The 71,037-nt window shown below is 42.7% G+C and overlaps 1 protein-coding gene across 4 annotated transcripts; it reads right to left on the bottom strand.

The window, feature by feature from the left end:
• Positions 1-34,335: 34,335 nt before the first annotated feature.
• On the bottom strand, positions 34,336-58,243 carry LOC142920529 (uncharacterized). Of its 4 annotated transcripts, none has more exons than XM_076062810.1 (15): positions 57,341-58,243; positions 55,785-55,864; positions 48,760-48,924; positions 45,569-45,636; positions 44,261-44,334; positions 43,851-43,909; positions 43,649-43,718; positions 43,422-43,495; positions 42,512-42,620; positions 42,277-42,371; positions 41,196-41,371; positions 37,954-38,021; positions 37,723-37,775; positions 35,194-35,298; positions 34,336-35,001 (listed from the first exon to the last, which is right to left on the bottom strand). In XM_076062810.1, exons 1-15 carry the CDS (start codon positions 58,182-58,184, stop codon positions 34,894-34,896), a joined length of 2,148 nt encoding a protein of 715 aa, XP_075918925.1. In that variant the 5' UTR covers positions 58,185-58,243; the 3' UTR covers positions 34,336-34,893. The 4 variants fall into 4 exon arrangements, with proteins under 4 accessions (XP_075918925.1, XP_075918927.1, XP_075918924.1 ...); XM_076062812.1 differs by lacking the exon at positions 43,422-43,495 and adding an exon at positions 43,278-43,351 and having other exon boundaries at positions 34,337-35,001; positions 58,108-58,243; XM_076062809.1 differs by lacking the exon at positions 43,422-43,495 and adding an exon at positions 43,278-43,351 and having other exon boundaries at positions 34,338-35,001.
• Positions 58,244-71,037: the final 12,794 nt, after the last annotated feature.

The following is a 71,037-nucleotide window of genomic DNA, read 5'->3' as shown; positions in this document are numbered from 1 at the left end:
TTTGTAAGTGTCTATGTAAGTGTCTCAGTGTCTGTATTTAAGTGTCTGTATGTAAGTGTCTGTATGTAAGTGTCTCAGTGTCTGTATGTAAGTGTATGTAAGTTTCTGTATGTAAGTGTCTATGTAAGTGTTTCAGTGTCTGTATGTAAGTGTCTGTATGTAAGTGTCTGTATGTAAGTGTCTGTATATAAGTGTCTGTATGTAAGTGTCTGTATGTAAGTGCATGTAAGTTTCTGTATGTAAGTGTCTATGTAAGTGTCTCAGTGTCTGTATGTAAGTGTCTGTATGTAACTGTCTGAATGTAAGTGTCTGTATATAAGTGTCTGTATGTAAGTGTCTGTATGTAAGTGTATGTAAGTGTCTGTATGTAAGTGTCTGTATGTGTCTCAGTGTCTGTATGTAAGTGTATGTAAGTTTCTGTATGTAAGTGTCTATGTAAGTGTTTCAGTGTCTGTATGTAAGTGTCTGTATGTAAGTGTCTGTATGTAACTGTCTGTATGTAAGTGTCTGTATATAAGTGTCTGTATGTAAGTGTCTATGTGTCTCAGTGTCTGTATGTAAGTGTCTGTATGTAAGCATCTGTATGTGTCTATGTAAGTGTCTCAGTGTCTGTATTTAAGTGTCTGTATGTAAGTGTCTGTATGTAAGTGTCTCAGTGTCTGTATGTAAGTGTATGTAAGTGTCTGTATGTAAGTGTCTGTATGTAAGTGTATGTAAGTTTCTGTATGTGTCTATGTAAGTGTTTCAGTGTCTGTATGTAAGTGTCTGTATGTAAGTGTCTGTATGTAAGTGTCTGTATGTAAGTGTCTGTATATAAGTGTCTGTATGTAAGTGTCTGTATGTAAGCTTCTGTATGTAAGTGTCTGTAAGTAGTGTCTCTATGTAAGTGTCTCAGTGTCTGTATGTGTCTGTATGTAAGTGTCTCAATGTAAGTGTCTGTATGTAAGTGTCTGTATGTACGTGTCTCAAGGTAAGTGTCTGTATGTAATTGTCTGTATGTAAGTGTCTTTATGTAAGAGTCTGTATGCAAGTGTCTGTATGTACGTGTCTAAGTGTCTGTATGTAAGTGTCTCTATGTAAGAGTCTGTATGTAAGTGTCAGTATGTAAGTGTCTAAGTGTCTGTATGTAAGGGTCTGTATGTAAGTGTCTATATGTAAGTGTCTGTATGTAAGTGTCTGTATGTAAGTGTCTGTATGTAAGTATCTGTATGTAAATGTCTGTGTGTAAGTGTCTGTATGTAAGTGTCTTAGTGTCTGTATGTAAGTGTCTGTATGTAAGTGTCTGTTTGTGTCTGTATGTAAGTGTCTGTATGTAAGTGTCTGTATGTAAGTGGCTGTATGTAAGTGTCTGTAAGTGTCTGTATGTAAGTATCTGTATGTAAGTGTCTGTATGTAAGTTTCGGTATGTAAGTGTCTGTATGTAAGTGTCTGTATGTAAGTGTCTGTATGTAAGTGCCTGTTTGTAAGTGTCTGTATGTAAGTGTCTGTATATAAGTGCCTGTATGTAAGTGTCTGTATGTAAGTGTCTGTATGTAAGTGTCTCAGTGTCTGTATGTAAGTGTCTGTATGTAAGTGTCTCAGTGTCTGTATGTAAGTGTCTGTATGTAAGTGTCTCAGTGTCTGTATGTAAGTGTCTGTATGTAAGCTTCTGTATGTAAGTGTCTGTAAGTAGTGTCTCTATGTAAGTGTCTCAGTGTCTGTATGTAAGTTTCTGTATGTAAGTATCTGTATGTAAATGTCTGTGCGTAAGTGTCTGTATGTAAGTGTCTTAGTGTCTGTATGTAAGTGTCTGTATGTAAGTGTCTGTTTGTGTCTGTATGTAAGTGTCTGTATGTAAGTGTCTGTATGTAAGTGTCTGTATGTAAGTGGCTGTATGTAAGTGTCTGTAAGTGTCTGTATGTAAGTATCTGTATGTAAGTGTCTGTATGTAAGTTTCTGTATGTAAGTGTCTGTATGTAAGTGTCTGTATGTAAGTGCCTGTTTGTAAGTGTCTCAGTGTCTGTATGTAAGTGTATGTAAGTTTCTGTATGTAAGTGTCTATGTAAGTGTTTCAGTGTCTGTATGTAAGTGTCTGTATGTAAGTGTCTGTATGTAACTGTCTGTATGTAAGTGTCTGTATATAAGTGTCTGTATGTAAGTGTCTGTATGTAAGTGTATGTAAGTTTCTGTATGTAAGTTTCTGTATGTGTCTATGTAAGTGTCTCAGTGTCTGTATGTAAGTGTCTGTATGTAAGTGTCTGTATATAAGTGTCTGTATGTAAGTGTCTGTATGTAAGTGTATGTAAGTGTCTGTATGTAAGTGTCTGTATGTAAGTGTCTCAGTGTCTGTATGTAAGTGTATGTAAGTTTCTGTATGTAAGTGTCTATGTAAGTGTTTCAGTGTCTGTATGTAAGTGTCTGTATGTAGGTGTCTGTATGTAACTGTCTGTATGTAAGTGTCTCAGTGTCTGTATGTAAGTGTATGTAAGTGTCTGTATGTAAGTGTATGTAAGTTTCTGTATGTGTCTATGTAAGTGTTTCAGTGTCTGTATGTAAGTGTCTGTATGTAAGTGTCTGTATGTAAGTGTCTGTATGTAAGTGGCTGTATGTAAGTGTCTGTAAGTGTCTGTATGTAAGTATCTGTATGTAAGTGTCTGTATGTAAGTTTCTGTATGTAAGTGTCTGTATGTAAGTGTCTGTATGTAAGTGTCTGTATGTAAGTGCCTGTTTGTAAGTGTCTCAGTGTCTGTATGTAAGTGTATGTAAGTTTCTGTATGTAAGTGTCTATGTAAGTGTTTCAGTGTCTGTATGTAAGTGTCTGTATGTAAGTGTCTGTATGTAACTGTCTGTATGTAAGTGTCTGTATATAAGTGTCTGTATGTAAGTGTCTGTATGTAAGTGTATGTAAGTTTCTGTATGTAAGTTTCTGTATGTGTCTATGTAAGTGTCTCAGTGTCTGTATGTAAGTGTCTGTATGTAAGTGTCTGTATATAAGTGTCTGTATGTAAGTGTCTGTATGTAAGTGTATGTAAGTGTCTGTATGTAAGTGCCTGTTTGTAAGTGTCTCAGTGTCTGTATGTAAGTGTATGTAAGTTTCTGTATGTAAGTGTCTATGTAAGTGTTTCAGTGTCTGTATGTAAGTGTCTGTATGTAAGTGTCTGTATGTAACTGTCTGTATGTAAGTGTCTGTATATAAGTGTCTGTATGTAAGTGTCTGTATGTAAGTGTATGTAAGTTTCTGTATGTAAGTTTCTGTATGTGTCTATGTAAGTGTCTCAGTGTCTGTATGTAAGTGTCTGTATGTAAGTGTCTGTATATAAGTGTCTGTATGTAAGTGTCTGTATGTAAGTGTATGTAAGTGTCTGTATGTAAGTGTCTGTATGTAAGTGTCTCAGTGTCTGTATGTAAGTGTATGTAAGTTTCTGTATGTAAGTGTCTATGTAAGTGTTTCAGTGTCTGTATGTAAGTGTCTGTATGTAGGTGTCTGTATGTAACTGTCTGTATGTAAGTGTCTCAGTGTCTGTATGTAAGTGTATGTAAGTGTCTGTATGTAAGTGTATGTAAGTTTCTGTATGTGTCTATGTAAGTGTTTCAGTGTCTGTATGTAAGTGTCTGTATGTAAGTGTCTGTATGTAAGTGTATGTATGTAAGTGGCTGTATGTAAGTGTCTGTAAGTGTCTGTATGTAAGTATCTGTATGTAAGTGTCTGTATGTAAGTTTCTGTATGTAAGTGTCTGTATGTAAGTGTCTGTATGTAAGTGTCTGTATGTAAGTGCCTGTTTGTAAGTGTCTCAGTGTCTGTATGTAAGTGTATGTAAGTTTCTGTATGTAAGTGTCTATGTAAGTGTTTCAGTGTCTGTATGTAAGTGTCTGTATGTAAGTGTCTGTATGTAACTGTCTGTATGTAAGTGTCTGTATATAAGTGTCTGTATGTAAGTGTCTGTATGTAAGTGTATGTAAGTTTCTGTATGTAAGTTTCTGTATGTGTCTATGTAAGTGTCTCAGTGTCTGTATGTAAGTGTCTGTATATAAGTGTCTGTATGTAAGTGTCTGTATGTAAGTGTATGTAAGTGTCTGTATGTAAGTGCCTGTTTGTAAGTGTCTCAGTGTCTGTATGTAAGTGTATGTAAGTTTCTGTATGTAAGTGTCTATGTAAGTGTTTCAGTGTCTGTATGTAAGTGTCTGTATGTAAGTGTCTGTATGTAACTGTCTGTAAGTGTCTGTATATAAGTGTCTGTATGTAAGTGTCTGTATGTAAGTGTATGTAAGTTTCTGTATGTAAGTTTCTGTATGTGTCTATGTAAGTGTCTCAGTGTCTGTATGTAAGTGTCTGTATGTAAGTGTCTGTATATAAGTGTCTGTATGTAAGTGTCTGTATGTAAGTGTATGTAAGTGTCTGTATGTAAGTGTCTGTATGTAAGTGTCTCAGTGTCTGTATGTAAGTGTATGTAAGTTTCTGTATGTAAGTGTCTATGTAAGTGTTTCAGTGTCTGTATGTAAGTGTCTGTATGTAAGTGTCTGTATGTAACTGTCTGTATGTAAGTGTCTGTATATAAGTGTCTGTATGTAAGTGTCTCAGTGTCTGTATGTAAGTGTATGTAAGTGTCTGTATGTAAGTGTATGTATGTAAGTGTATGTAAGTGTCTGTATGTAAGTGTCTGTATGTAAGTGCCTGTATGTAAGTGTCTGTATGTAAGTGTCTGTATGTAAGTGTCTCAGTGTCTGTATGTAAGTGTCTGTATGTAAGTGTCTCAGTGTCTGTATGTAAGTGTCTGTATGTAAGTGTCTCAGTGTCTGTATGTAAGTGTCTGTATGTAAGCTTCTGTATGTAAGTGTCTGTAAGTAGTGTCTCTATGTAAGTGTCTCAGTGTCTGTATGTAAGTTTCTGTATGTAAGTATCTGTATGTAAATGTCTGTGCGTAAGTGTCTGTATGTAAGTGTCTTAGTGTCTGTATGTAAGTGTCTGTATGTAAGTGTCTGTTTGTGTCTGTATGTAAGTGTCTGTATGTAAGTGTCTGTATGTAAGTGTCTGTATGTAAGTGGCTGTATGTAAGTGTCTGTAAGTGTCTGTATGTAAGTATCTGTATGTAAGTGTCTGTATGTAAGTTTCTGTATGTAAGTGTCTGTATGTAAGTGTCTGTATGTAAGTGTCTGTATGTAAGTGCCTGTTTGTAAGTGTCTCAGTGTCTGTATGTAAGTGTATGTAAGTTTCTGTATGTAAGTGTCTATGTAAGTGTTTCAGTGTCTGTATGTAAGTGTCTGTATGTAAGTGTCTGTATGTAACTGTCTGTATGTAAGTGTCTGTATATAAGTGTCTGTATGTAAGTGTCTGTATATAAGTGTCTGTATGTAAGTGTCTGTATGTAAGTGTATGTAAGTGTCTGTATGTAAGTGCCTGTTTGTAAGTGTCTCAGTGTCTGTATGTAAGTGTATGTAAGTTTCTGTATGTAAGTGTCTATGTAAGTGTTTCAGTGTCTGTATGTAAGTGTCTGTATGTAACTGTCTGTATGTAAGTGTCTGTATATAAGTGTCTGTATGTAAGTGTCTGTATGTAAGTGTATGTAAGTTTCTGTATGTAAGTTTCTGTATGTGCTATGTAAGTGTCTCAGTGTCTGTATGTAAGTGTCTGTAAGTTTCTGTATGTAAGTGTCTATGTAAGTGTTTCAGTGTCTGTATGTAAGTGTCTGTATGTAAGTGTCTGTATGTAACTGTCTGTATGTAAGTGTCTGTATATAAGTGTCTGTATGTAAGTGTCTCAGTGTCTGTATGTAAGTGTATGTAAGTGTCTGTATGTAAGTGTATGTATGTAAGTGTATGTAAGTGTCTGTATGTAAGTGTCTGTATGTAAGTGCCTGTATGTAAGTGTCTGTATGTAAGTGTCTGTATGTAAGTGTCTCAGTGTCTGTATGTAAGTGTCTGTATGTAAGTGTCTCAGTGTCTGTATGTAAGTGTCTGTATGTAAGTGTCTCAGTGTCTGTATGTAAGTGTCTGTATGTAAGCTTCTGTATGTAAGTGTCTGTAAGTAGTGTCTCTATGTAAGTGTCTCAGTGTCTGTATGTAAGTTTCTGTATGTAAGTATCTGTATGTAAATGTCTGTGCGTAAGTGTCTGTATGTAAGTGTCTTAGTGTCTGTATGTAAGTGTCTGTATGTAAGTGTCTGTTTGTGTCTGTATGTAAGTGTCTGTATGTAAGTGTCTGTATGTAAGTGTCTGTATGTAAGTGGCTGTATGTAAGTGTCTGTAAGTGTCTGTATGTAAGTATCTGTATGTAAGTGTCTGTATGTAAGTTTCTGTATGTAAGTGTCTGTATGTAAGTGTCTGTATGTAAGTGTCTGTATGTAAGTGCCTGTTTGTAAGTGTCTCAGTGTCTGTATGTAAGTGTATGTAAGTTTCTGTATGTAAGTGTCTATGTAAGTGTTTCAGTGTCTGTATGTAAGTGTCTGTATGTAAGTGTCTGTATGTAACTGTCTGTATGTAAGTGTCTGTATATAAGTGTCTGTATGTAAGTGTCTGTATATAAGTGTCTGTATGTAAGTGTCTGTATGTAAGTGTATGTAAGTGTCTGTATGTAAGTGCCTGTTTGTAAGTGTCTCAGTGTCTGTATGTAAGTGTATGTAAGTTTCTGTATGTAAGTGTCTATGTAAGTGTTTCAGTGTCTGTATGTAAGTGTCTGTATGTAAGTGTCTGTATGTAACTGTCTGTATGTAAGTGTCTGTATATAAGTGTCTGTATGTAAGTGTCTGTATGTAAGTGTATGTAAGTTTCTGTATGTAAGTTTCTGTATGTGTCTATGTAAGTGTCTCAGTGTCTGTATGTAAGTGTCTGTATGTAAGTGTCTGTATGTAAGTGTCTGTATGTAAGTGTATGTAAGTGTCTGTATGTAAGTGTCTGTATGTAAGTGTCTCAGTGTCTGTATGTAAGTGTATGTAAGTGTCTGTATGTAAGTGTCTATGTAAGTGTTTCAGTGTCTGTATGTAAGTGTCTGTATGTAAGTGTCTGTATGTAACTGTCTGTATGTAAGTGTCTGTATATAAGTGTCTGTATGTAAGTGTCTCAGTGTCTGTATGTAAGTGTATGTAAGTGTCTGTATGTAAGTGTATGTAAGTTTCTGTATGTGTCTATGTAAGTGTTTCAGTGTCTGTATGTAAGTGTCTGTATGTAAGTGTCTGTATGTAAGTGTCTGTATATAAGTGTCTGTATGTAAGTGTCTGTATGTAAGCTTCTGTATGTAAGTGTCTGTAAGTAGTGTCTCTATGTAAGTGTCTCAGTGTCTGTATGTGTCTGTATGTAAGTGTCTCAATGTAAGTGTCTGTATGTAAGTGTCTGTATGTACGTGTCTCAAGGTAAGTGTCTGTATGTAATTGTCTGTATGTAAGTGTCTTTATGTAAGAGTCTGTATGCAAGTGTCTGTATGTACGTGTCTAAGTGTCTGTATGTAAGTGTCTCTATGTAAGAGTCTGTATGTAAGTGTCAGTATGTAAGTGTCTAAGTGTCTGTATGTAAGGGTCTGTATGTAAGTGTCTATATGTAAGTGTCTGTATGTAAGTGTCTGTATGTAAGTGTCTGTATGTAAGTGTCTGTATGTAAGTATCTGTATGTAAATGTCTGTGTGTAAGTGTCTGTATGTAAGTGTCTGTATGTAAGTGTCTGTTTGTGTCTGTATGTAAGTGTCTGTATGTAAGTGTCTGTATGTAAGCGTCTGTATGTAAGTGGCTGTATGTAAGTGTCTGTAAGTGTCTGTATGTAAGTATCTGTATCTAAGTGTCTGTATGTAAGTTTCTGTATGTAAGTGTCTGTATGTAAGTGTCTTAGTGTCTGTATGTAAGTGTCTGTATGTAAGTGTCTGTTTGTGTCTGTATGTAAGTGTCTGTATGTAAGTGGCTGTATGTAAGTGTCTGTAAGTGTCTGTATGTAAGTATCTGTATGTAAGTGTCTGTATGTAAGTTTCGGTATGTAAGTGTCTGTAAGTGTCTGTATGTAAGTGTCTGTATGTAAGTGCCTGTTGGTAAGTGTCTGTATGTAAGTGTCTGTATATAAGTGCCTGTATGTAAGTGTCTGTATGTAAGTGTCTCAGTGTATGTATGTAAGTGTCTGTATGTAAGTGTCTCAGTGTCTGTATGTAAGTGTCTGTATGTAAGTGTCTGTAAGTAGTGTCTCTATGTAAGTGTCTCAGTGTCTGTATGTAAGTTTCTGTATGTAAGTATCTGTATGTAAATGTCTGTGTGTAAGTGTCTGTATGTAAGTGTCTTAGTGTCTGTATGTAAGTGTCTGTATGTAAGTGTCTGTTTGTGTCTGTATGTAAGTGTCTGTATGTAAGTGTCTGTATGTAAGTGTCTGTATGTAAGTGGCTGTATGTAAGTGTCTGTAAGTGTCTGTATGTAAGTATCTGTATGTAAGTGTCTGTATGTAAGTTTCTGTATGTAAGTGTCTGTATGTAAGTGTCTGTATGTAAGTGTCTGTATGTAAGTGCCTGTTTGTAAGTGTCTGTATGTAAGTGTCTGTATATAAGTGCCTGTATGTAAGTGTCTGTATGTAAGTGTCTCAGTGTCTGTATGTAAGTGTATGTAAGTGTCTGTATGTAAGTGTCTATGTAAGTGTTTCAGTGTCTGTATGTAAGTGTCTGTATGTAAGTGTCTGTATGTAACTGTCTGTATGTAAGTGTCTGTATATAAGTGTCTGTATGTAAGTGTCTCAGTGTCTGTATGTAAGTGTATGTAAGTGTCTGTATGTAAGTGTATGTAAGTTTCTGTATGTGTCTATGTAAGTGTTTCAGTGTCTGTATGTAAGTGTCTGTATGTAAGTGTCTGTATGTAAGTGTCTGTATATAAGTGTCTGTATGTAAGTGTCTGTATGTAAGCTTCTGTATGTAAGTGTCTGTAAGTAGTGTCTCTATGTAAGTGTCTCAGTGTCTGTATGTGTCTGTATGTAAGTGTCTCAATGTAAGTGTCTGTATGTAAGTGTCTGTATGTACGTGTCTCAAGGTAAGTGTCTGTATGTAATTGTCTGTATGTAAGTGTCTTTATGTAAGAGTCTGTATGCAAGTGTCTGTATGTACGTGTCTAAGTGTCTGTATGTAAGTGTCTCTATGTAAGAGTCTGTATGTAAGTGTCAGTATGTAAGTGTCTAAGTGTCTGTATGTAAGGGTCTGTATGTAAGTGTCTATATGTAAGTGTCTGTATGTAAGTGTCTGTATGTAAGTGTCTGTATGTAAGTGTCTGTATGTAAGTATCTGTATGTAAATGTCTGTGTGTAAGTGTCTGTATGTAAGTGTCTGTATGTAAGTGTCTGTTTGTGTCTGTATGTAAGTGTCTGTATGTAAGTGTCTGTATGTAAGCGTCTGTATGTAAGTGGCTGTATGTAAGTGTCTGTAAGTGTCTGTATGTAAGTATCTGTATCTAAGTGTCTGTATGTAAGTTTCTGTATGTAAGTGTCTGTATGTAAGTGTCTTAGTGTCTGTATGTAAGTGTCTGTATGTAAGTGTCTGTTTGTGTCTGTATGTAAGTGTCTGTATGTAAGTGGCTGTATGTAAGTGTCTGTAAGTGTCTGTATGTAAGTATCTGTATGTAAGTGTCTGTATGTAAGTTTCGGTATGTAAGTGTCTGTAAGTGTCTGTATGTAAGTGTCTGTATGTAAGTGCCTGTTGGTAAGTGTCTGTATGTAAGTGTCTGTATATAAGTGCCTGTATGTAAGTGTCTGTATGTAAGTGTCTCAGTGTATGTATGTAAGTGTCTGTATGTAAGTGTCTCAGTGTCTGTATGTAAGTGTCTGTATGTAAGTGTCTGTAAGTAGTGTCTCTATGTAAGTGTCTCAGTGTCTGTATGTAAGTTTCTGTATGTAAGTATCTGTATGTAAATGTCTGTGTGTAAGTGTCTGTATGTAAGTGTCTTAGTGTCTGTATGTAAGTGTCTGTATGTAAGTGTCTGTTTGTGTCTGTATGTAAGTGTCTGTATGTAAGTGTCTGTATGTAAGTGTCTGTATGTAAGTGGCTGTATGTAAGTGTCTGTAAGTGTCTGTATGTAAGTATCTGTATGTAAGTGTCTGTATGTAAGTTTCTGTATGTAAGTGTCTGTATGTAAGTGTCTGTATGTAAGTGTCTGTATGTAAGTGCCTGTTTGTAAGTGTCTGTATGTAAGTGTCTGTATATAAGTGCCTGTATGTAAGTGTCTGTATGTAAGTGTCTCAGTGTCTGTATGTAAGTGTCTGTATGTAAGTGTCTCAGTGTCTGTATGTAAGTGTCTGTATGTAAGCTTCTGTATGTAAGTGTCTGTAAGTAGTTTCTCTATGTAAGTGTCTCAGTGTCTGTATGTAAGTTTCTGTATGTAAGTGTCTCAATGTAAGTGTCTGTATATAAGTGTCTGTATGTAAGTGTCTGTATGTAAGTGTATGTAAGTTTCTGTATGTAAGTGTCTATGTAAGTGTCTCAGTGTCTGTATGTAAGTGTCTGTATGTAACTGTCTGAATGTAAGTGTCTGTATATAAGTGTCTGTATGTAAGTGTCTGTATGTAAGTGTATGTAAGTTTCTGTATGTAAGTGTCTATGTAAGTGTCTCAGTGTCTGTATGTAAGTGTCTGTATGTAAGCGTCTGTATGTGTCTATGTAAGTGTCTCAGTGTCTGTATTTAAGTGTCTGTATGTAAGTGTATGTAAGTTTCTGTATGTGTCTATGTAAGTGTTTCAGTGTCTGTATGTAAGTGTCTGTATGTAAGTGTCTGTATGTAAGTGTCTGTATGTAAGTGTCTGTATATAAGTGTCTGTATGTAAGTGTCTGTATGTAAGCTTCTGTATGTAAGTGTCTGTAAGTAGTGTCTCTATGTAAGTGTCTCAGTGTCTGTATGTGTCTGTATGTAAGTGTCTCAATGTAAGTGTCTGTATGTAAGTGTCTGTATGTAAGTGTCTCAGTGTCTGTATGTAAGTGTCTGTATGTAAGTGTCTCAGTGTCTGTATGTAAGTGTCTGTATGTAAGTGTCTCAGTGTCTGTATGTAAGTGTCTGTATGTAAGCTTCTGTATGTAAGTGTCTGTAAGTAGTTTCTCTATGTAAGTGTCTCAGTGTCTGTATGTAAGTTTCTGTATGTAAGTGTCTCAATGTAAGTGTCTGTATATAAGTGTCTGTATGTAAGTGTCTGTATGTAAGTGTATGTAAGTTTCTGTATGTAAGTGTCTATGTAAGTGTCTCAGTGTCTGTATGTAAGTGTCTGTATGTAACTGTCTGAATGTAAGTGTCTGTATATAAGTGTCTGTATGTAAGTGTCTGTATGTAAGTGTATGTAAGTTTCTGTATGTAAGTGTCTATGTAAGTGTCTCAGTGTCTGTATGTAAGTGTCTGTATGTAAGCGTCTGTATGTGTCTATGTAAGTGTCTCAGTGTCTGTATTTAAGTGTCTGTATGTAAGTGTATGTAAGTTTCTGTATGTGTCTATGTAAGTGTTTCAGTGTCTGTATGTAAGTGTCTGTATGTAACTGTCTGTATGTAAGTGTCTGTATATAAGTGTCTGTATGTAAGTGTCTCAGTGTCTGTATGTAAGTGTATGTAAGTGTCTGTATGTAAGTGTATGTAAGTTTCTGTATGTGTCTATGTAAGTGTTTCAGTGTCTGTATGTAAGTGTCTGTATGTAAGTGTCTGTATGTAAGTGTCTGTATATAAGTGTCTGTATGTAAGTGTCTGTATGTAAGCTTCTGTATGTAAGTGTCTGTAAGTAGTGTCTCTATGTAAGTGTCTCAGTGTCTGTATGTGTCTGTATGTAAGTGTCTCAATGTAAGTGTCTGTATGTAAGTGTCTGTATGTACGTGTCTCAAGGTAAGTGTCTGTATGTAATTGTCTGTATGTAAGTGTCTTTATGTAAGAGTCTGTATGCAAGTGTCTGTATGTACGTGTCTAAGTGTCTGTATGTAAGTGTCTCTATGTAAGAGTCTGTATGTAAGTGTCAGTATGTAAGTGTCTAAGTGTCTGTATGTAAGGGTCTGTATGTAAGTGTCTATATGTAAGTGTCTGTATGTAAGTGTCTGTATGTAAGTGTCTGTATGTAAGTGTCTGTATGTAAGTATCTGTATGTAAATGTCTGTGTGTAAGTGTCTGTATGTAAGTGTCTGTATGTAAGTGTCTGTTTGTGTCTGTATGTAAGTGTCTGTATGTAAGTGTCTGTATGTAAGCGTCTGTATGTAAGTGGCTGTATGTAAGTGTCTGTAAGTGTCTGTATGTAAGTATCTGTATCTAAGTGTCTGTATGTAAGTTTCTGTATGTAAGTGTCTGTATGTAAGTGTCTTAGTGTCTGTATGTAAGTGTCTGTATGTAAGTGTCTGTTTGTGTCTGTATGTAAGTGTCTGTATGTAAGTGGCTGTATGTAAGTGTCTGTAAGTGTCTGTATGTAAGTATCTGTATGTAAGTGTCTGTATGTAAGTTTCGGTATGTAAGTGTCTGTAAGTGTCTGTATGTAAGTGTCTGTATGTAAGTGCCTGTTGGTAAGTGTCTGTATGTAAGTGTCTGTATATAAGTGCCTGTATGTAAGTGTCTGTATGTAAGTGTCTCAGTGTATGTATGTAAGTGTCTGTATGTAAGTGTCTCAGTGTCTGTATGTAAGTGTCTGTATGTAAGTGTCTGTAAGTAGTGTCTCTATGTAAGTGTCTCAGTGTCTGTATGTAAGTTTCTGTATGTAAGTATCTGTATGTAAATGTCTGTGTGTAAGTGTCTGTATGTAAGTGTCTTAGTGTCTGTATGTAAGTGTCTGTATGTAAGTGTCTGTTTGTGTCTGTATGTAAGTGTCTGTATGTAAGTGTCTGTATGTAAGTGTCTGTATGTAAGTGGCTGTATGTAAGTGTCTGTAAGTGTCTGTATGTAAGTATCTGTATGTGTCTGTATGTAAGTTTCTGTATGTAAGTGTCTGTATGTAAGTGTCTGTATGTAAGTGTCTGTATGTAAGTGCCTGTTTGTAAGTGTCTGTATGTAAGTGTCTGTATATAAGTGCCTGTATGTAAGTGTCTGTATGTAAGTGTCTCAGTGTCTGTATGTAAGTGTATGTAAGTGTCTGTATGTAAGTGTCTATGTAAGTGTTTCAGTGTCTGTATGTAAGTGTCTGTATGTAACTGTCTGTATGTAAGTGTCTGTATATAAGTGTCTGTATGTAAGTGTCTCAGTGTCTGTATGTAAGTGTATGTAAGTGTCTGTATGTAAGTGTATGTAAGTTTCTGTATGTGTCTATGTAAGTGTTTCAGTGTCTGTATGTAAGTGTCTGTATGTAAGTGTCTGTATGTAAGTGTCTGTATATAAGTGTCTGTATGTAAGTGTCTGTATGTAAGCTTCTGTATGTAAGTGTCTGTAAGTAGTGTCTCTATGTAAGTGTCTCAGTGTCTGTATGTGTCTGTATGTAAGTGTCTCAATGTAAGTGTCTGTATGTAAGTGTCTGTATGTACGTGTCTCAAGGTAAGTGTCTGTATGTAATTGTCTGTATGTAAGTGTCTTTATGTAAGAGTCTGTATGCAAGTGTCTGTATGTACGTGTCTAAGTGTCTGTATGTAAGTGTCTCTATGTAAGAGTCTGTATGTAAGTGTCAGTATGTAAGTGTCTAAGTGTCTGTATGTAAGGGTCTGTATGTAAGTGTCTATATGTAAGTGTCTGTATGTAAGTGTCTGTATGTAAGTGTCTGTATGTAAGTGTCTGTATGTAAGTATCTGTATGTAAATGTCTGTGTGTAAGTGTCTGTATGTAAGTGTCTGTATGTAAGTGTCTGTTTGTGTCTGTATGTAAGTGTCTGTATGTAAGTGTCTGTATGTAAGCGTCTGTATGTAAGTGGCTGTATGTAAGTGTCTGTAAGTGTCTGTATGTAAGTATCTGTATCTAAGTGTCTGTATGTAAGTTTCTGTATGTAAGTGTCTGTATGTAAGTGTCTGTATGTAAGTGTCTGTATATAAGTGTCTGTATGTAAGTGTCTGTATGTAAGCTTCTGTATGTAAGTGTCTGTAAGTAGTGTCTCTATGTAAGTGTCTCAGTGTCTGTATGTGTCTGTATGTAAGTGTCTCAATGTAAGTGTCTGTATGTAAGTGTCTGTATGTAAGTGTATGTAAGTTTCTGTATGTGTCTATGTAAGTGTTTCAGTGTCTGTATGTAAGTGTCTGTATGTAAGTGTCTGTATGTAAGTGTCTGTATATAAGTGTCTGTATGTAAGTGTCTGTATGTAAGCTTCTGTATGTAAGTGTCTGTAAGTAGTGTCTCTATGTAAGTGTCTCAGTGTCTGTATGTGTCTGTATGTAAGTGTCTCAATGTAAGTGTCTGTATGTAAGTGTCTGTATGTAAGTGTCTCAGTGTCTGTATGTAAGTGTCTGTATGTAAGTGTCTCAGTGTCTGTATGTAAGTGTCTGTATGTAAGTGTCTCAGTGTCTGTATGTAAGTGTCTGTATGTAAGCTTCTGTATGTAAGTGTCTGTAAGTAGTTTCTCTATGTAAGTGTCTCAGTGTCTGTATGTAAGTTTCTGTATGTAAGTGTCTCAATGTAAGTGTCTGTATATAAGTGTCTGTATGTAAGTGTCTGTATGTAAGTGTATGTAAGTTTCTGTATGTAAGTGTCTATGTAAGTGTCTCAGTGTCTGTATGTAAGTGTCTGTATGTAACTGTCTGAATGTAAGTGTCTGTATATAAGTGTCTGTATGTAAGTGTCTGTATGTAAGTGTATGTAAGTTTCTGTATGTAAGTGTCTATGTAAGTGTCTCAGTGTCTGTATGTAAGTGTCTGTATGTAAGCGTCTGTATGTGTCTATGTAAGTGTCTCAGTGTCTGTATTTAAGTGTCTGTATGTAAGTGTATGTAAGTTTCTGTATGTGTCTATGTAAGTGTTTCAGTGTCTGTATGTAAGTGTCTGTATGTAACTGTCTGTATGTAAGTGTCTGTATATAAGTGTCTGTATGTAAGTGTCTCAGTGTCTGTATGTAAGTGTATGTAAGTGTCTGTATGTAAGTGTATGTAAGTTTCTGTATGTGTCTATGTAAGTGTTTCAGTGTCTGTATGTAAGTGTCTGTATGTAAGTGTCTGTATGTAAGTGTCTGTATATAAGTGTCTGTATGTAAGTGTCTGTATGTAAGCTTCTGTATGTAAGTGTCTGTAAGTAGTGTCTCTATGTAAGTGTCTCAGTGTCTGTATGTGTCTGTATGTAAGTGTCTCAATGTAAGTGTCTGTATGTAAGTGTCTGTATGTACGTGTCTCAAGGTAAGTGTCTGTATGTAATTGTCTGTATGTAAGTGTCTTTATGTAAGAGTCTGTATGCAAGTGTCTGTATGTACGTGTCTAAGTGTCTGTATGTAAGTGTCTCTATGTAAGAGTCTGTATGTAAGTGTCAGTATGTAAGTGTCTAAGTGTCTGTATGTAAGGGTCTGTATGTAAGTGTCTATATGTAAGTGTCTGTATGTAAGTGTCTGTATGTAAGTGTCTGTATGTAAGTGTCTGTATGTAAGTATCTGTATGTAAATGTCTGTGTGTAAGTGTCTGTATGTAAGTGTCTGTATGTAAGTGTCTGTTTGTGTCTGTATGTAAGTGTCTGTATGTAAGTGTCTGTATGTAAGCGTCTGTATGTAAGTGGCTGTATGTAAGTGTCTGTAAGTGTCTGTATGTAAGTATCTGTATCTAAGTGTCTGTATGTAAGTTTCTGTATGTAAGTGTCTGTATGTAAGTGTCTTAGTGTCTGTATGTAAGTGTCTGTATGTAAGTGTCTGTTTGTGTCTGTATGTAAGTGTCTGTATGTAAGTGGCTGTATGTAAGTGTCTGTAAGTGTCTGTATGTAAGTATCTGTATGTAAGTGTCTGTATGTAAGTTTCGGTATGTAAGTGTCTGTAAGTGTCTGTATGTAAGTGTCTGTATGTAAGTGCCTGTTGGTAAGTGTCTGTATGTAAGTGTCTGTATATAAGTGCCTGTATGTAAGTGTCTGTATGTAAGTGTCTCAGTGTATGTATGTAAGTGTCTGTATGTAAGTGTCTCAGTGTCTGTATGTAAGTGTCTGTATGTAAGTGTCTGTAAGTAGTGTCTCTATGTAAGTGTCTCAGTGTCTGTATGTAAGTTTCTGTATGTAAGTATCTGTATGTAAATGTCTGTGTGTAAGTGTCTGTATGTAAGTGTCTTAGTGTCTGTATGTAAGTGTCTGTATGTAAGTGTCTGTTTGTGTCTGTATGTAAGTGTCTGTATGTAAGTGTCTGTATGTAAGTGTCTGTATGTAAGTGGCTGTATGTAAGTGTCTGTAAGTGTCTGTATGTAAGTATCTGTATGTAAGTGTCTGTATGTAAGTTTCTGTATGTAAGTGTCTGTATGTAAGTGTCTGTATGTAAGTGTCTGTATGTAAGTGCCTGTTTGTAAGTGTCTGTATGTAAGTGTCTGTATATAAGTGCCTGTATGTAAGTGACTGTATGTAAGTGTCTCAGTGTCTGTATGTAAGTGTATGTAAGTGTCTGTATGTAAGTGTCTATGTAAGTGTTTCAGTGTCTGTATGTAAGTGTCTGTATGTAAGTGTCTGTATGTAACTGTCTGTATGTAAGTGTCTGTATATAAGTGTCTGTATGTAAGTGTCTCAGTGTCTGTATGTAAGTGTATGTAAGTGTCTGTATGTAAGTGTATGTAAGTTTCTGTATGTGTCTATGTAAGTGTTTCAGTGTCTGTATGTAAGTGTCTGTATGTAAGTGTCTGTATGTAAGTGTCTGTATATAAGTGTCTGTATGTAAGTGTCTGTATGTAAGCTTCTGTATGTAAGTGTCTGTAAGTAGTGTCTCTATGTAAGTGTCTCAGTGTCTGTATGTGTCTGTATGTAAGTGTCTCAATGTAAGTGTCTGTATGTAAGTGTCTGTATGTACGTGTCTCAAGGTAAGTGTCTGTATGTAATTGTCTGTATGTAAGTGTCTTTATGTAAGAGTCTGTATGCAAGTGTCTGTATGTACGTGTCTAAGTGTCTGTATGTAAGTGTCTCTATGTAAGAGTCTGTATGTAAGTGTCAGTATGTAAGTGTCTAAGTGTCTGTATGTAAGGGTCTGTATGTAAGTGTCTATATGTAAGTGTCTGTATGTAAGTGTCTGTATGTAAGTGTCTGTATGTAAGTGTCTGTATGTAAGTATCTGTATGTAAATGTCTGTGTGTAAGTGTCTGTATGTAAGTGTCTGTATGTAAGTGTCTGTTTGTGTCTGTATGTAAGTGTCTGTATGTAAGTGTCTGTATGTAAGCGTCTGTATGTAAGTGGCTGTATGTAAGTGTCTGTAAGTGTCTGTATGTAAGTATCTGTATCTAAGTGTCTGTATGTAAGTTTCTGTATGTAAGTGTCTGTATGTAAGTGTCTGTATGTAAGTGTCTGTATATAAGTGTCTGTATGTAAGTGTCTGTATGTAAGCTTCTGTATGTAAGTGTCTGTAAGTAGTGTCTCTATGTAAGTGTCTCAGTGTCTGTATGTGTCTGTATGTAAGTGTCTCAATGTAAGTGTCTGTATGTAAGTGTCTGTATGTAAGTGTCTCAGTGTCTGTATGTAAGTGTCTGTATGTAAGTGTCTCAGTGTCTGTATGTAAGTGTCTGTATGTAAGTGTCTCAGTGTCTGTATGTAAGTGTCTGTATGTAAGCTTCTGTATGTAAGTGTCTGTAAGTAGTTTCTCTATGTAAGTGTCTCAGTGTCTGTATGTAAGTTTCTGTATGTAAGTGTCTCAATGTAAGTGTCTGTATATAAGTGTCTGTATGTAAGTGTCTGTATGTAAGTGTATGTAAGTTTCTGTATGTAAGTGTCTATGTAAGTGTCTCAGTGTCTGTATGTAAGTGTCTGTATGTAACTGTCTGAATGTAAGTGTCTGTATATAAGTGTCTGTATGTAAGTGTCTGTATGTAAGTGTATGTAAGTTTCTGTATGTAAGTGTCTATGTAAGTGTCTCAGTGTCTGTATGTAAGTGTCTGTATGTAAGCGTCTGTATGTGTCTATGTAAGTGTCTCAGTGTCTGTATTTAAGTGTCTGTATGTAAGTGTATGTAAGTTTCTGTATGTGTCTATGTAAGTGTTTCAGTGTCTGTATGTAAGTGTCTGTATGTAACTGTCTGTATGTAAGTGTCTGTATATAAGTGTCTGTATGTAAGTGTCTCAGTGTCTGTATGTAAGTGTATGTAAGTGTCTGTATGTAAGTGTATGTAAGTTTCTGTATGTGTCTATGTAAGTGTTTCAGTGTCTGTATGTAAGTGTCTGTATGTAAGTGTCTGTATGTAAGTGTCTGTATATAAGTGTCTGTATGTAAGTGTCTGTATGTAAGCTTCTGTATGTAAGTGTCTGTAAGTAGTGTCTCTATGTAAGTGTCTCAGTGTCTGTATGTGTCTGTATGTAAGTGTCTCAATGTAAGTGTCTGTATGCAAGTGTCTGTATGTACGTGTCTAAGTGTCTGTATGTAAGTGTCTCTATGTAAGAGTCTGTATGTAAGTGTCAGTATGTAAGTGTCTAAGTGTCTGTATGTAAGGGTCTGTATGTAAGTGTCTATATGTAAGTGTCTGTATGTAAGTGTCTGTATGTAAGTGTCTGTATGTAAGTGTCTGTATGTAAGTATCTGTATGTAAATGTCTGTGTGTAAGTGTCTGTATGTAAGTGTCTGTATGTAAGTGTCTGTATGTAAGTATCTGTATGTAAATGTCTGTGTGTAAGTGTCTGTATGTAAGTGTATGTAAGTTTCTGTATGTAAGTGTCTATGTAAGTGTCTCAGTGTCTGTATGTAAGTGTCTGTATGTAAGCGTCTGTATGTGTCTATGTAAGTGTCTCAGTGTCTGTATTTAAGTGTCTGTATGTAAGTGTATGTAAGTTTCTGTATGTGTCTATGTAAGTGTTTCAGTGTCTGTATGTAAGTGTCTGTATGTAACTGTCTGTATGTAAGTGTCTGTATATAAGTGTCTGTATGTAAGTGTCTCAGTGTCTGTATGTAAGTGTATGTAAGTGTCTGTATGTAAGTGTATGTAAGTTTCTGTATGTGTCTATGTAAGTGTTTCAGTGTCTGTATGTAAGTGTCTGTATGTAAGTGTCTGTATGTAAGTGTCTGTATATAAGTGTCTGTATGTAAGTGTCTGTATGTAAGCTTCTGTATGTAAGTGTCTGTAAGTAGTGTCTCTATGTAAGTGTCTCAGTGTCTGTATGTGTCTGTATGTAAGTGTCTCAATGTAAGTGTCTGTATGCAAGTGTCTGTATGTACGTGTCTAAGTGTCTGTATGTAAGTGTCTCTATGTAAGAGTCTGTATGTAAGTGTCAGTATGTAAGTGTCTAAGTGTCTGTATGTAAGGGTCTGTATGTAAGTGTCTATATGTAAGTGTCTGTATGTAAGTGTCTGTATGTAAGTGTCTGTATGTAAGTGTCTGTATGTAAGTATCTGTATGTAAATGTCTGTGTGTAAGTGTCTGTATGTAAGTGTCTGTATGTAAGTGTCTGTTTGTGTCTGTATGTAAGTGTCTGTATGTAAGTGTCTGTATGTAAGCGTCTGTATGTAAGTGGCTGTATGTAAGTGTCTGTAAGTGTCTGTATGTAAGTATCTGTATCTAAGTGTCTGTATGTAAGTTTCTGTATGTAAGTGTCTGTATGTAAGTGTCTGTATGTAAGTGTCTGTATGTAAGTGCCTGTTTGTAAGTGTCTGTATGTAAGTGTCTGTATATAAGTGCCTGTATGTAAGTGTCTGTATGTAAGTGTATGTAAGTTTCTGTATGTAAGTGTCTATGTAAGTGTCTCAGTGTCTGTATGTAAGTGTCTGTATGTAAGCGTCTGTATGTGTCTATGTAAGTGTCTCAGTGTCTGTATTTAAGTGTCTGTATGTAAGTGTATGTAAGTTTCTGTATGTGTCTATGTAAGTGTTTCAGTGTCTGTATGTAAGTGTCTGTATGTAACTGTCTGTATGTAAGTGTCTGTATATAAGTGTCTGTATGTAAGTGTCTCAGTGTCTGTATGTAAGTGTATGTAAGTGTCTGTATGTAAGTGTATGTAAGTTTCTGTATGTGTCTATGTAAGTGTTTCAGTGTCTGTATGTAAGTGTCTGTATGTAAGTGTCTGTATGTAAGTGTCTGTATATAAGTGTCTGTATGTAAGTGTCTGTATGTAAGCTTCTGTATGTAAGTGTCTGTAAGTAGTGTCTCTATGTAAGTGTCTCAGTGTCTGTATGTGTCTGTATGTAAGTGTCTCAATGTAAGTGTCTGTATGCAAGTGTCTGTATGTACGTGTCTAAGTGTCTGTATGTAAGTGTCTCTATGTAAGAGTCTGTATGTAAGTGTCAGTATGTAAGTGTCTAAGTGTCTGTATGTAAGGGTCTGTATGTAAGTGTCTATATGTAAGTGTCTGTATGTAAGTGTCTGTATGTAAGTGTCTGTATGTAAGTGTCTGTATGTAAGTATCTGTATGTAAATGTCTGTGTGTAAGTGTCTGTATGTAAGTGTCTGTATGTAAGTGTCTGTATGTAAGTATCTGTATGTAAATGTCTGTGTGTAAGTGTCTGTATGTAAGTGTATGTAAGTTTCTGTATGTAAGTGTCTATGTAAGTGTCTCAGTGTCTGTATGTAAGTGTCTGTATGTAAGCGTCTGTATGTGTCTATGTAAGTGTCTCAGTGTCTGTATTTAAGTGTCTGTATGTAAGTGTATGTAAGTTTCTGTATGTGTCTATGTAAGTGTTTCAGTGTCTGTATGTAAGTGTCTGTATGTAACTGTCTGTATGTAAGTGTCTGTATATAAGTGTCTGTATGTAAGTGTCTCAGTGTCTGTATGTAAGTGTATGTAAGTGTCTGTATGTAAGTGTATGTAAGTTTCTGTATGTGTCTATGTAAGTGTTTCAGTGTCTGTATGTAAGTGTCTGTATGTAAGTGTCTGTATGTAAGTGTCTGTATATAAGTGTCTGTATGTAAGTGTCTGTATGTAAGCTTCTGTATGTAAGTGTCTGTAAGTAGTGTCTCTATGTAAGTGTCTCAGTGTCTGTATGTGTCTGTATGTAAGTGTCTCAATGTAAGTGTCTGTATGCAAGTGTCTGTATGTACGTGTCTAAGTGTCTGTATGTAAGTGTCTCTATGTAAGAGTCTGTATGTAAGTGTCAGTATGTAAGTGTCTAAGTGTCTGTATGTAAGGGTCTGTATGTAAGTGTCTATATGTAAGTGTCTGTATGTAAGTGTCTGTATGTAAGTGTCTGTATGTAAGTGTCTGTATGTAAGTATCTGTATGTAAATGTCTGTGTGTAAGTGTCTGTATGTAAGTGTCTGTATGTAAGTGTCTGTTTGTGTCTGTATGTAAGTGTCTGTATGTAAGTGTCTGTATGTAAGCGTCTGTATGTAAGTGGCTGTATGTAAGTGTCTGTAAGTGTCTGTATGTAAGTATCTGTATCTAAGTGTCTGTATGTAAGTTTCTGTATGTAAGTGTCTGTATGTAAGTGTCTTAGTGTCTGTATGTAAGTGTCTGTATGTAAGTGTCTGTTTGTGTCTGTATGTAAGTGTCTGTATGTAAGTGGCTGTATGTAAGTGTCTGTAAGTGTCTGTATGTAAGTATCTGTATGTAAGTGTCTGTATGTAAGTTTCGGTATGTAAGTGTCTGTAAGTGTCTGTATGTAAGTGTCTGTATGTAAGTGCCTGTTGGTAAGTGTCTGTATGTAAGTGTCTGTATATAAGTGCCTGTATGTAAGTGTCTGTATGTAAGTGTCTCAGTGTATGTATGTAAGTGTCTGTATGTAAGTGTCTCAGTGTCTGTATTTAAGTGTCTGTATGTAAGTGTCTGTAAGTAGTGTCTCTATGTAAGTGTCTCAGTGTCTGTATGTAAGTTTCTGTATGTAAGTATCTGTATGTAAATGTCTGTGTGTAAGTGTCTGTATGTAAGTGTCTTAGTGTCTGTATGTAAGTGTCTGTATGTAAGTGTCTGTTTGTGTCTGTATGTAAGTGTCTGTATGTAAGTGTCTGTATGTAAGTGTCTGTATGTAAGTGGCTGTATGTAAGTGTCTGTAAGTGTCTGTATGTAAGTATCTGTATGTAAGTGTCTGTATGTAAGTTTCTGTATGTAAGTGTCTGTATGTAAGTGTCTGTATGTAAGTGTCTGTATGTAAGTGCCTGTTTGTAAGTGTCTGTATGTAAGTGTCTGTATATAAGTGCCTGTATGTAAGTGTCTGTATGTAAGTGTCTCAGTGTCTGTATGTAAGTGTATGTAAGTGTCTGTATGTAAGTGTCTATGTAAGTGTTTCAGTGTCTGTATGTAAGTGTCTGTATGTAAGTGTCTGTATGTAACTGTCTGTATGTAAGTGTCTGTATATAAGTGTCTGTATGTAAGTGTCTCAGTGTCTGTATGTAAGTGTATGTAAGTGTCTGTATGTAAGTGTATGTAAGTTTCTGTATGTGTCTATGTAAGTGTTTCAGTGTCTGTATGTAAGTGTCTGTATGTAAGTGTCTGTATGTAAGTGTCTGTATATAAGTGTCTGTATGTAAGTGTCTGTATGTAAGCTTCTGTATGTAAGTGTCTGTAAGTAGTGTCTCTATGTAAGTGTCTCAGTGTCTGTATGTGTCTGTATGTAAGTGTCTCAATGTAAGTGTCTGTATGTAAGTGTCTGTATGTACGTGTCTCAAGGTAAGTGTCTGTATGTAATTGTCTGTATGTAAGTGTCTTTATGTAAGAGTCTGTATGCAAGTGTCTGTATGTACGTGTCTAAGTGTCTGTATGTAAGTGTCTCTATGTAAGAGTCTGTATGTAAGTGTCAGTATGTAAGTGTCTAAGTGTCTGTATGTAAGGGTCTGTATGTAAGTGTCTATATGTAAGTGTCTGTATGTAAGTGTCTGTATGTAAGTGTCTGTATGTAAGTGTCTGTATGTAAGTATCTGTATGTAAATGTCTGTGTGTAAGTGTCTGTATGTAAGTGTCTGTATGTAAGTGTCTGTTTGTGTCTGTATGTAAGTGTCTGTATGTAAGTGTCTGTATGTAAGCGTCTGTATGTAAGTGGCTGTATGTAAGTGTCTGTAAGTGTCTGTATGTAAGTATCTGTATCTAAGTGTCTGTATGTAAGTTTCTGTATGTAAGTGTCTGTATGTAAGTGTCTTAGTGTCTGTATGTAAGTGTCTGTATGTAAGTGTCTGTTTGTGTCTGTATGTAAGTGTCTGTATGTAAGTGGCTGTATGTAAGTGTCTGTAAGTGTCTGTATGTAAGTATCTGTATGTAAGTGTCTGTATGTAAGTTTCGGTATGTAAGTGTCTGTAAGTGTCTGTATGTAAGTGTCTGTATGTAAGTGCCTGTTGGTAAGTGTCTGTATGTAAGTGTCTGTATATAAGTGCCTGTATGTAAGTGTCTGTATGTAAGTGTCTCAGTGTATGTATGTAAGTGTCTGTATGTAAGTGTCTCAGTGTCTGTATGTAAGTGTCTGTATGTAAGTGTCTGTAAGTAGTGTCTCTATGTAAGTGTCTCAGTGTCTGTATGTAAGTTTCTGTATGTAAGTATCTGTATGTAAATGTCTGTGTGTAAGTGTCTGTATGTAAGTGTCTTAGTGTCTGTATGTAAGTGTCTGTATGTAAGTGTCTGTTTGTGTCTGTATGTAAGTGTCTGTATGTAAGTGTCTGTATGTAAGTGTCTGTATGTAAGTGGCTGTATGTAAGTGTCTGTAAGTGTCTGTATGTAAGTATCTGTATGTAAGTGTCTGTATGTAAGTTTCTGTATGTAAGTGTCTGTATGTAAGTGTCTGTATGTAAGTGTCTGTATGTAAGTGCCTGTTTGTAAGTGTCTGTATGTAAGTGTCTGTATATAAGTGCCTGTATGTAAGTGTCTGTATGTAAGTGTCTCAGTGTCTGTATGTAAGTGTCTGTATGTAAGTGTCTCAGTGTCTGTATGTAAGTGTCTGTATGTAAGCTTCTGTATGTAAGTGTCTGTAAGTAGTTTCTCTATGTAAGTGTCTCAGTGTCTGTATGTAAGTTTCTGTATGTAAGTGTCTCAATGTAAGTGTCTGTATATAAGTGTCTGTATGTAAGTGTCTGTATGTAAGTGTATGTAAGTTTCTGTATGTAAGTGTCTATGTAAGTGTCTCAGTGTCTGTATGTAAGTGTCTGTATGTAACTGTCTGAATGTAAGTGTCTGTATATAAGTGTCTGTATGTAAGTGTCTGTATGTAAGTGTATGTAAGTTTCTGTATGTAAGTGTCTATGTAAGTGTCTCAGTGTCTGTATGTAAGTGTCTGTATGTAAGCGTCTGTATGTGTCTATGTAAGTGTCTCAGTGTCTGTATTTAAGTGTCTGTATGTAAGTGTATGTAAGTTTCTGTATGTGTCTATGTAAGTGTTTCAGTGTCTGTATGTAAGTGTCTGTATGTAAGTGTCTGTATGTAAGTGTCTGTATGTAAGTGTCTGTATATAAGTGTCTGTATGTAAGTGTCTGTATGTAAGCTTCTGTATGTAAGTGTCTGTAAGTAGTGTCTCTATGTAAGTGTCTCAGTGTCTGTATGTGTCTGTATGTAAGTGTCTCAATGTAAGTGTCTGTATGTAAGTGTCTGTATGTAAGTGTCTCAGTGTCTGTATGTAAGTGTCTGTATGTAAGTGTCTCAGTGTCTGTATGTAAGTGTCTGTATGTAAGTGTCTCAGTGTCTGTATGTAAGTGTCTGTATGTAAGCTTCTGTATGTAAGTGTCTGTAAGTAGTTTCTCTATGTAAGTGTCTCAGTGTCTGTATGTAAGTTTCTGTATGTAAGTGTCTCAATGTAAGTGTCTGTATATAAGTGTCTGTATGTAAGTGTCTGTATGTAAGTGTATGTAAGTTTCTGTATGTAAGTGTCTATGTAAGTGTCTCAGTGTCTGTATGTAAGTGTCTGTATGTAACTGTCTGAATGTAAGTGTCTGTATATAAGTGTCTGTATGTAAGTGTCTGTATGTAAGTGTATGTAAGTTTCTGTATGTAAGTGTCTATGTAAGTGTCTCAGTGTCTGTATGTAAGTGTCTGTATGTAAGCGTCTGTATGTGTCTATGTAAGTGTCTCAGTGTCTGTATTTAAGTGTCTGTATGTAAGTGTATGTAAGTTTCTGTATGTGTCTATGTAAGTGTTTCAGTGTCTGTATGTAAGTGTCTGTATGTAAGTGTCTGTATGTAAGTGTCTGTATGTAAGTGTCTGTATATAAGTGTCTGTATGTAAGTGTCTGTATGTAAGCTTCTGTATGTAAGTGTCTGTAAGTAGTGTCTCTATGTAAGTGTCTCAGTGTCTGTATGTGTCTGTATGTAAGTGTCTCAATGTAAGTGTCTGTATGTAAGTGTCTGTATGTACGTGTCTCAAGGTAAGTGTCTGTATGTAATTGTCTGTATGTAAGTGTCTTTATGTAAGAGTCTGTATGCAAGTGTCTGTATGTACGTGTCTAAGTGTCTGTATGTAAGTGTCTCTATGTAAGAGTCTGTATGTAAGTGTCAGTATGTAAGTGTCTAAGTGTCTGTATGTAAGGGTCTGTATGTAAGTGTCTATATGTAAGTGTCTGTATGTAAGTGTCTGTATGTAAGTGTCTGTATGTAAGTATCTGTATGTAAATGTCTGTGTGTAAGTGTCTGTATGTAAGTGTCTTAGTGTCTGTATGTAAGTGTCTGTATGTATGTGCAAGATGGCGCCGATGATGGCAGCCTCGGCCGGTTGGTGCGCCCTGTTTTGTCCAGTTTTGTCTTGTTTTGTCTTGAGAGGGGCTTGCTGTTCAACACACTCGTGCTGGTGAGAGAGGCCTGCTGTTCATCACACCCGTGCTGGTGAGAGAGGCCTGCTGTTTTGGGGCCTGCTGTTCATCACACCCGTGCTGGTGAGAGAGGCCTGCTGTTCAGTACACCCGTGTTGAGGGGCCTGCTGTTCAGCACACCCTTGCTGGTGAGAGAGGCCTGCTGTTCAACACACCCGTGCTGGTGAGAGGGGCCTGCTTTTCAGCACACCCTTGCTGGTGAGAGAGGCCTGCGGTTCAACACACCTGTGCTGGTGAGAGGGGCCTGCTTTTCAGCACACCCGTGCTGGTGAGAGAGGCCTGCTGTTCAACACACCCGTGCTGGTGAGAGGGGCCTGCTTTTCAGCACACCCGTGCTGGTGAGAGGGGCCTGCTGTTCATCACATCCGTGTTGGTGAGAGGGGCCTGCTGTTCAGCACACCGGTGCTGGTGAGAGAGGCCTGCTGTTCAGCACACCCGTGCTGGTGAGAGGGGCCTGCTGTTGAGGGGCCTACTGTTCAGCACACCCGTGTTGGTGAGAGAGGCCTGCTGTTCAGCACACCCGTGTTGAGGGGTCTACTGTTCAGCACACCCGTGCTGGTGAGAGGGGCCTGCTGTTCAACAGACCCGTGCTGGTGAGAGGGGCCTACTGTTCAGCACACCCGTGCTGGTGAGAGGGGCCTGCTGTTCAACACACCCGTGCTGGTGAGAGGGGCCTGCTGTTCAACACACCCGTGCTGGTGAGAGGGGCCTGCTGTTCAACACACCCGTGCTGGTGAGAGGGGCCTGCTGTTCATCACACCCGTGCTGGTGAGAGAGGCCTACTATTCATCACACCCGTGCTGGTGTGAGGGGCGTGCTGTTCATCACCCCCGTGTTGGTGAGAGGGGCCTGCTGTTCACTTCCATGCTGGTGAGAGAGGCCTACTGTTCATCACACCCGTGTTGGTGAGAGGGGCCTGCTGTTCACCACTCCCATGCTGGTGAGAGGGGCCTACTGTTCAACACACCAGTGCTGGTGAGAGAGTCCTGCTGTTCAGCACACCCGTGCTGGTGCGAAGATGGCGCTGATGATGGTAGCCTCAGCCGGTCGGTGCGCCCTGTTTTGTCTTGTTTTGTCTGTCAATTCAGTGTTTTGCCAAGATTTTCGGAGTTCTCTAACAAGAGACGAACTTTTAAATATCAGGGAAACAACTCCTGTGGATTTAATTCCTACTTTTCTGCTTCCAGCGGCAGAATTAGTAGGCATTCTAGTCAATGCCGCGCTAGGCTTTGCTCAAGCAACGAAACGCCGCCCAAGGGGTAAACGGTCGGGGGCTCTAGTACGGCTACGCAGACGCGGGATCCGAACAGTGCTTCCGAGCTTTTTCCTCTCCAACGTACGTTCAATGTACAACAAAATGGATGAACTTCAGCTACTGATGGTAAAAAACAAAGACTTTCTTTCAGCTTCTGCATTGTGCTTCACGGAAACATGGCTGTGTGATTTGATTCCGGACACTTCGCTACAACTAGCAGGATTCCATCTTGTAAGATCGGATCGTGACATAGCACTCTCCGGCAAGACGAAAGGCGGTGGTATTTGTTTTTACATTAACAGTGGCTGGTGTGTAGATGTCACAGTGATTCTGCAACATTGTTCTCCACTCCTTGAATCAATTTTTATAACCTGTAAACCGTTTTACTCGCCTCGCGAGTTCGCGTCGCTCATTTTGGTCGGAGTTTATTTGCCGCCTTGTCCTCAGGTTAAAGAGGCCCAACGCATGCTCGCCGATCAGATTCTGAGTGTGGAGCGAGCAAATCCAGATTCGTTGGTTATCGTACTTGGCGACTTTAACAAAGGTAATCTCAGCCACGAACTCCCCAAATACATACAATTCATTAAATGCCCAACCAGAGAAGGGAACACTCTGGATCACTGTTACACTACAGTCAGTAGAGCCTACCACGCCGTCCCCCGAGCAGCACTAGGACACTCTGACCATGCCATGGTCCACCTGATTCCTGCATACAGGCAGAAACTAAAACTCTGTAAACCTGCTGTGAGGACATCTAAACAGTGGACCAGTGAGGCTGTGGAAGATTTGCGGGCGTGCTTAGACTGTACTGACTGGGATATGTTCACGACTGCTACCAATAGTCTGGATGAACTCACAGAGGCTGTGACGTCCTACATCAGCTTCTGTGAGGACTGCTGTATCCCAACACGTACCAGGGTGAACTTTAACAACAATAAGCCCTGGTTCTCAGCAAAGCTCAGAAGGTTGAGGTTGGAGAAGGAGGAAGCGTTTAGGAGTGGAGATAGAGACAGATTCAAGGAGTCGAAGAACAGGTTTAGCAAAGCGGTGAGAGAGGCTAAACGACTGTACTCAGAGAGACTAAAACACCAGTTCTCTACAAACGACGCTGCTTCTGTCTGGAGAGGGCTCAGGCAGATCACCAACTACAAACCCAGAGCCCCCCACACCACTAACGACTCCCGCCTAGCCAACGACCTGAACGAGTTCTACTGTAGATTTGAAAGACAATTGGACTGTCCTGAACCACCCCTTCCAACCCAAGAGGCCCCATCCCCCACCAATACTACAGAGACGACTATCTCCTTTCAGGAGGGAGAAGTTAATAGACTTTTCAAGAGGCAGAATCCACGCAAAGCAGCCGGGCCGGACTCTGTCTCTCCAGCCACCCTCAGGCACTGCGCTGACCAGCTGTCTCCGGTGTTCACCAACATCTTTAACACCTCCCTGGAGACATGCCATGTACCAGCCTGTCTCAAGTCCTCCACCATCATCCCTGTGCCCAAAAAGCTAAGGCCAACAGGACTAAATGATTACAGACCGGTCGCCCTTACATCTGTGGTAATGAAGTCTTTTGAGCGCCTGGTCCTGGCACACCTCAAAGCCATCACAGACCCTCTCCTGGACCCCCTTCAGTTTGCCTACAGAGCCAACAGGTCTGTGGACGATGCAGTTAACATGGCCCTCCACTTCACCCTACAGCATCTGGACGCCCCAGCATCCTACGCCAGGATCCTGTTTGTGGACTTCAGCTTTGCCTTCAACACCATCATCCCTGCCCTGCTTCAGGACAAGCTCTTCCAGCTGAACGTGCCATACACCACCTGTAAATGGATCACAGACTTCCTGTCTGACAGGAAGCAGTGCGTTAAGCTGGGAACACAAGTCTCTGGCTCCAGGTCCATCAGCACCGGAACTCCTCAGGGCTGCGTCCTTTCCCCTCTGCTCTTCTCCCTGTATACCAACAGCTGCACCTCCAATCATCTGTCCGTCAAACTATTGAAGTTTGCGGATGACACCACCCTCATTGGGCTGATCTCTGGTGGGGATGAGTCTGACTATAGGTGGGAAGCTGACAATCTGGTGACCTGGTGTAGCCAGAACAACTTAGAGCTAAATGCTCTAAAGACAGTTGAGATGGTTGTGGACTTCAGGAAGAATACAGCACCACTCACCCCCATCACCCTGTTAGACTCCCCAGTAAAAATTGTAGAGTCCTTCCGCTTCCTGGGCACTATTCTCTCCCGGGACCTCAAGTGGGAATTGAACATCAGCTCCCTCACCAAGAAAGCTCAACAGAGGATGTACTTTCTACGGCAGCTGAAGAAATTCAACCTGCCAAAGACAATGATGGTGCAATTCTATACAGCGATCATTGAATCCATCCTCACCTCCTCCATAACCGTCTGGTACGCTGCTGCCACTGCCAAGGACAAGAGCAGACTGCAGCGTATCATCCACACTGCTGAGAAGGTAATTGCCTGCAATCTACCGACCCTCGAGGACCTGCACACGACAAGGTCTATGAGGCGAGCGAGGAAGATTATGGCCGATTTCTCCCACCCTGGACACTCTCTGTTTCAGCTACTCCCCTCCGGCAGAATGCTTCGGTCCATCAGGACCAAAACCTCACGCCATAAAAACAGTTTCTTCCCATCTGCTGCTGGCCTGTTAAACAAGGCCAAGGGCTAACACTGTTTTTAACATTTGATCTACATAACGACACGTTGCTGATATTAACTATGTTTCCCTATTTGTATTTTTAAATTATATCTTAAAGCTATTTTATATTCGATATTTATTTAATTTTATATACTTCAGCCCCTTAGTGTTAGACTTTTAACCCTTATTATAGTAAGACTTGTTTAAAACTTATTTAAGATTTTAGATTCCTATATGTTGAATGTATGCACCATCCTGCCAAAGTAAATTCCGTGTCGGTGTGAACTTACATGGCGAATAAAACCCTTTCTGATTCTGATTCTAAGTGTCTGTTTGTGTCTGTATGTAAGTGTCTGTATGTAAGTGTCTGTATGTAAGCGTCTGTATGTAAGTGGCTGTATGTAAGTGTCTGTAAGTGTCTGTATGTAAGTGTCTGTATATAAGTGTCTGTATGTAAGTGTCTGTATGTAAGTATCTGTATGTAAATGTCTGTGTGTAAGTGTCTGTATGTAAGTGTATGGTTGTAAGTGTCTGTATGTAAGTGTCTGTATGTAAGTGCCTGTTTGTAAGTGTCTGTATGTAAGTGTCTGTATATAAGTGCCTGTATGTAAGTGTCTGTATGTAAGTGTCTCAGTGTCTGTATGTAAGTGTCTGTATGTAAGTGTCTCAGTGTCTGTATGTAAGTGTCTGTATGTAAGCTTCTGTATGTAAGTGTCTGTAAGTAGTGTCTCTATGTAAGTGTCTCAGTGTCTGTATGTAAGTTTCTGTATGTAAGTGTCTCAATGTAAGTGTCTGTATGTAAGTGTCTGTATGTCAGTGTCACAGTGTCTGTATGTAAGTGTCTGTATGTAAGTGTCTCAGTGTCTGTATGTAAGTGTCTGTATGTAAGCGTCTGTATGTGTCTATGTAAGTGTCTCAGTGTCTGTATTTAAGTGTCTGTATGTAAGTGTCTGTATGTAAGTGTCTCAGTGTCTGTATGTAAGTGTATGTAAGTGTCTGTATGTAAGTGTCTGTATGTAAGTGTATGTAACTTTCTGTATGTGTCTATGTAAGTGTTTCAGTGTCTGTATGTAAGTGTCTGTATGTAAGTGTCTGTATGTAAGTGTCTGTATGTAAGTGTCTGTATATAAGTGTCTGTATGTAAGTGTCTGTATGTAAGCTTCTGTATGTACGTGTCTGTAAGTAGTGTCTCTATGTAAGTGTCTCAGTGTCTGTATGTAAGTGTCTGTATGTAAGTGTCTCAATGTAAGTGTCTGTATGTAAGTGTCTGTATGTACGTGTCTCAAGGTAAGTGTCTGTATGTAATTGTCTGTATGTAAGTGTCTTTATGTAAGAGTCTGTATGCAAGTGTCTGTATGTACGTGTCTAAGTGTCTGTATGTAAGTATCTCTATGTAAGAGTCTGTATGTAAGTGTCAGTATGTAAGTGTCTAAGTGTCTGTATGTAAGGGTCTGTATGTAAGTGTCTATATGTAAGTGTCTGTATGTAAGTGTCTGTATGTAAGTGTCTGTATGTAAGTATCTGTATGTAAGTGTCTGTATGTAAGTGTCTGTATGTAAGTGTCTGTATGTAAGTGTCTGTATGTAAGTGTCTCAGTATCTGTATGTAAGTGTCTGTATGTAAGTGTATGTAAGTGTCTGTATGTAAGTGTCTGTATGTAAGTGTCTTTATGTAAGTGGCTGTATGTAAGTGTATGTAAGTGTCTGTATGTAAGTATCTGTATGTAAGTGTCTGTATGTAAGTTTCTGTATGTAAGTGTATGTTTGTAAGTGTCTGTATGTAAGTGTCTGTATGTAAGTGCCCGTTTGTAAGTGTCTGTATGTAAGTGTCTGTATATAAGTGCCTGTATGTAAGTGTCTGTATGTAAGTGTCTCAGTGTCTGTATGTAAGTGTCTGTATGTAAGTGTCTCAGTGTCTGTATGTAAGTGTCTGTATGTAAGCTTCTGTATGTAAGTGTCTGTAAGTAGTGTCTCTATGTAAGTTTCTGTATGTAAGTGTCTCAATGTAAGTGTCTGTATGTAAGTGTCTGTATGTCAGTGTCACAGTGTCTGTATGTAAGTGTCTGTATGTAAGTGTCTCAGTGTCTGTATGTAAGTGTCTGTATGTAAGCGTCTGTATGTGTCTATGTAAGTGTCTCAGTGTCTGTATTTAAGTGTCTGTATGTAAGTGTCTGTATGTAAGTGTCTCAGTGTCTGTATGTAAGTGTATGTAAGTGTCTGTATGTAAGTGTCTGTATGTAAGTGTCTGTATGTAACTGTCTGTATGTAAGTGTCTGTATATAAGTGTCTGTATGTAAGTGTCTGTATGTAAGTGTATGTAAGTTTCTGTATGTAAGTGTCTATGTAAGTGTCTCAGTGTCTGTATGTAAGTGTCTGTATGTAACTGTCTGAATGTAAGTGTCTGTATATAAGTGTCTGTATGTAAGTGTCTGTATGTAAGTGTATGTAAGTGTCTGTATGTAAGTGTCTGTATGTAAGTGTCTCAGTGTCTGTATGTAAGTGTATGTAAGTTTCTGTATGTAAGTGTCTATGTAAGTGTTTCAGTGTCTGTATGTAAGTGTCTGTATGTAAGTGTCTGTATGTAACTGTCTGTATGTAAGTGTCTGTATATAAGTGTCTGTATGTAAGTGTCTGTATGTAAGTGTATGTAAGTTTCTGTATTTAAGTGTCTATGTAAGTGTCTCAGTGTCTGTATGTAAGTGTCTGTATGTAAGCGTCTGTATGTGTCTATGTAAGTGTCTCAGTGTCTGTATTTAAGTGTCTGTATGTAAGTGTCTGTATGTAAGTGTCTCAGTGTCTGTATGTAAGTGTATGTAAGTGTCTGTATGTAAGTGTCTGTATGTAAGTGTATGTAAGTTTCTGTATGTGTCTATGTAAGTGTTTCAGTGTCTGTATGTAAGTGTCTGTATGTAAGTGTCTGTATGTAAATGTCTGTATGTAAGTGTCTGTATATAAGTGTCTGTATGTAAGTGTCTGTATGTAAGCTTCTGTATGTAAGTGTCTGTAAGTAGTGTCTCTATGTAAGTGTCTTAGTGTCTGTATGTGTCTGTATGTAAGTGTCTCAATGTAAGTGTCTGTATGTAAGTGTCTGTATGTACGTGTCTCAAGGTAAGTGTCTGTATGTAATTGTCTGTATGTAAGTGTCTTTATGTAAGAGTCTGTATGCAAGTGTCTGTATGTACGTGTCTAAGTGTCTGTATGTAAGTGTCTCTATGTAAGAGTCTGTATGTAAGTGTCAGTATGTAAGTGTCTAAGTGTCTGTATGTAAGGGTCTGTATGTAAGTGTCTATATGTAAGTGTCTGTATGTAAGTGTCTGTATGTAAGTGTCTGTATGTAAGTGTCTGTATGTAAGTATCTGTATGTAAATGTCTGTGTGTAAGTGTCTGTATGTAAGTGTCTTAGTGTCTGTATGTAAGTGTCTGTATGTAAGTGTCTGTTTGTGTCTGTATGTAAGTGTCTGTATGTAAGTGTCTGTATGTAAGCGTCTGTATGTAAGTGGCTGTATGTAAGTGTCTGTAAGTGTCTGTATGTAAGTATCTGTATCTAAGTGTCTGTATGTAAGTTTCTGTATGTAAGTGTATGTTTGTAAGTGTCTGTATGTAAGTGTCTGTATGTAAGTGCCTGTTTGTAAGTGTCTGTATGTAAGTGTCTGTATATAAGTGCCTGTATGTAAGTGTCTGTATGTAAGTGTCTCAGTGTCTGTATGTAAGTGTCTGTATGTAAGTGTCTCAGTGTCTGTATGTAAGTGTCTGTATGTAAGCTTCTGTATGTAAGTGTCTGTAAGTAGTGTCTCTATGTAAGTGTCTCAGTGTCTGTATGTAAGTTTCTGTATGTAAGTGTCTCAATGTAAGTGTCTGTATGTAAGTGTCTGTATGTCAGTGTCACAGTGTCTGTATGTAAGTGTCTCAGTGTCTGTATGTAAGTGTCTGTATGTAAGCGTCTGTATGTGTCTATGTAAGTGTCTCAGTGTCTGTATTTAAGTGTCTGTATGTAAGTGTCTGTATGTAAGTGTCTCAGTGTCTGTATGTAAGTGTATGTAAGTGTCTGTATGTAAGTGTCTGTATGTAAGTGTCTCAGTGTCTGTATGTAAGTGTATGTAAGTTTCTGTATGTAAGTGTCTATTTAAGTGTTTCAGTGTCTGTATGTAAGTGTCTGTATGTAAGTGTCTGTATGTAACTGTCTGTATGTAAGTGTCTGTATATAAGTGTCTGTATGTAAGTGTCTGTATGTAAGTGTTTGTATGTAAGTGTCTCAGTATCTGTATGTAAATGTCTTTATGTAAGTGTCTGTATGTAAGTGTCTCAGTGTCTGTTTGTGTCAGTATGTAAGTGTCTGTATGTAAGTGTCTGTATGTAAGTGTCTATGTAAGTGTCTCAGTGTCTGTATGTAAGTGTCTGTATGTAAGTGTCTGTATGTAAGTGTCTTAGTGTCTGTATGTAATTGTCCGTATGTAAGTGTCTTTATGTAAGAGTCTGTATGTAAGTGTCTGTATGTAATGTCGTCTGTCTGTGTGTGTGTGTGTACGCTTAAGGTACACACACACACACAGACAGACGACATTGCCTGGGACTTGACACCTGTCAAGCACGCCGATTATTCACCGGCGTTTTATATCTTTAACCCGTCGATGCCATGTGTTTAAATAAACTCTACTTCCCTGGTGTCTACTTCCTTAACTCGGATAACCCTGTAGGGCAATGGCTCTTCACAACCTGAGGGTGCGAGATTCCCTTTCTGGGGGGGTACGAGACACGGCCAGATTTGTTTTCTTTAGAAGGTGAAAAAACAAAACGCAAATTTAGCGTGGATACGTTAGTACAACTACTTTGTTTCATCAACCCCTGTGTATTTATTGTGGCCTTACGTCCCACAGGGGGTGCAGAGGAGTTGCTGTGTACAGTAAAACCTTGGATTGCGAGTAACTTGGCCTGCGAGTGTTTGGCGAGACGGGCTACATTTGTAAATAAATATTAACTTGATAAACGAGCGAGGTTCTCGCAATACGCGCAGCGCACGTGTAGACACGCTTTGTACTGCCGGGCGTCACGTGATCACAACTGATGTACCGAGTGCTCTGATTATACGCGAGTGCTTTGGATTACAAAACACGTTTCCGGAACGAATCGAGCTCGCGATCCCACGGTTTCTACCGTATCGACGTTGTACGACGTTGTTAACGGCTGAGAGCCACAAGGGGTGGCAGGCTGCGGTCAAGGTGAAGAGACACCGCTCTCGGGGGAAGGACGGCCGGGGGTTGAAACGATAAAAGGGAGAGAGGGCGAAGGGGGAGGAGGAGGGGAACGCCTAAATGCGCCCGAATGAGCGAGCTGAAAAATAACGCTCCAACATTTACCTCTCCTGAGACAGCTCTGATTCCAGGACGTTCACCGCGTTCAAGGCGTCTCTGAGGTCATTCTCCAAGACGCGCTCTTTTGCTTTCGCTCCGTTGAGTTCGCTCTGGAAGGTAAACGACGCCCCAAGATGCGGCGCCGGGCGACGCGAATTGCCACATTTGTGCGCGCAAAAAAGAGCATCCGCAGCGACGACAATTGACGCAATTCTAACACGCGTTTGCAAACGATAACGCTCACAGGGAAGTGTTGCGCGGGTTATTATTTTACCCGTAGATTTAAGAAACGTTCGAAATACCTTGCTTTCGTTTTTCAGCGTTTCCATGGCGGCTATCCGCTGTTCCATTTGACAGACGGCTTCTTGGAGTGAAGCTCTCTCTCGTTTGAACGCGTCTAAGGATTCCTTCACGCAAGACACGACACGAGACCAACACTTCCTACGATACCCCAAGATGTGTTTATTGCACCACGGTGGGCGTAAGCTCTCGGATGCCGTAGCGATAGGTTTTACCCTTTTAACTGGCACCAAAAACTGACACCTTTATTCAAGGCATCATGTCTGCAATAACCGCAACACAAGCAGTCAAAATGCAAGCAAAAAAGAGACAACTCTGATAATGATATTGGCACTGTCCTTGAATTTGATTGGTCCACACCCGAGACGGCTTTTCTTAGAGCCTAGTCTCCACTGGTGTTGGACCAGAAGACGCCAAAAGGCGTACAACTCAAAAACAGCGCACTATCAGAGTATTGAGGGCTCGGGGTGAGCATTTACATTATGAGACCTCCTTTGCCAGTAACAAGATATAGGAATAGGTTTTTACCCTTTTAACTGGCACCAAAAACTGACACCTTTATTCAAGGCATCATGTCTGCAATAACCGCAACACAAGCAGTCAAAATGCAAGCAAAAAGACAACTCTGATAACGATATTGGCACTGTCCTTGAATTTGATTGGTCCACACCCGAGACGGCTTTTCTTAGAGCCTAGTCTCCACTGGTGTTGGACCAGAAGATGCCAAAAGGCGTACAACTCAAAAACAACGCACTATCAGAGTATTGAGGGCTCGGGGTGAGCATTTACATTATGAGACCTCCTTTGCCAGTAACAAGATATAGGAATAGGTTTTTACCCTTTTAACTGGCACAAAAAACTCAAATTCAAGGACAGTGCCAATATTATTATCAGAGTTGTCTCTTTTGTTTGCATTTTGACTGCTTGTGTTGTGGTTATTGCAGACATGATGCCTTGAATAAAGGTGTCAGTTTTTCGTGCCAGTTTAAAAGGGTAGAACCTATTACTATATCTTGTTACTGGCAAAGGAGGTCTCATAATGTAAATGCTCTCGGATGCCGTCTGAACGTTCCCTTTCTCTCCCCCCTCCCCCCCCCCCACGTGCTCCCCGAGCCTCTCAGGAGCTCAACGTGAAACGCCTTGCCAAGCAAAACAAAAAATATTGGGACGCGACCCAAACGCCGTTGCGAGCACAGCGACGGAGACCGACGCAGTGGCCGGCGTTCCGTGTTTGATAAAATCGAAAAGCACCGTTAGACCTCCTTTGCCAGTGCCAAAATATAATAATATAATAGGGGTTTTCCCCCTTTTTTCTGGCAACAAAACTGAAACCTTTTTATACAAGGATTCATGTCGCTGCATCGACCACAATACCTGCAGTCAAAACGCAAACAAAAAAACCTACTATGATAATATATATATGTGGCATTGTCCTTGAAACTGATTGGTCCACACCTAGGGACGGCTTTCTTTTGAGCCTCGACCCAATTGGTGCTAGACCACATGACGCCAAAAGGCGTCACACAGCTCAAAGACAATGCACTATCCAGGTAATGAGGGCTCGGGGTGAGCATCTACATCATTGGACCTCCTTTGCCAGTGCCAAAATATAATAATAGAGGGGTTTTCCCCCTTTTTTTGGCAACAAAACTGAAACCTTTTTTTACGAGGAGTCACGTCGCTGCATTGACCACAATATACCTGCAGTCAAAATTCAAACAAAAAACCTACTATGATAATATATGTGGCATTGTCCTTGAAACTGATTGGTCCACGCCAAAAGGCGTCACACAGCTCAAAGACAATGTACGCCTTTTGGCGTCATCTTGTCGAGCACCAATTGGGTCGAGGCTCAAAAGAAAGCCGTCCCTTGGTGTGGACCAATCAGTTTCAAGGACAATGCCACATATATATTATCATAGTAGGTTTTTTGTTTGCATTTTGACTGCAGGTATTGTGGTTATTGCAGTGACGTGAATCCTCGTAAAAAGGTTTCAGTTTTATTGCCAGAAAAAAGAGGAAAAACCCTATTATTATAAATCGAAAAGCGATTGTGTTTTTTTTTGGGTAACAAAGTGCGAGCCCCAATACGGCAACGCTGCATAGCTTGCTCAAGCAGGTGACTTCGCTGGCGGAAAACAATCCCAACGCAATTGAACCATTTCAGAGAAGTGGGGCGGGTGGGAAGATAAATCGAAATCATTAATGTAGCTGCTACAAAGCTTTGGAACCATCTAGCATCGTCTCTTAGCACCTTCACTCTGTCATCTCTGTCCTCACCTAAACCGACTGTTAAGATCACAAAAGTTTCAAATGTGAATGTAAATAGTACAATCTAATTGATTTATTTTAAAAATGTGAACCTGTGTAATTGTTCAAATAGAATGATTTGCTGAGCCACCATTGACAAAGAGCTTTTTTGGCTCATTGGGCTTTACTTGGCTAATGAACTTGTGAACTACAATCGCGACGTTGAACGTCGTCCGCTCTTCTGGCTGATATTGCGATAGACGACATTGAAATGTGCTCACCAGCGTTTCGCGATGTTTCATGTCGTTATTGTCGCTTGCAATCTTCAAATTACCTAAAAGTATTAATCGAGTGATAATATTAATTAAGGATTACCAATAAACGTTGGACAACGATGAAAATATATTAAACAGACGTTAACAATGTACACTCCTGATAGAGGTCAAATGTCACACGTGCGATAAATAATTAACACTCGCAATGGTCACTGACACTCTCAAAACGTTGCCTACCTATTTCTGTATTTTTTTCACGAATATTTCTTTCAAGCCTGCTACGAATCTCAGCTTCTTCGCTGCGCCTGATAAAAAAAAAACATAACAAGACATCTGCCTCATTTAATTGTTTAAAAAAATGTCATACGCAACGCAGTACACAATCAATGCAAGACGAAAATCGTCCCCGTGTAGCCTTAACAGACTGTTGGGTCAAGTGCTGCTCGCGAGCATCATTGTTAAGGCCGGCACGGTACACGAGGGGGTGGGTGGCCAGCACCACGCCCGGCCGCCTTTGTCTCCCCAGTGGCAATGTTCACACACCGCACCAGGGTACTCATTTGAGGCCGAGTTGAGTGGAGGCCCGGGACCGGTTCGGATAATCGTCACGCGGACGTTGTGTTCGTGATGTGCGGCAGAAGCCAGATTAAACGATGCAGAAAACTGCATCGGTAAACAAACTGTACTCTATTATTGGTTCTTTCGGTAAAGTCACCACGTAGAAGGGAAACAATAAAATAATAAAAATATAAAACGATAAAATTCTCACGTGTGAAAACCACATATCAAGAAAATTTTCTTGCAGTGGTTTTCACACCTGACGATGATTGCTTGCGTTGCAGTCGAAACGTCGTGAGAATTTAATTGTTTTATATTTTTAATATTTTAGTGTTTCCCTTCTACGTGGTGACTTTACCGAAAGAACCAAGAATATAAATCGCTGCAGTCACGAAAGCTTTAAATAAAAATTTAAACTGTACTGTATTTGTTTTGCTTTACAGATACAACAACAGTCAGAGATGTTCTACGCAATGCAGCGCCTTCTCCTTAGTAGCTCCCAACGTCTGAAATTCACAAACTTGAAAACTCGCTAATAACTTAATTGGGGGAAACACGAAGCAACTGTCGCCCCCTACTGCAAAATAATTGCAGACCCAGCGCATCGTGGCTGCTTCTCCCTCTCCCCCCTCCTCCGTTCCGAACAATGATGGACTCGTCCGTCTGAACAAAGCTCGTCGCTTTCCGTGGTGCTAACGTTGAAACAAGGAAAAAATAAACCGGCATGCTAATCCCTCACACTAACATTCTGCCTTTAACATCCTGCTAATCCAACACATTAACACAGCTATTTCAATGCTAAATTATTCTGTTGATATGTAAACTCGGACTTTAACACCCTGCTAATCCAACACATTAACACAGCTACTTCAATGCTAAATCCTTCTGTTGATATGTAAACTCTGACTTTAACATAGCTACTTCCGTGACCAGTCACATGCTGATCCCTCACACTAACATCATGCTAATCTCCCAGTTACATTCTAATTTGTTGACTTTAACATCCTGCTAATCCAACACATTAACACAGCTACATCAATGCTAAATCCTTATGTTGATATGTAAACTCGGACTTTAACATAGCTACTTCCGTGACCAGTCACATGCTGATCCCTCACGTTAACATTCTGCTAATCTCCCAGTTACATGCTAATTCCTCACATCAACATCATGCTAATCTCCCAGTTACATGCTAATTCCTCACATTAACATCCTGCTAATCTCCCAGTTACATGCTAATTCCTCACATCAACATCATGCTAATCCAACACATTAACTTAGCTACTTCAATGCTAAATCCTTCTGTTGATATGTAAACTCTGACTTTAACATAGCTACTTCCGTGACCAGTCACATGCTGATCCCTCACACTAACATCATGCTAATCTCCCAGTTACATGCTAATTTCTGACTTTAACATCCTGCTAATCCAACACATTAACACAGCTACATCAATGCTAAATCCTTATGTTGATATGTAAACTCGGACTTTAACATAGCTACTTCCGTGACCAGTCACATGCTGATCCCTCACGTTAACATTCTGCTAATCTCCCAGTTACATGCTAATTCCTCACATCAACATCATGCTAATCTCCCAGTTACATGCTAATTCCTCACATTAACATCCTGCTAATCTCCCAGTTACATGCTAATTCCTCACATCAACATCATGCTAATCTCCCAGTTACATGCTAATTCCTCACATTAACATCATGCTAATCCAACACATTAACTTAGCTACTTCAATGCTAAATCCTTCTGTTGATATGTAAACTCCTAAGTCAAGGGGCTCTGCTCCTCCCACCCAGCTTAAAAGACGCTGCCAAGCTTAGCAGTGTTCACTCGAGCGCCGTCTTCCCGACAGTTCTGTTTCTTCACCTGAGGAAGGCTACTTGTGTTGTGGCCGAAACGTCGTGAGAATTTTATTTTGTTTTATTTTTATTATTTTATTTCCATTCTACGTGGTGGTGACTTTACCGAAAGAACCAAGAATATGAATCCCTGCAGTCACGAAAGCTTTAAATGGAAATTTAAACTGTACTGTATTTGTTTTGCTTTACAGATACCACAACAGTCAGAGATGTTCTACGCAATGCAGCGCCTTCTCCTTAGTAGCTCCCAACGTCTGAAATTCACAAACTTGAAAACTCGCTAATAACTTAATTGGGGGAAACACGAAGCAATTGTCGCCCCCTACTGCAAAACAATTGCAGACCCCCTTCTAAACGTGAACACTGCGGGGCAGTGTCCTTCACTGCAAGGCCGGCGGGCCACGAGCGGCCCCTGGTGGCCTCTTGTGCGGCCCCTGACAATACCCAGATCTGAAATCACCTCCCCATCGTCGTCGTCGTCGTCGTCCTCGTGTGCTGCTGTCAAACCCAGCAGTGTTAAAACGTGTGGCGGCCCTCACGCTGTACCGTGTCTTATCGGCGGACGTGCCCCACCCCCCCCGACCCGCCCTCGCCCTCCGCCACCTCTGAAAATGAGTGAAGAACACCACCGTGGTGCTTTCCTGCGTCAACCAGCGTAGTACGTGACAATAGCGACGCAACGATAATTAACATCTTCTTTGGTTCTTTCGGTAAAGTCACCATCACGTAGATTGAGAATAAAATAATAAATTGATAAAATGACACGATAAAATTCTCACATTTCGGGCCACGACACAAGCGGCCTTCATCAGGTGAAGGGACGAGAATGTCTGGAGGACAGCGCTGGAGCGCTGAGGCAGTCTCGTCCCTTCACCTGATGAAGGCCGCTTGTGTTGTGGCCGAAACGTCGTGAGAATTTTATCGTGTTATTAAATTTTATTAATTTATTATTTAATACAATTAATCCTTGCAGTCACGAACGCTTTAAATCGATGATTAATGTCTCGGCACGCGCCACGTTCCGTGTTGTAAAAGTTCACCACTTGCCTCTGGCTGGCTGCTGCTGTCAACTCTTCGTTTGCCTTCTCCAGGTTTTGCACAATCACGTTCAGGTCCCGACGTTCGTGCTGCAGCTTGTCGCACGACAGCCGCTGCCCCGCGGTGCTTGCGGTGAACTCTCGCTCCTTCTCCGCAAAACTTCTCTCCGCGTTTTGCATCCCAGCCTGCATTCAGACCGTACGATGATGAAATCGATGAGGCGGGTGACCCGCTGCATTTGTTCAGATACAGTTAAAAAAGCTTGAGACTTTTCCAAAAAGGCTAAGAGAAAACCATTCCTTATTCTTGATTCTTTCGGTAAAGTCGCCACGTAGAAGGGAAACTATAAAATGATTAAAATATCAAACAATTAAATTCTCACGACGTTTCGACGACAACACAAGCAATCATCATCAGGTGTGAAAACCACAGCAAGAACATTTGGAATAAGTGGCGGTGAAAAATGTTTCTTGCTGTGGTGTTCACACCTGATGATGATTGCTTGAGTTGCCGTCGAAACGTCGTGAGAATTTTATTGTTGTATATTTTTATTATTTTGTTTCCTTTCTACGTGGCGACTTTACCCGAAAGAACCAAGAATATGAATCCCTGCAGTGACAAAAGCTTTAAATCAAAAAGAAAACCATTCCGTTAAAAATATCCAGTTAAGGAATGCAGACAATATTAGCGATGTAATAAATATGAACGGATACATATTCTTAGCTCTTTCGGTAAAGTCACGTTGAAGGGAAACAATAAAAATAATAAAATATATATAAAACAATAAAAATTCTCACGACGTTTCGACCATAACACAAACGGTCGTCATCAGGTGTGTCGGTTTGCATTAATGTATTTATTTTTAAAACACCATTTAAACACCGTTTAAAAATAAATTAATTAATGCAAACCGACACACCTGATGACGACCGTTTGTGTTATGGTCGAAACGTCGTGAGAATTTTTATTGTTTTAAATATATTTTATTATTTTGTTTCCCTTCAACGTGGTGACTTTACCGAAAGAGCTAAGAATATGAATCGCTGCAGTCACGAAAGCTTTAAATAAAAAAAATGAACGGATAGGTCACCTGCAGCGTGCTTTCAATTTCCCGACGGCGATTTACTTCGAGTTTCAGGGTACCACTTTCTTTCTGCATTTGCTCAAGCCGTGCTTGAAAGTTGCCTGTTAATTCATGCAAAACAAATGAAATCGGGATCGACTTTCACGGTCGGGACGTGCAGACATTTGCCCACCGCGCACACGCACAAACACATCCGGGCTCGTTGGCAATAAAAAGCGGGCAACTTGAAGTGTGCTCTCACGCTCTGTTTCTTCGAGTCGAGCGCAGCTTTCAATGGAATCTTGCAGCTTTTGCGAGGCCATTTTGAGCTCTTCATTTTTTAACTCCAACAGCTCGGACATTTCTTTGGCCTAAGAGCGAAAAGACGGAACTCTCTGTTTGCTAACTACTGAACGACAAAGATAATAATACGACTTTACGCACGGATCTATGAAATGACCTACTGCTGGGCAAGGCGAGTTTTCTGGTTTGAAAGTCATCATTGAAGTCAGATAAGTTGTGTTTACCAGACTGAAATGAACTTGAGAAATCAAGACAAAGAGGTCGAAATGTGCAGATCCCATATATTTCGTTGAACAAATGCGTTTAGGGCACTGAATACGTTCTAAAGTGGAAATAATTCACATTTTAAGCATTATATTGTTATACAGACGTTTGTAAATTGTAAAAGCAATGTATGAACACTGTACACAATGGCAATAGTAGGCGTTAAAGGCAATAGTTTGGGATAGGAACATTAATATATCAGTTTTTATTTGAAGGTGATCTTGATCTTCAAAGGATATTTTATGATTGAGACAGGCATGCCTTTAGGAGCTGCATTTCTTACATTTGAAATCAACAAAAATTAATGAGCCTGAATTATAACAGACCCTTGGGGTTTGAGCTATATATATACACACTGGTTTGTAAAAGGTAATGCATGGTCATTTAATCCAATTTTTTTTTTATCCCAACGTGCATTTAAAATGTGAGCAAAAGCGATCAGCTCGTGGATTCGCCCGAACCTGGCTTTCTTTAATCGTCAACTTGTTTACAAAGTCCCACCGCGCTCTTTCCATTTCTTCCACAGCTGCTTCCACTGCGTACGACACACGCGTCATGCATTTAAAATGTGAGCAAAAGCGATGAGCTCATGAATTCGCGCGAACCTGGCTTTCTTTAATCGTCAACTTGTTTACAAAGTCCCACCGCGCTCTCCCCGTCGCTTCCACAGCTGCTTCCACTGCGTACGACACACGCGCGTCGCACGTTCGACAAAGTGGCTGAGCGCGTCAATATTCATCCAGTAAAAACCACAACGGTCATTGATCATCATCGACAGTGCTCTGCGTATCACTGAGCAGCCGTGCATTGCGTCACCCGGCACGAGACTCACCTTTGCACAACGCAATATTCTTGTCATTTTGAGACTTTAAATTCAATTCGCTGAAAGTCACCGCAAACGTCTTTAAGAGAGGATGACAGCGGGGATCCAGCATTAATGTTAAATGTGCACGTGCGTACGTTTATACCGTTACACGTTTCTCAAGAAATACAATTAAATGAAAACAAAATTTAAAAAGCATCACACATTTTACCTTCAGTTCTGCTTTCAGCGACGAATGAACAGCTTCCACTTCTTCTTGTTCTGTTTCAGCTGCCATTATCACCGTGCGGACGTGACCCACGTGAGTCAACGACAAGCAAGTTTAATCACTAAACGTGTTACACCGTCAACGTCCATTATCACCGTACGCACGTGACCCACGTGAGTCAACGACAATCAAGTTTAATCACTAAACGTGTTACACCGTCAATGTCATTATCACCGTACGCATGTGACCCACGTGAGTCAACGACAATCAAGTTTAATCACTAAACGTGTTACACCGTCAACGTCCATTATCACCGTACGCACGTGACCCACGTGAGTCAACGACAAGCAAGTTTAATCACTAAACGTGTAACACCGGCAACGTCCAATGGTCGGCGAATGTTGAGAATGTACCTCTGGTTAATGTTTGTTGCACTGAAGAGGACTGGCCCTTCAGATCGTCACACATCTGCCTGGTGGCACGGATCCTTACGGACACGGGCACATTGCAAGGACGGCGGGTCAGAAAACCTTCGTAGGAACGTATCCGCCATTTTAAGGCAAAGCGCATTGCAGATGAAGATATTCTTGGTTCTTTCGGTGAAGTCACGTAGAAGGGAAACAACAAAATAAAAACTCACCGTGATTTTGTTGTTTTCTGTGACTTTACAGAAAGAACCAAAGAACGTGAATTCCTGCAGTCGCGAAAGTTTTTAAAATGAAAATGCAGAGAGGATGTTGGTGTCATCAACAAGTCGCTCGTTTGTTCTGCCGGCGTGACCTCTGACCTCCACCCAGTAGTCCACTCAGGGGCGGAGCAACAGGGGGGGATGGGGGGGGTCAGCCCCCCCCCCTGAAAATTTGGGGAAGTCGGCAATCGGGATAACCGGATATCCGGCTGCTGCAAAATGCCGCAGGCTGCCACCTTGTGATGCCACCTTGTGTGCTGCCCTGCAGGCTGTCACCTTGTGCTGCCCTGCAGGCTGCCACCTCGTGTGCTGCCCTGCAGGCTACCACCTTGTGTGCTGCCCTGCAGGCTACCACCCCGTGTGCTGCCCTGCAGGCTACCACCTTGTGATGTCACCTTGTGCTGCCCTGCAGACTGCCACCTTGTGCTGCTGCCCTGCCAGCTGCCACCTTGTGATGTCACCTTGTGTGCTGCCACCTCGTGCTGCCCTGTAGGCTGCCACCTTGTGCTGCCCTGCAGGCTGCCACCTTGTGTGCTGCCCTGCAGGCTGTCACCTTGTGCTGCCCTGCAGGCTACCACCTTGTGCTGCCACCTTGTGATGTCACCTTGTGATGTCACCTCGTGCTGCCCTGCAGGCTGCCACCTTGTGTGCTGCCCTGCAGGCTGCCACCTTGCGTGCTGCCCTGCAGGCTGCTTGAGCGGCAGCCTTGCGAACTTATCGAACTTACTGGCCACGTCGGCGGCTCCGACCTATTAATAAACTCCGCAGCTCAAATCCAATAATTAGTTTTATACATTTGTGGTGCCCATTGGAAAACACAAACACACTGAGATATCTCAGAATGTTGAAGTCAGCAACCCCCCCAAAGTCAAAATCCTGGCTCCTCGCCCCTGAGTCCACCGGACATCTCTGAAATCTACCGGACATTTGTTACAAAAAAAAGAGCTTCATTGCTCTTCGGGTTTCTCCAGTAAGTTTAGGAACCTAAACAGAGGACAAAGATGAAATTCGAGGGAAATGAATAACTTCTTACTTCTCCATTAAATCTCCTTTGATGTCAATCACGTCTTGAAGTTGCGCGCTGAGGTGTACATTTTCAAGCTGAAAGGAAACACGACACACACACTTCGCTGAGGTGACGCATACCGCTTCAACACAGTTGTCTGATAATTGTTATCTGACACACAGCACTGATAATGACGTTCGGGTTTCATAAAGCATCGTCAATCATGCAGACAAAGCGATCGCTGAGGAACCACAGACACGAATCTTATTGCTGTCCAATTGAAGCTACAAACAGATTAGAAGTACCTTTAAATTATTGTCTTGGCAAACCAAGTGTTTCTCTATTTTAGTTAACAATGACGAATGATGAGTGGACACAATTACCAATCATAATGATGACTATGGGGAATCCACAAAAACAACCTAATCGTGATTATAACCAGACGAAATTAATGAGTCTGAAACAATATGCAAATGTAGCAACGTTATTTGAGATGCCACTGCATCTCCCATTGAGCACGGTTGGCTACGTACGGTGTGAAAGAAGTTCAACATACACACACGTAGCACGGTTGGCTACGTACTGTGTGAAAGATGTTCAACATACACACACATAGCACGGTTGGCTACGTACGGTGTGAAAGAAGTTCAACAAACACACACACAGCACGGTTGGCTACGTACGGTGTGAAAGATGTTCCACATACACACACGTAGCACGGTTGGCTACGTACGGTGTGAAAGATGTTCAACATACACACACACATAGCACGGTTGGCTAAGTACGGTGTGAAAGAAGTTCAACATACACACACGTAGCACGGTTGGCTACGTACGGTGTGAAAGAAGTTCAACATACACACACATAGCACAGGTGGCTACGTACGGTGTGAAAGAAGTTCAACAAACACACACATAGCACGGTTGGCTACGTACGGTGTGAAAGAAGTTCAACATACACACACACGTAGCACGGTTGGCTACGTACGGTGTGAAAGAAGTTCAACATACACACACGTAGCACGGTTGGCTACGTACGGTGTGAAAGATGTTCAACATACACACACATAGCACGGTTGGCTACGTACGGTGTGAAAGAAGTTCAACATACACACACACACATAGCACGGTTGGCTACGTACGGTGTGAAAGAAGTTCAACATACACACACATAGCACGGTTGGCTACGTACGGTGTGAAAGATGTTCAACATACACACACGTAGCACGGTTGGCTACGTACGGTGTGAAAGAAGTTCAACATACACACACGTAGCATGGTTGGCTACGCACGGTGTGAAAGATGTTCAACATACACACACGTAGCACGGTTGGCTACGTACGGTGTGAAAGATGTTCAATATACACACACAGCACGGTTGGCTACGTACGGTGTGAAAGAAGTTCAACATACACACAGTGCACTGAGGAAAACCAAACCTGATCATTGGCTACGTGTCTACGTCAAAAGATTGATGAAGTTTACCGATTAGCTGACAATAAATGTTTGGGTTTGGAGAAATGAGGAGCCACTCACACCAACATTGAATGAAAGCGTTTCACTGCTTTAGTCGACAAGACTAAGAGATTTATTTTTGGTTCTTTCGGTAAAGTCACCACGTAGAAGGGAAACAATAAAGTAATAAAAATATAAAACAATATAATTCTCACGACGTTTCGACGGCAACACAAGCAATCATCGTCAGGTGTGAAAACCACAGCAAGAAAATTTTAAAAAAGTGGCGGTGACATTTTTTTCTTGCGGTGGTTTTCACACCTGATGATGATCGCTTGCGTTGCAGTCAAAACGTCGTGAGAATTTTATTGTTTTAAATTTTTATTATTTTATTTTTTCCCTTCTACGTGGCGACTTTACCGAAAGAATCAAGAAGAAGACGAAGAAGAGATTTGAAGTTTACGTCACTGCAGGATTCCATAATCTTTGGTTCATTCGGTAAAGTCACCACCACGTAGAAGGGAAACAATAAAATAATAAAAATATCAAACAATAAAAGTCTCACGACGTTTCGACTGCAACACAAGCAATCATCATCAGGTGTGAAAACCACAGCAAGAATTTTTTTTTAAAGAGCGGCGGTGAAAATTGTTTTCTTGCTGTGGTTTTCACACCTGACGATGATCGCTTGCGTTGCAGTCGAAACGTCATGATAATTTGATCGTTTTAAATTTTTATTATTTTATTGATTCCCTTCTACGTGGCGGTGACTTTACCGAAAGAACCAAGAATATGAATCCCTGCAGTCACGAAATATTTAAATAAAAATTTAATAAGACTAAGAGATTTGAAGTTTTTCGTCACCGCAGGAATCCACAGTCTTTGCTTTCATTCAAGTAAAGTCGCGTAGCGCGTATAAAAATACAACACAAAATAATAAATCAAATCACGACGTTTCCATCGCGACACCACAGGCGGCGGTCGTCCTCAGGCGAAAATAAAAATTAAACCTCTTGCTGCTGCTGCTGTTGTTGTTGTTGTTGTGACAGGACTCTCTCGCTGGTTCAGCAGTTCCACTGCAGGGATTACTTTTTTTACCGCCCTAGGACAAAGCGCTTGAGGTGTTGCGATCGAAACGTCGTGGACATTTTATCATCTTTATACCTACCACGTGACTTTACCGAAGTAACCAAAGATTAAAGGCCAAGAGAATGACCGCGCGCAATGCACAAATACTCCGCGGAAACTCGACAAGTCGTCGGCCCGCAAACCAACTCAGCCATTCGCTTGTTTCTCTAAATAGCAGTAACACTAAATCACTCATATTACGGGAATACAAACGCTTTATATTTTTAAACGCAGCTACGAGGTTTTTTTTTAGGGGGGGCGCATTTAGACCCGAGGGTTAAGGTCGTTTTTCCTCACCTAATTTTTAAATATCACGAGTTTAATTTAATAATAATAATGACGTACATTGTAATTACTCTCCGGATCAGCCTGCATCACAACCCCGCGACCACCCGGAGGAGCATGGAGGACCACCGGTGGTACGGGGGAGGGAGGGAGGGTGACCACACTGTGAGAAGCACTGCTTTAGAGAAATAAGACCACTTACTGCTGCTGCTGTTGCCCACCTGTGTTACTCACAGCCCTGAGGACCACCCGGAGGAGCGTGGTGGACCACCGGTGATACCGGGGGTAAGTGACCACACTGAGAAGCACTGCTTTAGAGAAATGAGACCACTTACTGCTGCTGCTACCCACCTGTGTTTGTCGAGTTGATTTCTGCAGAGCGTCGGCCGTCTCCTGGGCCATTCTGACAGCTTCCTCCTTTTTGCTGAGCTCAGAGTGAACTCTGACCTTCCACATGTTCAACTTGTTCATTTCATAGCGCAAAGAATTGTACGTCCTTGACACGTGATCTTTATTCTGCGAAGAAAAAAGAACAACCAAACACAACACACGGCATGAGGAGCGTGTGTCAGCAGCTTCCCAAGCCGTAGTGTCGTGAACACATCAAGATTTTCCGCTGCCCGATGACCGATCATTCGCGATAAACGTTCTTGGGTTGGCTCGCGTAAGTGTGTGTCGTTACCCTCCACCACCCGACCCAGCCAGTGAGGTTTGTCACGTAAACAAAACGCGCCAGTGAATTACTACTTCGGCCCACCGGTGTGTCGGAGAGTAAATCCACAACATTTACACATTCATACTTTACGCGATATAACCCAAAAAACATTTATTATACGAATATAATTGGTCGTGAAAGCCTACGTGTTGAACTGATTATTATTACTCCATTTCAACCGAAAACTCGATCAAGTCATGTACAAGCACAAATACACGGTTTTTTTATTTTTTAAATTAACTTTCCCTTAAAACGTCTTTGCCAAGTGCTATGAACGTAAAAATGTTTAAGGCGCAGATCTGAAATTGTTTGATCGTAATCACTGCTGGCAAAAGGGCCTCCACTAGAGGGCGCTCAGTAGAGGCTGAACTCTTCCACGCTGTTCAAGACGTCTTGGAAGAGAAACCCTCACTAGGGGCTGAACTCTTCCACGCTGGGGAGACGTCTTGGTAGAGAAACCCTCACTAGGGGCTGAACTCTTCCACGCTGTTCAAGACGTCTTGGAAGAGAAACCCTCCCTAGGGGCTGAACTCTTCCACGCTGGGGAGACGTCTTGGTAGAGAAACCCTCACTAGGGGCTGAACTCTTCCACGCTGTTCAAGACGTCTTGGAAGAGAAACCCTCCCTAGGGGCTGAACTCTTCCACGCTGGGGAGACGTCTTGGTAGAGAAACCCTCACTAGGGGCTGAACTCTTCCACGCTGTTCAAGACGTCTTGGAAGTGAAACCCTCACTAGGGGCTGAACTCTTCCACGCTGTTCAAGACGTCTTGGTAGAGAAACCCTCACTAGGGGCTGAACTCTTCCACGCTGTTCAAGACGTCTTGGAAGAGAAACCCTCACTAAGGGCTGAACTCTTCCACGCAGTTCAAGACGTCTTCGTAGAGAAACCCTCACTAGGGGCTGAACTCTTCCACGCTGTTCAAGACGTCTTAAAGGAAGAGAAACCCTCACTAGGGGCTGAACTCTTCCACGCTGTTCAAGACGTCTTGGTTAGAGAAACCCTCACTAGGGGCTGAACTCTTCCATGCTGTTCAAGACGTCTTGGTAGAGAAACCCTCACTAGGGGCTGAACTCTTCCACGCTGTTCAAGACGTCTTGGAAGAGAAACCCTCACTAGGGGCTGAACTCTTCCACGCTGTTCAAGACGTCTTGGTAGAGAAACCCTCACTAGGGGCTGAACTCTTCCACGCTGGGGAGACGTCTTGGAAGAGAAACCCTCACTAGGGGCTGAACTCTTCCACGCTGTTCAAGACGTCTTGGAAGAGAAACCCTCACTAGGGGCTGAACTCTTCCACGCTGTTCAAGACGTTTTGGTAGAGAAACCCTCACTAGGGGCTGAACTCTTCCACGCTGTTCAAGACGTCTTGGTAGAGGAACCCTCACTAGGGGCTGAACTCTTCCACGCTGTTCAAGACGTCTTGGTAGAGAAACCCTCACTAGGGGCTGAACTCTTCCACGCTGTTCAAGACGTCTTGGTAGAGAAACCCTCACTAGGGGCTGAACTCTTCCACGCTGTTCAAGACGTCGTGGAAGAGAAACCCTCACTAAGGGCTAAACTCTTCCACGCTGTTCAAGACGTCTTGGAAGAGAAACCCTCACTAGGGGCTGAACTCTTCCACGCTGTTCAAGACGTCTTGGAAGAGAAACCCTCACTAGGGGCTGAACTCTTCCACGCTGTTCAAGACGTCTTGGTAGAGGAACCCTCACTAGGGGCTGAACTCTTCCACGCCGTTCAAGACGTCTTGGTAGAGAAACCCTCACTAGGGGCTGAACTCTTCCACGCTGTTCAAGACGTCTTGGAAGTGAAACCCTCACTAGGGGCTGAACTCTTCCACGCCGTTCAAGACGTCTTGGTAGAGGAACCCTCACTAGGGGCTGAACTCTTCCACGCTGTTCAAGACGTCTTGGTAGAGAAACCCTCACTAGGGGCTGAACTCTTCCACGCTGTTCAAGACATCTTGGAAGAGAAACCCTCACTAGGGGCTGAACTCTTCCACGCTGTTCAAGACGTCTTGGAAGAGAAACCCTCACTAGGGGCTGAACTCTTCCACGCTGTTCAAGACCTCTTGGTAGAGAAACCCTCACTAGGGGCTGAACTCTTCCACGCTGTTCAAGACGTCTTGGTAGAGGAACCCTCACTAGTGGCTGAACTCTTCCACGCTGTTCAAGACGTCTTGGTAGAGGAACCCTCACTAGGGGCTGAACTCTTCCACGCTGTTCAAGACGTCTTGGAAGAGAAACCCTCACTAGGGGCTGAACTCTTCCACGCTGTTCAAGATGTCTTGGTAGAGAAACCCTCTCTAGAGACTGAACTCTTCCACGCTGTTCAAGATGTCTTGGTAGAGAAGCCCTCACTAGGGGCTGAACTCTTCCACGCTGTTCAAGACGTCTTGGAAGAGAAACCCTCACTAGGGGCTGAACTCTTCCACGCTGTTCAAGACGTCTTCGTAGAGAAACCCTCACTAGGGGCTGAACTCTTCCACGCTGTTCAAGACGTCTTGGAAGAGAAACCCTCACTAGGGGCTGAACTCTTCCACGCTGTTCAAGACGTCTTAAAGGAAGAGAAACCCTCACTAGGGGCTGAACTCTTCCACGCTGTTCAAGACGTCTTGGTAGAGGAACCCTCACTAGGGGCTGAACTCTTCCACGCCGTTCAAGACGTCTTGGTAGAGAAACCCTCACTAGGGGCTGAACTCTTCCACGCTGTTCAAGACGCCTTGGAAGTGAAACCCTCACTAGGGGCTGAACTCTTCCACGCCGTTCAAGACGTCTTGGTAGAGGAACCCTCACTAGGGGCTGAACTCTTCCACGCTGTTCAAGATGTCTTGGAAGAGAAACCCTCACTAGGGGCTGAACTCTTCCACGCTGTTCAAGACGTCTTGGAAGAGAAACCCTCACTAGGGGCTGAACTCTTCCACGCTGTTCAAGACGTCTTGGTAGAGAAACCCTCACTAGGGGCTGAACTCTTCCACGCTGTTCAAGACGTCTTGGTAGAGGAACCCTCACTAGGGGCTGAACTCTTCCACGCTGTTCAAGACGTCTTGGAAGAGAAACCCTCACTAGGGGCTGAACTCTTCCACGCTGTTCAAGATGTCTTGGTAGAGAAACCCTCACTAGGGGCTGAACTCTTCCACGCTGTTCAAGACGTCTTGGAAGAGAAACCCTCACTAGGGGCTGAACTCTTCCACGCTGTTCAAGACGTCTTAAAGGAAGAGAAACCCTCACTAGGGGCTGAACTCTTCCACGCTGTTCAAGACGTCTTGGTAGAGGAACCCTCACTAGGGGCTGAACTCTTCCACGCCGTTCAAGACGTCTTGGTAGAGAAACCCTCACTAGGGGCTGAACTCTTCCACGCTGTTCAAGACGTCTTGGAAGTGAAACCCTCACTAGGGGCTGAACTCTTCCACGCCGTTCAAGACGTCTTGGTAGAGGAACCCTCACTAGGGGCTGAACTCTTCCACGCTGTTCAAGACGTCTTGGTAGAGAAACCCTCACTAGGGGATGAACTCTTCCACGCTGTTCAAGACATCTTGGAAGAGAAACCCTCACTAGGGGCTAAACTCTTCCACGCTGTTCAAGACGTCGTGGAAGAGAAACCCTCACTAAGGGCTAAACTCTTCCACGCTGTTCAAGACGTCTTGGAAGAGAAACCCTCACTAGGGGCTGAACTCTTCCACGCTGTTCAAGACGTCTTGGAAGAGAAACCCTCACTAGGGGCTGAACTCTTCCACGCTGTTCAAGACGTCTTGGTAGAGGAACCCTCACTAGGGGCTGAACTCTTCCACGCCATTCAAGACGTCTTGGTAGAGAAACCCTCACTAGGGGCTGAACTCTTCCACGCTGTTCAAGACGTCTTGGAAGTGAAACCCTCACTAGGGGCTGAACTCTTCCACGCCGTTCAAGACGTCTTGGTAGAGGAACCCTCACTAGGGGCTGAACTCTTCCACGCTGTTCAAGACGTCTTGGTAGAGAAACCCTCACTAGGGGCTGAACTCTTCCACGCTGTTCAAGACATCTTGGAAGAGAAACCCTCACTAGGGGCTGAACTCTTCCACGCTGTTCAAGACGTCTTGGAAGAGAAACCCTCACTAGGGGCTGAACTCTTCCACGCTGTTCAAGACCTCTTGGTAGAGAAACCCTCACTAGGGGCTGAACTCTTCCACGCTGTTCAAGACGTCTTGGTAGAGGAACCCTCACTAGTGGCTGAACTCTTCCACGCTGTTCAAGACGTCTTGGTAGAGGAACCCTCACTAGGGGCTGAACTCTTCCACGCTGTTCAAGACGTCTTGGAAGAGAAACCCTCACTAGGGGCTGAACTCTTCCACGCTGTTCAAGATGTCTTGGTAGAGAAACCCTCACTAGAAACTGAACTCTTCCACGCTGTTCAAGATGTCTTGGTAGAGAAGCCCTCACTAGGGGCTGAACTCTTCCACGCTGTTCAAGACGTCTTGGAAGAGAAACCCTCACTAGGGGCTGAACTCTTCCACGCTGTTCAAGACGTCTTCGTAGAGAAACCCTCACTAGGGGCTGAACCCTTCCACGCTGTTCAAGACGTCTTGGAAGAGAAACCCTCACTAGGGGCTGAACTCTTCCACGCTGTTCAAGACGTCTTAAAGGAAGAGAAACCCTCACTAGGGGCTGAACTCTTCCACGCTGTTCAAGACGTCTTGGTAGAGGAACCCTCACTAGGGGCTGAACTCTTCCACGCCGTTCAAGACGTCTTGGTAGAGAAACCCTCACTAGGGGCTGAACTCTTCCACGCTGTTCAAGACGCCTTGGAAGTGAAACCCTCACTAGGGGCTGAACTCTTCCACGCCGTTCAAGACGTCTTGGTAGAGGAACCCTCACTAGGGGCTGAACTCTTCCACGCTGTTCAAGACGTCTTGGTAGAGAAACCTTCACTAGGGGCTGAACTCTTCCACGCTGTTCAAGACATCTTGGAAGAGAAACCCTCACTAGGGGCTGAACTCTTCCACGCTGTTCAAGACGTCTTGGAAGAGAAACCCTCACTAGGGGCTGAACTCTTCCACGCTGTTCAAGACGTCTTGGTAGAGAAACCCTCACTAGGGGCTGAACTCTTCCACGCTGTTCAAGACGTCTTGGTAGAGGAACCCTCACTAGGGGCTGAACTCTTCCACGCTGTTCAAGACGTCTTGGAAGAGAAACCCTCACTAGGGGCTGAACTCTTCCACGCTGTTCAAGATGTCTTGGTAGAGAAACCCTCACTAGGGGCTGAACTCTTCCACGCTGTTCAAGACGTCTTGGAAGAGAAACCCTCACTAGGGGCTGAACTCTTCCACGCTGTTCAAGACGTTTTAAAGGAAGAGAAACCCTCACTAGGGGCTGAACTCTTCCACGCTGTTCAAGACGTCTTGGTAGAGGAACCCTCACTAGGGGCTGAACTCTTCCACGCCGTTCAAGACGTCTTGGTAGAGAAACCCTCACTAGGGGCTGAACTCTTCCACGCTGTTCAAGACGTCTTGGAAGTGAAACCCTCACTAGGGGCTGAACTCTTCCACGCCGTTCAAGACGTCTTGGTAGAGGAACCCTCACTAGGGGCTGAACTCTTCCACCCTGTTCAAGACGTCTTGGTAGAGAAACCCTCACTAGGGGATGAACTCTTCCACGCTGTTCAAGACATCTTGGAAGAGAAACCCTCACTAGGGGCTGAACTCTTCCACGCTGTTCAAGACGTCTTGGAAGAGAAACCCTCACTAGGGGCTGAACTCTTCCACGCTGTTCAAGACGTCTTGGAAGAGAAACCCTCACTAGGGGCTGAACTCTTCCACGCTGTTCAAGATGTCTTGGAAGAGAAACCCTCACTAGAGACTGAACTCTTCCACGCTGTTCAAGATGTCTTGGTAGAGAAGCCCTCACTAGGGGCTGAACTCTTCCACGCTGTTCAAGACGTCTTGGTAAAGACACCCTCACTAGGGGCTGAACTCTTCCACGCTGTTCAAGACGTCTTGGTAGAGAAACCCTCACTAGGGGCTGAACTCCTCCACGCTGGGGAGACGTCTTGGAAGTGATGGTAGTACCCACACTTTACCCCACCACATGCGGCCTGCCATTCAACTGCGGTGTACCAATATATACTGCAGAGTGGACAGAGGTGGGACATTGTAGACACGTGCCTATTAAACCTGGCACGCCTGGACATCACGACCTTGTGGACCGCAAGTCCAGCGTGCTGAACCATTGCGCACCGTGGCAGCAGCCCCAAGCTTCGTGAAACTAAATAAATTTTCACTTGAAGCTTTCACGACTGCAGTGATTCACATTCTCGGTTCTTTCGGTAAAGTCACCGCCACGTAGAAAGGGAAACAATAAAATTATCACGACGTTTCGACTGCAACACAAGCAGCGATCATCGTCAGGTGTGAAAACCACAGCAAGAAAATTTGAAAAAAGTTTTTTTTAAACGTCAGTACCACGGAGAGCGATTTGGCAGCTTGTTCAGATGTTTGAAACGTCGCGAGAATTTTATTGTTTTATATTTTTATTATTGTATCGTTTCCCTTCTACGTGGTGACTTTACCGAAAGAACCGAGAATATGAAACTAGATGAATCGGTATTTTCTTAAAATGACCGTATTATTAATGTGAAATAACGATGCACATCTGTGGACACGTTTCAATGTGATCAGCGAGTCATCTTGCCTCTTGCCCATCAAGCGGCAGCGGCGGCGGCGGTGGCGTGCTCTGCCGAGGTTGATGCTGCTCAGTGATGTTTGCTTGAGCTGCGAACAAAAATTGCGCACAATTAAGTTAAAGTACATCCTAGATTTAAAGCTTTCGTGACTGCTAGGATCCATACTCTTTGGTTCTATTGGTTCTATTGGGTTTATTTTCACCTACGTGACTTTACCCAATAGAACCAAAGAGTATTAAAGTACATCGTTCATAATAGCACCGCACGAGATGTACATTGGTACACGTTGACACACGTATCGCTTTTTAGAACTTTCCAACTGAGGTTTAGTGCTCAGCTCAGTCGGGGTGTCTGTCGGCAATGAGAGGTTATGATGAGCATCATAAATATGAATAAATCTTCAGTAAAATTGCGTTCTGATATAAAGTGCTTGCCCTGTAGAAAAATCGGCGAACTGACCAAAAGTTTTTTCCCAAAAAAACTTTGGAGACAAAAGCCAGCATTAAAGGAACCCATCAACTAAACGAAACTAAACTTGTTATTTTACCACGTAAGAGCCCGCTCGGATACGTAGCTCTTGTTCAGAAGCGACCTGGCCACAGTTGATAAGCTCAACAAAGTGGTTCATCACCACGTGTCAATGTATATCAGCCGCATTACTCTTAAACGTCACGTTTTTCTAAATGCGCGGGGAAACAACGCAGGGCATGGAGCAACATCAACACCGCCGTGGGGAGAACGCGCAAACTTTCAAACGCACGGGCGTCAGGGGTCGGGATCGAACCCATGCCCCTCCTGCGTACCGGGCGAGGTAGTTAACATCTCCTAGCCACCGTGATGATGATGATGATGATGAGAGAGAGACACGCAAACTCCAAATACACAGCAACAGGCGTCAGGGTTGGGATCGAACCCACGACCCTCCTGCGTACCGGGCGAGGTAGTTAACATCTCCTAGCCACCGTGATGATGATGATGAGAGAGAGACACGCAAACTCCAAATACACAGCAACAGGCGTCAGGGGTCGGGATCGAACCCACGACCTCCTGCGTACCGGGCGAGGTAGTTAACGTCTCCTAGCCACCGTGATGATGATGATGAGAGAGAGACACGCAAACTCCAAATACACAGCAACAGGCGTCAGGGGTCGGGATCGAACCCACGACCCTCCTGCGTACCAGGCGAGGTAGTTAACGTCTCCTAGCCAACGCGGTCCACCTGCCCTAGGCACGCACACCTAGGCCGAGCCGCTTTTCATCGCGGCGTGACGGACGTACCGCCTCTTGCGTTCCTGGGGCAAGCGCTGCCTAACCATCGTTATCGTCAATGACTAAGCAGAGCACCGCACCGTACTTCTGACGTCAAACGCCGGTTGAAAAGCGCAAGCGGAATTCGTGCTCGGCGATCAATGTGGACATCGGAGGATTGAGATCGTTTTAAGTAAAATAAGCGGCGCGATTGGTTTACAGATTGGAGCCAGGCGATACACGGGGCCATGATCTACAGCTGAAAGGAATACCTTGACCTTGGCGGTGTCACTTGACCATGACCAAGTTGACTGACCTTGCAATAGCATCCTCTGTGCTTGACCTTGTTGAACCTGTCCAGTTTCACCACGACCCACTTGACCTTGTCCAAGTTGACCCCAAGCGTGACCCAATGGCTCCTGGACTTGGCCCAGTGGACAATGAGATTGCCTTGGCTGACTCAGGCCCTGATTAGGTTGACCTCGGCCTTGCCCCAGCAGACCATGGGCGTGCCCTGACAGTCCCTGGCCCTGCTCGGGTTGACGCTGACCCTGTTTTGGCTGAGTCTGACCTCGGCCCAATTGGGGTTTTTTTTTCCCGTCGTGATATTGGCTCTGCCCTGGCTGATTGTGGCCTTGAATTGCCACTCCGTCGCCTTCCCCCGGCTGACCCTGCCCTTTATTACCCCAACCTTGAGTCGATGGCCCCTGCCCTGGCTGATTGTGGCCTTGAATTGCCACTCCGTCGCCTTCCCCCGGCTGACCCTGCCCTTTATTACCCCAACCTTGAATCGAAGGCCCCTGCCCTGGCTGATTGTGGCCTTGAATTGCCACTCCGTCGCCTTCCCCCGGCTGACCCTGCCCTTTATTACCCCAACCTTGAACCGATGGCCCCTGGATTTGCCCACCAGATTGACCTTCACCTTGTCCCATCTGACACCACCCGTGACCCAACATCACCTGGAATGGCCCCGTTTGACCGCGACCTTGCCCTAGCTGACTCTGGCCACGGCTCGATGGCTCCCGGACCTGCCTAGATTGACGGTGACCTCGTTCATTCTCTGAAACACTGCCCAAGATGCACCGTATTTTGAAGTCGGGGAGCGTGGAAAAACTGCTGCCCAAATTTCGGCTGAAGGTTTCATTGTCGTTCCCCTCCATGTTGTATTCTTTGCACACTCCTCCGATAGCCGTCTTCCTGCATGACGCACAGACACCGTGTACGTGCACGCAAGAAAAAAAAACAAATGTGGAATTTATTAAGACAGCGCCACTGCTGCAGAGCAATCCAGATGGCACCAGCGAGATCTCTCGGCAAAGCAACTTACAAGTTTAAATGGGAATCATTTTTTTTTTAATTGCCACCGCCCGTCTGTTTACGCTGTAGCGTTAATGGAGGTGGGGGCAAACAGCGTTGTTGCTGCAATTTTTACATTTTTCAAAAATACGAATGCAACAAGTTTCCCAATACGTCAATCGGTAATTGTATTTTCATGGTGTTACTGTATTGATTTTGTGCTTTGCTGCACTGACAATGAGAATCTAGATTCATTTGTCGATTTAAAGCTTTCGTGACTGCAAGGATTCATCTTCTTTGGTTCTTTCGGTAAAGTCACCATCACATAGAAAGAGAATAAAATAATAAATTGATAAAATAAAATAACACAATAAAATTCTCACGACGTTTCGGCCACAACACAAGTGGCCTTCATCAGATGAAGGGACGAGACTGTCTAGAGGACAGCGCTGGAGCGAGCGCTGTCCCTTCACCTGATGAAGGCCACTTGTGTTGTGGCCGAAACGTCGTGAGAATTTTATCGTGTTATTTTATTTTATTAATTTATTATTTTATTCTCATTCTACGTGGTGGTGACTTTACCGAAAGAACCAAAGAAGATGAATCTAGCTTAACATCAAAGTTCTTCAAATGGAGTTCCCTCAACGTAAGGCCTACCCCGTGCTCCTGATCATTGTGACCACACAATGCTATAATTAGCTGACACGTGCCTATTGATCCAAGAGCCACATCGAGTGAATTTTTTTTTTCTTAAGTGTCCTGCATTTAGTTTTTATTTTATTTTAAGATGTAATAACAGTTGTGCTTATTATTGTTATTATACACGTGTGGGAGGAAATCGCAGCACCGGGAGAAAACTCCACGTGGCGTGCGAGGGGGAAACACTCAAACCCCCCCCAAAGAGATGGAAAGTGATGGCGATTTGAATACTTGCTGCCACTGCCTTCACCTGGCGTGCCCAGGGTATGGCCATCCCCTCGACGCCCACGGGAATAGAATTTCACAACATGTTGACATGTTTACACCAAACAATAACACAAAGATCCCACACCGTGTAGCCTGTAACAGGCTGTAGGGGCAAGTGCTGTTAGCGAGCAGCAGCTATGAAGGCTACCGGCACTGTGGCACACGAGGGGGGTGGGTGGCCAGCACCACGCCCGGCCGCCTTTGTCTCCCCAGTGCTAGCGATGTTTTACTACTACACACCGCTACACCAGCTACTCATTTGAGGCTGAGTCGACCTAGGGGAGTCCCAGAACCGGTTGAGATAATCATCGCCGGCGGTGTTGGAAGGCCCGAAGTGAATCACTCAACAACAACAACACGGTGTGGTGATTAGACCACTAAGCTAGACACATTGTCAAGGCCCCAAGTGAATCACTCAACAACAACACCACGGTGTGGTGATTAGACCACTAAGCTAGACACATTGTCAAGGCCCCAAGTGAATCACTCAACAACAACAAGAACACCACGGTGTGGTGATTAGACCACTAAGCTAGACGCATTGTCAAGGCCCCAAGTGAATCAATCAACAACAACAACACGGTCTGGTGATTAGACCACTAAGCTAGACACATTGTCAAGGCCCCAAGTGAATCACTCAACAACAACAACAACACCACGGTGTGGTGATTAGACCACTAAGCTAGACACATTGTCAAGGCCCCAAGTGAATCACTCAACAACAACAAAACAACACGGTGTGGTGATTAGACCACTAAGCTAGACACATTGTCAAGGCCCCAAGTGAATCACTCAACAACAACAACACCATGGTGTGGTGATTAGACCACTAAGCTAGACACATTGTCAAGGTCCCAAGTGAATCACTCAACAACAACAACACAGTGTGGTGATTAGACCACTAAGCTAGACACATTGTCAAGGCCACAAGTGAATCACTCAACAACAACATGGTGTGGTGATTAGACGACTAAGCTAGACACATTGTCAAGGCCCCAAGTGAATCACTCAACAACAACTACACGGTGTGGTGATTAGACCACTAAGCTAGACACATTGTCAAGGCCCCAAGTGAATCACTCAACAACAACAACAACACGGTGTGGTGATTAGACCACTAAGCTAGACACATTGTCAAGGCCCCAAGTGAATCACTCAACAACAACAACACTGTGTGGTGATTAGACCACTAAGCTAGACACATTGTCAAGGCCCCAAGTGAATCACTCAACAACACGGTGTGGTGATTAGACCACTAAGCTAGACACATTGTCAAGGCCCCAAGTGAATCACTCAACAACAACATGGTGTGGTGATTAGACCACTAAGCTAGACACATTGTCAAGGCCCCAAGTGAATCACTCAACAACAACTACACGGTGTGGTGATTAGACCACTAAGCTAGACACATTGTCAAGGCCCCAAGTGAATCACTCAACAACAACAACACCACGGTGTGGTGATTAGACCACTAAGCTAGACACATTGTCAAGGCCCCAAGTGGATCACTCAACAACAACAACACTGTGTGGTGATTAGACCACTAAGCTAGACACATTGTCAAGGCCCCAAGTGAATCACTCAACAACAACACCACGGTGTGGTGATTAGACCACTAAGCTAGACACATTGTCAAGGCCCCAAGTGAATCACTCAACAACAACAAGGTGTGGTGATTAGACCACTAAGCTAGACACATTGTCAAGGCCCCAAGTGAATCACTCAACAACAACAACAACACTGTGTGGTGATTAGGCCACTAAGCTAGACACATTGTCAAGGCCCCAAGTGAATCACTCAACAACACGGTGTGGTGATTAGACCACTAAGCTAGACACATTGTCAAGGCCCCAAGTGAATTACTCACCAACAACAACAACACCACGGTGTGGTGATTAGACCACTAAGCTAGACACATTGTCAAGGCCCCAAGTGAATCACTCAACAACAACTACACGGTGTGGTGATTAGACCACTAAGCTAGACACATTGTCAAGGCCCCAAGTGAATCACTCAACAACAACAACAACACGGTGTGGTGATTAGACCACTAAGCTAGACACATTGTCAAGGCCCCAAGTGAATCACTCAACAACAACAACACTGTGTGGTGATTAGACCACTAAGCTAGACACATTGTCAAGGCCCCAAGTGAATCACTCAACAACACGGTGTGGTGATTAGACCACTAAGCTAGACACATTGTCAAGGCCCCAAGTGAATCACTCAACAACAACATGGTGTGGTGATTAGACCACTAAGCTAGACACATTGTCAAGGCCCCAAGTGAATCACTCAACAACAACTACACGGTGTGGTGATTAGACCACTAAGCTAGACACATTGTCAAGGCCCCAAGTGAATCACTCAACAACAACAACACCACGGTGTGGTGATTAGACCACTAAGCTAGACACATTGTCAAGGCCCCAAGTGGATCACTCAACAACAACAACACTGTGTGGTGATTAGACCACTAAGCTAGACACATTGTCAAGGCCCCAAGTGAATCACTCAACAACAACACCACGGTGTGGTGATTAGACCACTAAGCTAGACACATTGTCAAGGCCCCAAGTGAATCACTCAACAACAACAAGGTGTGGTGATTAGACCACTAAGCTAGACACATTGTCAAGGCCCCAAGTGAATCACTCAACAACAACAACAACACTGTGTGGTGATTAGGCCACTAAGCTAGACACATTGTCAAGGCCCCAAGTGAATCACTCAACAACACGGTGTGGTGATTAGACCACTAAGCTAGACACATTGTCAAGGCCCCAAGTGAATTACTCACCAACAACAACAACACCACGGTGTGGTGATTAGACCACTAAGCTAGACGCATTGTCAAGGCCCCAAGTGAATCACTCAACAACAACAACACCAAGGTGTGGTGATTAAACCACTAAGCTAGACACATTGTCAAGGCCCCAAATGAATCACTCAACAACAACACCAAGGTGTGGTGATTAGACCACTAAGCTAGACGCATTGTCAAGGCCCCTAGTGAATCACTCAACAACAACAACACCAAGGTGTGGTGATTAGACCACTAAGCTAGACGCATTGTCAAGGCCCCAAGTGAATCACTCAACAACAACAAAACAACACGGTGTGGTGATTAGACCACTAAGCTAGACACATTGTCAAGGCCCCAAGTGAATCACTCAACAACAACACCACGGTGTGGTGATTAGACCACTAAGCTAGACACATTGTCAAGGCCCCAAGTGAATCACTCAACAACAACAAGAACACCACGGTGTGGTGATTAGACCACTAAGCTAGACGCATTGTCAAGGCCCCAAGTGAATCAATCAACAACAACAACACGGTCTGGTGATTAGACCACTAAGCTAGACACATTGTCAAGGCCCCAAGTGAATCACTCAACAACAACAACACCACGGTGTGGTGATTAGACCACTAAGCTAGACACATTGTCAAGGTCCCAAGTGAATCACTCAACAACAACATGGTGTGGTGATTAGACCACTAAGCTAGACACATTGTCAAGGCCCCAAGTGAATCACTCAACAACAACTACACAGTGTGGTGATTAGACCACTAAGCTAGACACATTGTCAAGGCCCCAAGTGAATCACTCAACAACAACAACACGGTGTGGTGATTAGACCACTAAGCTAGACACATTGTCAAGGCCCCAAGTGAATCACTCAACAACAACAACACTGTGTGGTGATTAGACCACTAAGCTAGACACATTGTCAAGGCCCCAAGTGAATCACTCAACAACACGGTGTGGTGATTAGACCACTAAGCTAGACACATTGTCAAGGCCCCAAGTGAATCACTCAACAACAACATGGTGTGGTGATTAGACCACTAAGCTAGACACATTGTCACGGCCCCAAGTGAATCACTCAACAACAACTACACGGTGTGGTGATTAGACCACTAAGCTAGACACATTGTCAAGGCCCCAAGTGAATCACTCAACAACAACAACACCACGGTGTGGTGATTAGACCACTAAGCTAGACACATTGTCAAGGCCCCAAGTGGATCACTCAACAACAACAACACTGTGTGGTGATTAGACCACTAAGCTAGACACATTGTCAAGGCCCCAAGTGAATCACTCAACAACAACACCACGGTGTGGTGATTAGACCACTAAGCTAGACACATTGTCAAGGCCCCAAGTGAATCACTCAACAACAACAACAACACTGTGTGGTGATTAGGCCACTAAGCTAGACACATTGTCAAGGCCCCAAGTGAATCACTCAACAACACGGTGTGGTGATTAGACCACTAAGCTAGACACATTGTCAAGGCCCCAAGTGAATTACTCACCAACAACAACAACACCACGGTGTGGTGATTAGACCACTAAGCTAGACGCATTGTCAAGGCCCCAAGTGAATCACTCAACAACAACAACACCAAGGTGTGGTGATTAAACCACTAAGCTAGACACATTGTCAAGGCCCCAAATGAATCACTCAACAACAACACCAAGGTGTGGTGATTAGACCACTAAGCTAGACGCATTGTCAAGGCCCCTAGTGAATCACTCAACAACAACAACACCAAGGTGTGGTGATTAGACCACTAAGCTAGACGCATTGTCAAGGCCCCAAGTGGATCACTCAACAACAACAACACTGTGTGGTGATTAGACCACTAAGCTAGACACATTGTCAAGGCCCCAAGTGAATCACTCAACAACAACACCACGGTGTGGTGATTAGACCACTAAGCTAGACACATTGTCAAGGCCCCAAGTGAATCACTCAACAACAACAAGGTGTGGTGATTAGACCACTAAGCTAGACACATTGTCAAGGCCCCAAGTGAATCACTCAACAACAACAACACTGTGTGGTGATTAGGCCACTAAGCTAGACACATTGTCAAGGCCCCAAGTGAATCACTCAACAACACGGTGTGGTGATTAGACCACTAAGCTAGACACATTGTCAAGGCCCCAAGTGAATTACTCACCAACAACAACAACAACACCACGGTGTGGTGATTAGACCACTAAGCTAGACGCATTGTCAAGGCCCCAAGTGAATCACTCAACAACAACAACAACACTGTGTGGTGATTAGACCACTAAGCTAGACACATTGTCAAGGCCCCAAGTGAATCACTCAACAACAACAACAACACTGTGTGGTGATTAGACCACTAAGCTAGACACATTGTCAAGGCCCCAAGTGAATCACTCAACAACAACAACACCAAGGTGTGGTGATTAGACCACTAAGCTAGACACATTGTCAAGGCCCCAAGTGAATCACTCAACAACAACAACAACACCAAGGTGTGGTGATTAGACCACTAAGCTAGACACATTGTCAAGGCCCCAAGTGAATCACTCAACAACAACACCAAGGTGTGGTGATTAGACCACTAAGCTAGACGCATTGTCAAGGCCCCAAGTGAATCACTCAACAACAACACCAAGGTGTGGTGATTAGACCATTAAGCTAGACGCATTGTCAAGGCCCCAAGTGAATCACTCAACAACACCACGGTGTGGTGATTAGACCACTAAGCTAGACGCATTGTCAAGGCCCCAAGTGAATCACTCAACAACAACAACACCACGGTGTGGTGATTAGACCACTAAGCTAGACACATTGTCAAGGCCCCAAGTGAATCACTCAACAACAACAACACCAAGGTGTGGTGATTAGACCACTAAGCTAGACACATTGTCAAGGCCCCAAGTGAATCACTCAACAACAACAACAACACAGTGTGGTGATTAGAACACTAAGCTAGACACATTGTCAAGGCCCCAAGTGAATCACTCAACAACAACACGGTGTGGTGATTAGACCACTAAGCTAGACACATTGTCAAGGCCCCAAGTGAATCACTCAACAACAACAACACCAAGGTGTGGTGATTAGACCACTAAGCTAGACACATTGTCAAGGCCCCAAGTGAATCACTCAACAACAACACCAAGGTGTGGTGATTAGACCACTAAGCTAGACACATTGTCAAGGCCCCAAGTGAATCACTCAACAACAACAACACCAAGGTGTGGTGATTAGACCACTAAGCTAGACACATTGTCAAGGCCCCAAGTGAATCACTCAACAACAAGGTGTGGTGATTAGACCACTAAGCTAGACACATTGTCAAGGCCCCAAGTGAATCACTCAACAACAACACTGTGTGGTGATTAGACCACTAAGCTAGACACATTGTCAAGGCCCCAAGTGAATCACTCAACAACAACAAGGTGTGGTGATTAGACCACTAAGCTAGACACATTGTCAAGGCCCCAAGTGAATCACTCAACAACAACAACACTGTGTGGTGATTAGGCCACTAAGCTAGACACATTGTCAAGGCCCCAAGTGAATCACTCAACAACACGGTGTGGTGATTAGACCACTAAGCTAGACACATTGTCAAGGCCCCAAGTGAATTACTCACCAACAACAACAACAACACCACGGTGTGGTGATTAGACCACTAAGCTAGACGCATTGTCAAGGCCCCAAGTGAATCACTCAACAACAACAACAACACTGTGTGGTGATTAGACCACTAAGCTAGACACATTGTCAAGGCCCCAAGTGAATCACTCAACAACAACAACAACACTGTGTGGTGATTAGACCACTAAGCTAGACACATTGTCAAGGCCCCAAGTGAATCACTCAACAACAACAACACCAAGGTGTGGTGATTAGACCACTAAGCTAGACACATTGTCAAGGCCCCAAGTGAATCACTCAACAACAACAACAACACCAAGGTGTGGTGATTAGACCACTAAGCTAGACACATTGTCAAGGCCCCAAGTGAATCACTCAACAACAACACCAAGGTGTGGTGATTAGACCACTAAGCTAGACGCATTGTCAAGGCCCCAAGTGAATCACTCAACAACAACACCAAGGTGTGGTGATTAGACCATTAAGCTAGACGCATTGTCAAGGCCCCAAGTGAATCACTCAACAACACCACGGTGTGGTGATTAGACCACTAAGCTAGACGCATTGTCAAGGCCCCAAGTGAATCACTCAACAACAACAACACCACGGTGTGGTGATTAGACCACTAAGCTAGACACATTGTCAAGGCCCCAAGTGAATCACTCAACAACAACAACACCAAGGTGTGGTGATTAGACCACTAAGCTAGACACATTGTCAAGGCCCCAAGTGAATCACTCAACAACAACAACAACACAGTGTGGTGATTAGAACACTAAGCTAGACACATTGTCAAGGCCCCAAGTGAATCACTCAACAACAACACGGTGTGGTGATTAGACCACTAAGCTAGACACATTGTCAAGGCCCCAAGTGAATCACTCAACAACAACAACACCAAGGTGTGGTGATTAGACCACTAAGCTAGACACATTGTCAAGGCCCCAAGTGAATCACTCAACAACAACACCAAGGTGTGGTGATTAGACCACTAAGCTAGACACATTGTCAAGGCCCCAAGTGAATCACTCAACAACAACACCAACACGGTGTGGTGATTAGACCACTAAGCTAGACGCATTGTCAAGGCCCCAAGTGAATCACTCAACAACAACAACACCACGGTGTGGTGATTAGACCACTAAGCTAGACACATTGTCAAGGCCCCAAGTGAATCACTCAACAACAAGGTGTGGTGATTAGACCACTAAGCTAGACACATTGTCAAGGCCCCAAGTGAATCACTCAACAACAACACTGTGTGGTGATTAGACCACTAAGCTAGACACATTGTCAAGGCCCCAAGTGAATCACTCAACAATCTCTCTCTGTAATGATGATGATCGTGAACAATGTCTCTCTGTAATGATGATGATCGTGAACAATCTCTCTCTGTAATGATGATGATGATCGTGAACAATGTCTCTCTGTAATGATGATGATCGTGAACAATCTCTCTCTGTAATAATGCTGATCGTGAACAATCTCTCTCTCCATAATGATGATGATCGTGAACAATCTCTCTCTCTGTAATGATGATCGTGAACAATCTCTCTCTGTAATGATGATGATCGTGAACAATCTCTCTCTGTAATGATGATGATCGTGAACAATCTCTCTCTGTAATGATGATGATCGTGAACAATCTCTCTCTGTAATGATGATGATCGTGAACAATCTCTCTCTGTAATGATGATCGTGAACAATCTCTCTGTAATGATGATGATGATCGTGACGTCTGGCACAGATGATGATAGAGTTAGGCCCAAATCAACCTTTGCGATGCTTTGATCCGCCGGCGATTGTAGGCGCAGGAGTCGCCTCGATTGTTGCGGCCTGTACGCCTTGCGGTATACTTCGTACAACTACAGACTCCTAAAGCAACTTAACGAGACGTGAAAGTTAAAACTTTTAAAAATAAAAACCTCCACCACCAAGCCGCGCTGCGTGAGTAGAATAGTGACGCTCGCGCGCCAAGAATCGACTCTTTAAATCGAGAGTAAAGGAATCGAAGGTTGTAGATTCCTTTAGAATCGGCCTATTCCCGTTTAATCGATGCCACAGACGCTCACCGGATATCGATTCTCGCCGGTCGTGCACCGTGCGATAAAGGTCCGTTACCCGAAACGTCGACTATTAAATATTATTCCCCCCCTTTTTAAAGCCGGAGTTAACGACGACTGACGCCGTTGAGTTCGGGTTTGGCTAATTGTGTTGTGTGCCCGTTGCCCCACTGCCAAACGCAGCGCCACCAAATCACGTGGTTAAGTAATCGATTTCAAATCGATAATCGCAAATCGAAACGACGATTTTCCAGCAGCGGCTTGGGGGCCATCGACTGAGGCGAACGTCACCGGTGGCGTTCACGTTCGGTGTGTGTGTGTCTGTGTGTACGTATGTGTGTGTCTGTGTGTGTCTGTGTATGTGTGTGTCTGTGTGTCTGTGTGTGTGTCTCTGTGTGTGTCTGTCTCTGTGTGTGTCTGTGTGTGTGTCTCTGTGTGTGTGTGTCTCTGTGTGTGTGTCTCTGTGTTGTGTCTGTCTGTGTGTGTGTCTGTGTGTGTGTCTGTGTGTGTCTCTGTGTGTCTCTGTCAGCCTCACGCAGCCCGTCAGGGAGACTACACGGGGGAGACATTTGTGTTGTGTTTGTGTCTCTGTGTGTGTCTCTGTCTGTGTATCTGTGTGTGTGTCTGTGTGTATCTGTGTGTGTCTCTGTGTGTTGTGTGTGTGTCTCTGTGTGTGTGTCTCTGTGTGTGTGTCTCTGTGTGTGTGTGTCTCTGTGTGTGATGTGTGTGTGTCTCTGTGTGTGTGTGTCTCTGTGTGTGATGTGTGTGTCTCTGTGTGTGTGTCTCTGTGTGTGTGTCTCTGTGTGTGTGTGGTCCCCCTTTTTAAGAAGGGGGACCACGCACAGACTGTAACAACTACAGGGGCATCTCACTCCTCAGTGTGCCGGGAAAGGTCCTGGCAAGGATTATTCAGCATCGCCTTGCCAGGCACGCTGAGGAGAGGCTTGCGGAGCCCCAATGCGGTTTCAGGAAAGGGCGGTCCTGCACAGATGCCATATTTTCTCTCCGTCTGCTACAGCAGAGGTGTAGGGAATTCCAACAAGACCTACATCTCTGCTTTATTGACCTGGTCAAGGCCTATGATACCATCAGTAGGCCTGGGCTCTGGGTCGTTCTTCGTGCTTTTGGAGTACCTGACCCTCTGCTCACGATCATTAAGGACCTTCATGATGGTGAGCGGGCCCGGGTAAAACAACGTGGCCGGGAGTCAGAGCCATTCCCTGTACACCTTGCGGTGCGACAGGGATGTCCTCTGGCTCCCACATTATTTAACATCTATTTTGACCCCGTAGTTCGTGAAGCCTTCAATAGCTGTACCGGGGGAATCTCCTGGAGCGTGCCACTAAGAGGTGGGGCCTTACCATCAGCCCCACCAAAACTAAGCACCTGCCTGGGTATTTTGTACCATCGGACACTCCACCCCCACAACTCCCAATCGGTGATGGGGCAATTGTGGAGAGAGTGGAGAGTTTCCCATACCTGGGCAGTGTGCTTATGACTGGCTCCAGTTTAACAGCAGAGGTCTCACTCCGAATCAGTCGAGCGGCAATATCTTTTCATCGGTTGCGTAACGCTGTGTGGAAGCTACCTGGTCTGTCGCTCCGCACTAAGCTTCAGGTCTTCTCGGCCACGGTCATTCCCTCCCTTCTCTACGCTTGCGAAACGTGGACCCTCCTAATGGAACATCTTCGCCGGTTAGAAACATTTAGGCTGGCCTGCCTACGATCCATCCTGGGTTTAACCAGACTGGATTGTGTGAGGAGCTCACAAATCCTTGAAAGATCTGGGCAGGGTCCCATCGGTGAGCTCCTCCGGCAGGCAAGGCTGCGATGGCTGGGTCATGTAGCCCGCATGCCCAGCCACCGCATGCCGAAACAGCTTTTGTTTGGCCGAATTGAGGGGGCTAAGCGGGCGCGGCACGGGCTAGAGAAGAGATGGAGTGATGTGGTACAGGAGGACGTGGAGCTGAGTGGACTTGCCGATGACTGGTACCAGCGGTGTCAAGATCGGCCTCTGTGGAGGAGGCTCGTGAAGGATGCTACTGGGCATTTGGAGGCAGTCGCCCTCCAACAGCAACGGAGGGCGGAGGAGCGACGCTCAGAACGAGCGGAGCGCCGGGTGGCTAAAGCACAGCAGGTTGGCACAGTAGGGGGCACAGGTGGTGCATCAGCCAGTCATCTCAGTCAGTCGACCCGTGGCACCTGGGTCTGCCCAGTGACCTCCTGCCAGCGGGCGTTCGACACTTCACGTGGCCTCACGGTGCACATAGCCTGGCACAAGCGTCGTGGTGACGTCACCGCCACTTAGTGGCGAATGGCGGTTGTTGTTGTTGTTGTGTCTGTGTGTCTGTGTGTGTGTCTGTGTGTGTCTGTGTGTGTGTGTGTCTGTGTGTGTGTCTGTGTGTTTGTGTCTGTGTGTCTGTGTGTGTGTCTGTGTGTGTGTCTGTGTGTGTGTCTGTGTGTGTGTGTCTGTGTGTGTGTGTGTCTGTGTGCCGGGAAAGGTCCTGGCAAGGATTATTCAGCATCGCCTTGCCAGGCACGCTGAGGAGAGGCTTGCGGAGCCCCAATGCGGTTTCAGGAAAGGGTGGTCCTGCACAGATGCCATATTTTCTGTCCGTCTGCTACAGCAGAGGTGTCGGGAATTCCAACAAGACCTACATCTCTGCTTTATTGACCTGGTCAAGGCCTATGATACCATCAGTAGGCCTGGGCTCTGGGTCATTCTTCATGCTTTTGGCGTACCTGACCCTCTGCTCACGATCATTAAGGACCTTCATGATGGTGAGCGGGCCCGGGTAAAACTACGTGGCCGGGAGTCAGAGCCATTCTCTGTACACCTTGGGGTGCGACAGGGATGTCCTCTGGCTCCCACATTATTTAACATCTATTTTGACCACGTAGTTCGTGAAGCCTTCAATAGCTGTACCGGGGGAATCTCCATATGGTCCAGATATAATGGGAGGCTGATCGATGCCCGGGTGCGGTCAAGAGATGGCTCCCTATTGCTCAACCACGTTATGTATGCTGATGATTTGGTAATAGCTGCTCAGTCAGAGGAGGAGTTGGAGACGCTGCTGCTGGGACTAGAGCGTGACACTAAGAGGTGGGGCCTTAACATCAGCCCCACCAAAACTAAGCACCTGCCTGGGTATTTTGTACCATCGGACACTCCACCCTCACAACTCCCAATCGGTGATGGGGCAGTTGTGGAGAAAGTGGAGAGTTTCCCATACCTGGGCAGTGTGCTTATGA

Source organism: Petromyzon marinus, unplaced genomic scaffold (genome assembly GCF_048934315.1).
Source record: "Petromyzon marinus isolate PM22_M1 ecotype Great Lakes invasive population unplaced genomic scaffold, UKy_Petmar_22M1.pri1.0 PM_G_Scaffold_72, whole genome shotgun sequence".
Lineage (NCBI taxonomy): Eukaryota > Metazoa > Chordata > Hyperoartia > Petromyzontiformes > Petromyzontidae > Petromyzon > Petromyzon marinus.
The sequence above is the reverse complement of the archived record's forward strand: the minus strand, read 5'-3'. Positions and strand labels throughout refer to the sequence as shown.

What these genes read in the sequence shown, in the direction of transcription:
- LOC142920529 (XM_076062810.1), bottom strand. Translation starts at nt 58,184, where the DNA reads ATGGAGGGGAACGACAATGAAACCTTCAGCCGAAATTTGGGCAGCAGT. An exon ending in TGCCGCTTGATGGGCAAGAG is followed by an intron (nt 48,925 to 55,784) that starts GCAAGATGACTC and finishes TTTTCTTCGCAG; the next exon opens with AATAAAGATCACGTGTCAAG. An exon ending in AAATTGAAAGCACGCTGCAG is followed by an intron (nt 41,372 to 42,276) that starts GTGACCTATCCG and finishes GTCTGAATGCAG; the next exon opens with GCTGGGATGCAAAACGCGGA.